Below are 72,089 nucleotides of genomic sequence, written 5' to 3' on the forward strand. Positions count from 1 at the left end.
GTTCCGGAGGCACAGAGCCCTCCAACGTACCAGGCATGTAGACGAATGTGGTCACGTGCATGCTCTTCCTCTAGCTGAGTGGCACCTGGCAAGAGGGCACAGCGGGTGCGGGAATGGCTGCTCTCAGGAGTTCCTCACCCACCTCCAATTCTCATTCAATTCATAGCGGCCTGAACAAACACAGCCACTTCTGATCTACTTCCTCCTCTCAAAAAAAACAAAAAACAAAAAACAAAAAACGAGGTCAGGGTGGTAGGTTTCAAGAGCACTCCGCCTTGGCCAATCACAGCTCTCATTGAAGGGGGCTGACATTACTTTGGCTAAGGCCCAGTGCTTGTGAAAATTCCTCTCTACATGACACTGGTCCCCGTAGCAGCCCCCTGCACTGCTAACCTCTCTTCACTCCCCAGAACAGGAACAAGCTGTTCTCCGCTACTTCCGGCACCTTCCATTGCTTCACCTTTTATGTGACAAAATTTGTAAACTCTTCAGAGTCAGGCCCATCTTTTCGTTCTGTTTTGTACAGTGTCTACCACTGTGCGCTCCTGATCCTTGACTGGGACCCTGGAGGCAATGCAAACGGGCACAATACAAATAGGTCATGTAAGCTCATTTTTTTAACATGAAGAAAGCAAAGTCCCTTCCAACCAAATGACATCACAGCAGGGACAACTCGCTTTCAAAAGACAAGATGGGCTGTCTTAGCCCGTTGCTGTTCTTTAAAGGGCGACAACTTAATTGTTTCGAAACTGAATTTTTTTTTTTCCAAATCATTGCAAGACGATGCTGATGGTTATAAAAGTCTTTTCAGTTGGGCAGTTTCGCCCTTGAAGTCTCCAAGAAACAGTGAAACGGACTCCCGAGAAAGTCCTGTCAAATGCACAAACGGAAGGGAGTCAAAGGCCCAAATCCACAAAGGGACTGGGGCATCCACAAACCCTGGTTTGGATGCCTAGGCTATGCATGGGGAGAGTTTGGGCCCTGAGAATGAGACCCACAAATGCCAGCAAACTGGGGGGTAGTCTTCTAAACTAGCCAATAGCAGACACCGATGAGAGGGGTGTGTCCTAAGCCCCATCCCTCTCAAAAGTTAGGCACCTATGTCAGAGCTGGATGGAGGCACCTATGTGTGCTTCTGATTCACAGCTGGAAACCCCTCACCTGCATCCAGAAGAGTTTCTAGCAAGAACAGCAGCGGTGCACTTAACTCCACACAAAAAGGCAAGGGAAGGGCTATAAGCAATTAGATTAGTTTAATTTTGCACAGATTCCCCCTTCCTCTGCCAGCAAATAATCAAGAACTAGATGGTGCTGGTAGAGCACATTCCTCATCTGAGTGGACTGATCGGCCAAAAGATCAAGAGCTGCAGCCGTCTGATTAGTTATTATTTCTAAAATGGCTTGCAGCCTAATTATCCGATTCAAGTTATAAATGGGCTCTCTTGCCCCTGAGATCCACTCATTAGGATTCCATGTGGCTGGACCATAATGTTGTATAATTCTTTCAGGGGGCCACTCTTGAGCTCCCCACGTTTGGGAGCTTCCAGCGGTTAATGCGGGATCAACGGACCGCTTTTCCCTAATTAAGTCGTCATATACCTTAATTCCTAACTTATTTCCCTGAATTTGGGGTAGTAGAAAGAACAAGGGCCTAATGTACCCAACATAACATATTCCTGACCAATTTGGAGGCAATCTCCGATATGCGTGTTGCCCACATATCCAGTAATGGCCTTTTAGGGCCCATTGTCCATTCGCAAAGGGGCCATCCCAGGTCTCGGGGTAATCCTCGGGGCCCGGTTCTTCATAACACAAAGGGTTACCCATTTCCAAGGGCCCCCCTAGTACAATAGATGTACCGTCAGGATTGCAGTATTCACATTTGGTACGTAAGCATCATGTCTGGAAAGACCATTATCCAACTATTCTGTGAATGATCCAGCAAGAAACCTCCATAACTTTTAGATCTGCAGAAAGGATCAGTGTCATTACTTAAAGGGTGCACACACCTAGGAGGCAGAAAAATTATTTACCATTAGGGTGGTACATGGGGGGTAAATAATGTAGGGAACATATAGGATTCTGGCTACAGCTAGCTCTGGCCCCACACACTATGCATCTTTACTGTTTTACAAAAGCTAGATATAAACAGAAGCGAGTAGTGGGTTCCTATCTGACAGGGAGACACAATGGGCGAAAAGGTTGGAATAATGCATTACACTATGCCCAGACAAAGTGTGATATTATAGCAGATATTGTACACATGAAGCACTTGCACTTTTGAGTTCACTGACCCTATTGCTAATTCCAGTAATAGCTAGCAAAATCTGGAAGGACAGTATGCTTTATGGCCAGCCTAAACATAACTCCCTGAAATCCATCTTGTCCTGCTAGTGGGATTTGACACTGCCTGACAAATGATAATCAAAAGAGCTGATGGGAAAACCTTGCATTTCTGAACCAGTCTGGCAGAGATTACAGTGAAAAAATCCTATGCTGTGTCTTCTAGAGTCAGACATAACACAAAGCTTGAAGCTACTTAACACACTTTGATTAATAAGAAAAAAAAAAAAAGATTTCCCTGCAGTTACCTTCCAACATCCAAATGAGGAGGCTGCTTTCTTAACCCTAAAAAATATTTTGGCTCCTTCCTTCTGAGTCATACTTTCCTATGGTTTCAGGGAATCACATATAACACTCTGGCTTGGGAACATATAACTTACAACAAGATCTCCTGTACAGATATACAACTTTCGCTGTTCGGGCTCAACACAGTATTGTTTTGGGGGCTTTTTTCAGTTGATTCCCCCAGTGAATAGTACCATGAAAATAACATTGGAGAAAATCTAGCAAAGCAACTAGAGTTAAAACCTAATGACATTGTGATTTTGAAAAACTCCTCTGATAAAAGATGACATACTTAAATTGTCCAAAGATCTTCACCACACTCCTAAAATACATACAGCTGAGGAACTTATTAACAGAGCAATTTTGATCCAGCAGCCAAATAACACTCTTTCCCATACTTCCTTTTAACATTTCTCAAGAGTTTTGGTATATGTGATGCACCTGCAACTCAGATTTAGCTCTACCTATAGAATGTCTCATTCCAGGGACAATACCTAGCGGGCCGAGGGCACAGTAAGTGAGGCAGAGGCAGTCTGGGGAGAAATCTCATACTGCTACCGCGTTTAAGGCCCAAGACCAACATTCCATAAACAGGGTGGACTGGAACTCTTCTTAGGGATTGCTGGGAAATGTAGCCCTAAAGGCAAATGGGATTCTAGTTTAGGGTCCTGGCAAGGCCTGAGGGGAAACAAGGGTGGGATATATAAAATGTATCCTTTTCACAGTCCAGAGACAGATCGGTATTTGGTACATAGCCATAACTGTCGAGTGTACTTCATTTTATTCCCAAAATCACAATCACACAAATTTGGTGTTCCCTCAGTTTTATTGTTGAAAAATTATTTACATCAGAATCAAAGAATGAATGCACTGCAGCCATTTAGACTAATATAATTAAACCCATAGCATATTAAGTTTCCATCAGAAATAATATTTTTGTGTTTTATCTTGGGCCTTTGTCACACATTGTGTTTACATTTGCACCTTGGTAAGTTCAGAAGTATTTATTCAGCTGCTACAGTGATGGGCACACTATAAAAATAGATTATATAAAATACATATGAGCACCATAATCCTTCAGCCCCTATTTTAACACCTGGCTTTCTAATAGAATCAGTCTAAATTTTTCCAACAAAAAGTTTCAGTTTTGTTTTTTTCCATTGCTGAGAGCCAGTTCCATTGCATGGTCCGTCTCTCCTGCTGCCATTCTGGCATCGCACCCGACCCTCACCCTTCGCCTCGCGGGTGGTGACCCCACGAAATGGGCCCACATTGTCTTTTTGGGCTGGGTCCGGCTGGGTTACATGGGTAGCCTGACCACCAAATGCTCACCTGACACCACCCCGCAGGGATAGGTTCTGGTATTTCTAGTCCAGGCGAGTTCACATGGTCATTTTTGGGCTTTCAAGAGAGTTTTGATGCGGATCGTTTTTAGTTTAGAACCTCTCCCAGACCTATTTGCCTAGGGTGACCCTACCAGGAGTACTAGGCTCCAGATGACATAGCCCTGGGGTTTGTTGGAACATGCAAGCCCCTCCATCACAACAAGGTAAAAATCCTCAGAGGGAATTGGTGTGGTGGCAGCAGTGATGCAGGCACTGTACCAATCTGTGGTGATGAAGCGGGAGCTGAGTTCTCGGATGAAGCTCTCTGTTTACAGGGCATTCTACTTCCCCATCCTCACCCATGGTCATGAACTTTGGGTAATGACCGAAAGGACAAGATCGCAGGTACAAGCAGTGGAAATGAGATCTCTCTGCAGGGTGGCTGGGCTTACTCTTTGAGATAGGGCGAGGAGCTCGGCTATATGGGAGGGCCTCGGAGTAGAGCCGCTACTCCTCCGGATCGAGAGGCATCAGCTCAGGTGGTTTGGGTACCTGATAAGGATGTCCCCTGGGAGGCTTCCGTTGGAACTATACCGGGCATGTCCCACTGGGCATAGGCCCTGAGACCGACCCAAGACATACTGGAGAGATTATATCTCATGGCTGGCCTGGGAACGCTGGGGAATCCCCCAGGAGGAGCTGGAACCTGTTGCGGAGGAAAAGGAGGTCTGGTCCTCCCTACTCTCCATGCTAATGTTGCGACCCTCACCAGGAAAAGCGTCATAAAGGAAAAAGAAGAAGACGTTTCAGTTTTATTAAAAACCCAATTTTTTAAAGCAAAAAATCGAAATGGTAAAATTTGGAAAAAAGTGAACACTTCTGTTTCAAAATTGTGGGTCTACCCTCCCTTCCCCCTGCTTTTCAAACACTTAGTAACTGTTTTACAATTGGCAAAAGTTGGGAAACCATCAGGAAACTGTAGAGAAAACTCTACTTTTCATGCATTTTTACTGTTTCAATGAAGATTTCCCCACTTTCTCACACTTTGACCTTTACCTTCCTTTTAGCAGAAAAAAGTGTGTGTGCAGGGGTTGGGAAAGAGAAGTGTAACAAAAAGAAAAAAGGGAGTGGAGAAAACCCAGAAAAGTTTTTAAAAGCCCACAATTTTTGGTCTAAAAACCAGACATTTGAAGTAAAAACAAATAAAGTGGAAACTGAAATTTTTCAACTGAAAACTTGATATAAGGCTGTTTTTACCCTTCAAAAATTCTGCAGGAAAATTCTACATATATGTATGTTAAACTAAGCAAAACCAGTTGTCTTTATGGATAGCAATCTGGAGTTTCTTGTGGAAAGAGAAATATGAATTAAGAAAAAAAATGGCATAAAAAAAAATAATGTTTTCGGTTTGAGATGAACAGCACCATAAACCAGGCAGAAGAGATGGACATTGAGACTCAGATGTCACAGAGACATGTATGGATCATGTGGAACCTCTAGTGGTGAAAATGGTCTCCATTTTACAAAATAATGAAAACCTGCTTCTATGTACTGTGAAATCTCTGTTCACAATCACATTCAGAAATTGACACTGCATTAATGGGATACAATCTTTCTTGTTGTTTTTTAAAGAGAAGAACTGCAGGAAATCTGATCTATGTTTTGATTGTGTTATACTAATAACATAATACTATGCTTATGCTTGAGATGGCAGTTCCATTTTAAGCTCCTATTTCAATTATTGTAATGGCCACTGCCTACTTAAAAATGAGACTTCTGCCTGAATATTGTATTTAGAGAAGTTGAATGAAAAAAAAATTCTCTTTTTCCCTCCATAAGTTTCTTTCTTTATGCATTTGACAGCACTTGGTGTATGTAGCCAGTTTCATTTTTTCTCCTTTATTCATTTAGGGCCTGATTCAAAGCTGTTGAAGCTAACAAGGTTTTTTCCCTTCCGCTCGTGAAACACTTATGTGAGTAACTTTATGCTAATGAATAATCAGTTTGATCTCAATAGGCCTATTCATGTGAAAAAAAGTTACTCATATTGTGATACAGCATGGCCAGAAGGCAGCAGGAGAGTGATCCTATTGGGATCCAGGAAGTGGGCGGGCACAGCCCGCCACTGCTAAAGGACCTCCCCCCAGCCTAAGGGGAGGATCCACAGGATCTGGAAGCCAAGCGATTCCGGGGGACAACTAATGAAATAACAGGGAGAATGATAGAGGGGAAGATATGTAAGCCCCAGGATGATAAGAACCTTATTCCCTGTAGAGGGAAGAGAGGTTGCTATAGATTAATTAGAGCACCTGAAGTCAGTCACCTGTTAAAAAAAAAAATCCTGCTTCAATCAGCCAGGGGAAGGAGTTGAAGCAGAGTGGTTTGGTGTTGGAGCAGAGAGCAGTTTGGAGGAATTGAAGCAGAGTGGTTTGCTGTTGGAGCAGAGAGCAGTTTGGAGGAATTGAAGCAGAGTGGTTTGCTGTTGGAGCAGAGAGCTGTTTGAAGGAGAACAGTTTGGAGAAGTGCTGTGGCGGGCCAGAAGACCAAGACCCTAGGTAAAGGGAAACCTGGCTTGTGCAGAGCAGAGGGACTTCACAGACACAAGGGATTGGGAGAAACTTGGCCCAAGCGGAGAGAGGGCAGAAAGCCCCACAAGCTGAAGGGCTGGAGAAGGAAGTAGCCCAGGGGAAGGAATTGCTAGTTCAAGTGATTTGCCGCTATCCCTAGGGCCCCTGGACTGGGACCCGGAGTAGAGGGCGGGTCTGGGTCCCTCCCTCTCCAACTCCTTTCTCTGGGACACTAGTTGGGACAGTTGATACCCCAGATCAGGGGCAAGAAAAGGAGGCCTGAAACCCACACCCCCCAAAAGAGGAGAAAACGCTGGACCCATCATAATAGTGCCGGCAATTTGCCACAATGTGCATAAATATTTGAAGTATTAGAGCATGAGTCATTTCCCCTTATTGTTTTGTGCAGGCTTTCACCCACCAACCAGGGAGGAAAAAATATTAAAAGGAAAATACTATTGTAAATCCACAAAAATTGGCACAGTTATGAAGAGCTGCATGTAGAGAGCTTCACATAAGCCATTTGCAATGAACAACAAGAAGCTGTACTGGTCCTACAAAACCCATGAACTATGCTGCATATTCTGGATCACCACCTACTGGCATCTTATTTATCTATCTAGCTATACACATAGACACCTCTCTTTTATAGAGCACTCCTGTAACAATGGAGATTCAAGGGCAGGTGTCATTTTTTAATCTGCTTTCAACTCCTTTAAAAAAAACTGGCTAGATTTCAAGCTCCCCCTTTCAAACTCCTCCTACTATCCAAAAATGTTCCTTTGGACTGATATTTTTTGTTTATTCTCAGCCCTGAAGTAATTGGTTTTGGAAAATATAAGAAAAGCTTGTCAGTCTGTTATCCAACTGTGATGTTTTTCAGCCATTATAATTGGTTTTCAACCTTTAAAAAAGAGTGCAGGATCTTGGCTCCTTTTCACTCAAATAGTTTGGATTTAAAACTTCAACTTGGGTATAAACCTAATTCTCAATAAAGGTCACTAATACTTTGCTAAGATTAAAAAAAAACACTTGGAAAAATGGTTAAGAAGTTATTAATGTGTGCAGTGTTAAGTTTGTATTGTTCTAATTTTTGAATCAAAATATTGAGCAGTACCAAGTCAAATGCCTCACAGAAGTCTATTACATCAACACATGCATCCAATGAAGTGGGCATTCACCCACGAAAGCTTATGCTCCAATACATCTGTTAGTCTTAAAGCTGCCACAGGACTCTCTTTTGCTTTTTACATCAACACTATTACCTTTCTTAATCAAACTTGTAATCTCATCAAAAAAAGATATTAAGTAAGCTTGACAGGATCTATTTTCCATAAACCATGTTGATGGCATTAATTATATTACCTTCCCTTAGTTCTTTATTAATTGAATATCAACTGCTTTATTATCTTATCATTATGGAGGAAGAAGGATTAGGACCTGGACACAACCTGGCTGTAAGGAGCAGAGGAGAAGGAGTAAAATATTCTCAAGTCATATGTCTGAGTGACAGGGAAGATGGTGATAGTCAACAGTGACAGAGAATGTGGCACAGGAGGGAAGGATTAGTGAGGAAAGATCGGCTATGTTTAAATTACCAGCAATTCTTTCAGGAGATATCACTGAGAGACAACCTGAGATGTGGATGTGGACAGATAAAAACAAATCAGGAATGGAAAGCTAGATTTGTGAGTCATTCGCATAAAGATGTATTTGAAGCTTTGTGAATGGATGAGACAACTGAGATTTTATAGGCATAAAGGTTGGGAAGTTAAAAGTTATGATTCCCAGAGTAACTCTGACTCACTTCATTAGGGATGAGCTCAAGCTGCAAAGTTTGCATCTGAATCCAAGATCTGAACTCCCCCAAAATTAAGAGGATTATGTTCCAGCCTTTACTGTAAAGGTAAGGTATACAGATGCAAAGGTCAGATCTGAATCTGAAGTTTCCCAAAGCCCAAGGCTTGGTTTTGGGCCCATCTTTTTCTACACTAGACATACATATTGTAAAGAAAAAAAATCATGTATGGTTACAAAATATCCCATATGCGCCAGGGGACCAAATCTGAAGTTACTCTGGGGACAATCACTTGAATTTTCAAACTTTTAAAATCGGATCCAGAAAGTTACATTAGCACCAGATTTCTTGACTCTTATAAAGTAGGTTTGCAGTGTGTTGTTTTGTTCCACTTTCATTTGAGAGAACTTGATAAAAATCCCACTTTTTGTTTACTTAATTTTTGAAATTTGATTTGTTATTGGGGCTAGTGGGTTTTGTGCTTGTAGAGCAGGAATATGCTGCATCATTACCAAAAGTTAAAAAGAAACAGAAGTCACTGTAGAATGCAAAAACCTGGACATAGCAAATCAACAATTGAATTAGGCCAACCCTCTTACAAGGAAAAGAATTGATTGATAATTTTGCACTATTAATCTCCCTTGACAGAGATCATGAACATTCACATAGGCCTTGTCTACACTACGAGAGTAGTTCGATTTTACTTGCATCGAATTTTTGGAATCGATATTGCAAAGTCGAACGTGTGTGTCCACACTAAGGACAGTAATTCGACTTTGTGCGTCCACACTAACGGTGAAAGCGTCGACATTCGAAGCGGTGCGCTGTGGTCAGCTATCCCACAGTTCCCGCAGTCCCCTCTGCCCATTGGAATTCTGGGTGTAGCCGGCAATGCCTTCTGGGTAACAAAATGAGTCGAGGGTGCTTTTGGGTAACTGTCGTCATCCGTCCATCACTCCCGCCCTCCCTCCCTGAAAGCGCCGGCGGGAAATCAGTTCGCACACTTTTCCAGTCATTGACAGCGCGGACGCCACAGCACTGCGAGCATGGAGCACGCTGCGACCATCGCTGCAGTTGTGGCCGCTCTCAACGCCTCGCAGCTTATCATAAAGGTTTCCCTGAGGCAGATGCAGAAAAATCAGGCGAGGAGGCTACGGCACCGCGGTGATGTCCTGAAGTCTGAGAGTAGCACAGACCTCTCAGAAAGCAGGGGACCCAGCGCCGAGGACATCACGGTGGCAATGGGTCATGTTGATGCCGTGGAACGGCGATTCTGGGCACGGGAAACAAGCACTGAGTGGTGGGACCGCATAGTGCTGCAGGTCTGGGATGAATCCCAGTGGCTGCGAAACTTTCGCATGCGGAAGGGAACTTTCCTGGAACTTTGTGAGTTGCTGTCCCCTGCCCTGAAGCGCAGTGACACCCGCTTGCGAGCTGCACTGAGTGTACAGAAGCGAGTGGCCATAGCCCTCTGGAAGCTTGCAACGCCAGACAGCTACTGGTCAGTCGCGAACCAGTTTGGGGTGGGCAAATCTACCGTGGGGGTTGTTGTGATGCAAGTAGCGAAGGCAGTCGTTGATGTACTGCTGCCAAAGGTAGTGACCCTGGGAAACGTGGAGGCGATCATAGATGGCTTTGCAGCGATGGGATTCCCAAACTGCGGTGGGGCCATAGATGGAACTCACATCCCTATCCTGGCACCGGACCACCAGGCCACCCAGTACATTAACCGAAAGGGATACTTTTCCATGGTGCTGCAAGCACTGGTGGACCACAGGGGACGTTTTACCAACATCAACGTAGGATGGCCGGGCAAGGTTCATGACGCTCGTGTTTTCAGGAACTCTGGTCTGTTTAGACGGCTGCAGCAAGGTATTTACTTCCCGGACCACAAAATAACTGTTGGGGATGTGGAGATGCCTATAGTCATCCTCGGGGACCCAGCCTACCCGCTAATGCCCTGGCTCATGAAGCCCTATACTGGCGCCCTGGACACTGAAAAAGAACTCTTCAACTACCGGCTGAGCAAGTGCAGAATGGTGGTGGAGTGTGCTTTTGGCCGTCTCAAGGGGAGATGGAGAAGCTTACTGACTCGCTGTGATCTCAGCGAAACCAATATCCCCATTGTTATAGCAGCTTGCTGTGTGCTCCACAATCTCTGTCAGAGCAAGGGGGAGACCTTTATGGAGGGGTGGGAGGTTGAGGAAAATAGCCTGGCTGCTGATTACTCACAGCCAGACAGCCGGGCGATTAGAAGAGACCAGCGGGAAGCGCTGTGCATCCGGGAGGCTTTGAAAGCAAAGTTCCTGAGTGAGCAGGGTAACCTGTGACTTTAAAGTTTGTGTACTGAGAAGCTAAACCTGCCCCCGTTTCTTTACCCAGTTAATGTTGACTATCCTATCCAGTTACATACCCCCTTCACCCCCCTTCCAACACACGTTTCGAAATAAAAATAGTTCTACTTTGTTAAAGCACACCGTTTTCTTTAATACTGTTTTCGCGGGAATTTTTTAAAACTGGGACGCAGACTGTGGTGTGGAGCGGGTGTAGTGTAGTGACGCGAATGCAGCTTCTAAACTCAAGGATTGACAGGCTCCGCTGCGGTGGGATGGTTGTTTCAACGGAGCCTGTCACCCCTCCTGATCGGGACTGTGTGTATGGGGGGTCTATGTGACTTTGTGGCAGGGGGAGGACGGTTACAGATCCCCTGCTGTGTGGCTCTGTGATCCTGCCTAAGGACCGGCGCTTAAGATCTGTAACTGCCCTCCCCCGCCACAAAGTCACAGAGCAACCCCCCCCCCAACATAACATGAAAACAACCTCCCAGACTAACCAGGGTAACTAGTCACTGCATCACTGCACTGTGTATGTGCCCGGCTGCTGTGCCTGTCCCCGACTATGTACCCTGCCAAAGGTGACTGTCCTGTCCAATTACCAACCCCCTTTCCCCTCCTCCTCCAAAAGAACATGATTGAAACAGTAGTTAACAGAAACGTATTTTTTATTATCAACTACACATGGCATTGGGAGGTGAAACTTGGACGGGGGCTTGTGTCAGGCGGGAAGGAAAGAACTTTTCAAATTTTGGGAAATGAGAGCCTTCTGCTACTAGAGCTCTCTGCAGGGGTGGAGTGAGAGTTAGCAGGGACTCTGCCGCCTCTCCTTCTTTGCACTTTGGGTGAAGTGGGTATGGGACTTGGTGGCGGGGGAGGGCGGTTAGAGATGGACTGCAGCGGGGCTCTGTCCTCCTGCCTCCGTTCCTGCAGAACATCCACAAGGCGCCGGAGCGTGTCCGTTTGCTCCCTCAGTAGTCCAAGCAGCGTTTGAGTCGCCTGCTGGTCTTCCTGCCGCCACCTCTCCTCCCGATCCATGTTGGCTTGGTGCATTCGGGTCAAGTTCTCCCGCCACTGGGTCTGCTGTGCTGCCTGGGCTTGGGAACAGGACATAAGCTCAGAGAACATGTCCTCCCGTGTCCTCTTCTTCCTACGCCTAATCCGCGCTAGCCTCTGGGAGTGTGATTCCAGGCTAGGTTGTGAGACAGTCGCAGATGTGGCTGTGGGAATGGGAAAAAGGGAGTGAATTCCTCAGAAAGATAAATGTAGTTGTGAACAAAGAACATAGTCTTTCTCTGTGAACAAGACCATGCACAGCACCTATCACATGCACACTCAGCACAAGGTCGAATTCTCGGCCTTCGCATTCAGTGCCTGGGGTCTTGCACAGCACATTTGAGAAGCGGGGCAGGACAACGGAATTTCTGTTGCAGGCAGACATGGTAAGCCGTACACTTGTGGCAGTTTAAAACTTTTATATTACCACTGGCCTCATTTCCCATTTAAAGCAATGTCAGTTCCTGCTGCCAGCAATCCGGCAAGCGGGAACTCTGCCCCTGTCCCACCCCCTCGCGGCTGTCCCCGGGAACGATCCCTTTCGGCTGCCCCTCTCCCGCCTCCACCGCGTGGCTACAAACCAGCAGTTACAGTTCTGTAAAGGAACGTGAAAGCAGTCCCAACACTAACATTCCCCTACCTAATTCAAAGCAGGTCACCATGGGCGACATCACCCTGATGAGGATCTCTGAGAGCGACAGACAGAGAATGCTCCGGGAAAGCCTCCAAAGACCAGGGCCGTATGCCGCCCTGCTGTGCAGAGCAATGATTCCCGAGTACTTGATAGTCTCGTGGCGCGGCAACGTGTCGTATTTCAGAGGACCCAATAAGGCCGCTCTCCCCAGGAACCTCATGCAACGGCTTTCAAATTACCTCCAGGAGAGCTTCATCGAGATGTCCCAGGAGGATTACTGCTCTATCCCCGGACATATAGACCGCATTTTACTGTAGCTGCAGTAGCAGGGAATAAACAGTAGAGCGGCTTGTGCAGGACAATCACTGAAAACCGGACATTGCTAGATTTTTTTTCAAAACTTGCACTGCCCATGACTAAACCGTTAAGCGCCTAGGGCACACTAATCATGAACAACCCATTCTTTTAATTGTTAATATTCCTGTTTTGTTAAAAATAAATGTTTAGATGTTTACAACACTTACTGGCTGATCCTTCCCCAGATTCTGTGTCCGGGGTAACGGCTGGGGACGCTTCGTAGGGGATCTCTGTAAGGGTGATGAAGAGATCCTGGCTGTCGGGGAAATCAGCGTTGTGAACGCTGCCGACTGCCTCGCCCTCCTCATCTCCTTCCTCATTCCCCGTCCCCTAACATGTCCGAGGAACCGGCCGTGGACACTATCCCATCCTCAGAGTCCACGGTCACTGGTGGGGTAGTGGTGGCGGCCGCACTGAGGATGGAATGCAGTGCCTCGTAGAAACGGGATGTCTGGGGATGGGATCCGGAGCGTCCGTTTGCCTCTTTGGTCTTCTGGTAGCCTTGTCTCAGCTCCTTGATTTTCACGCGGCACTGCGTTGCATCCCGGCTGTATCCTCTCTCTGCCATGGCTTTAGAGATCTTCTCGTAGATCTTTGCATTCCTTCTTTTGGATCGCAGCTCAGAAAGCACGGACTCATCGCCCCACACAGCGATGAGATCCAAGACTTCCCGATCAGTCCATGCTGGGGCCCTCTTTCTATTCACAGACTGCACGGCCATCACTGCTGGAGAGCTCTGCATCGTTGCCAGTGCTGCTGTGCTCGCCACGATGTCCAGACAGGAAATGAAATTCAAACTGGCCAGACAGGAAAAGGAATTCCAATTCAAATTTTCCCGAGGCTTTTCCTGTGTGGCTGGTCAGAGCATCCGAGCTCGCACTGCTGTCCAGAGCGTCAACAGAGTGGTGCACTGTGGAATAGCTCCCGGCAGGGCCGGCTTTAGCAAGAGCGGGGCCCGATTCCTGGGGGCGGGGCTTGCTGCAAGCCCCGCCCCCAGGACCCGAGCCGCGCCGCCGGGGGGGGGGGGGGCCCGAGCCGCACCGCCGGGGGGGCTGGGGGGGCCCCGAGCCCAGCCGCGCCGCAGGGGGGCCGGGGGGGCCCGAGCCCAGCCGCGCTGCAGGGGGGCCGGGGGGGACCCGAGCCCAGCCGCGTCGCGCTGCCGGGGGGGCCGGGGGGGCCCCGAGCCCAGCCGCGCCGCAGGGGGGCGGGGGGGGGCCCGAGCCCAGCCGCGCCGCAGGGGGGCCGGGGGGGACCAGAGCCCAGCCGCGCCGCGCCGCAGGGGGGCCGGGGGGGCCCGAGCCGCACCGCCGGGGGGGGGGGCCGGGGGGGCTCCGAGCCGAGCCGCGCCGCCGGGGGGGGGCCCCGAGCCCAGCCGCGCCGCAGGGGGGCCGGGGGGGCCCCGAGCCCAGCCGTGCCGCGCCGCCGGGGGGGCCGGGGGGGCCCCGAGCCCAGCCGCGCCGCAGGGGGGCCGGGGGGGACCCGAGCCCAGCCGCGCCGCGCCGCAGGAGGGCCGGGGGGGCCCCGAGCCGCGCCGCCAGGGGGGCCCCAAGCCGAGCCGCGCCGCAGGGGGGCCGGGGGGGACCCGAGCCCCGCCGCGCCGCGCCGCCGGGGGGGGGCCGGGGGGCCCGAGCCGAGCCGCGCCGCGCCGCCGGGGGGGACCCCGAGCCCAGCCGCGCCGCAGGGGGGCCGGGGGGCCCCGAGCCCAGCCGCGCCGCAGGGGGGCCCCCGAGCCGAGCCGCGCCGCAGGGGGGCCGGGCCGCGCCGCGGGGGGGGACAGGGGGGCCCGAGCCGCAGGGACCGGGCCGGAGCCGGGCCACGGGGGCCGTGCTGGGGCCTGCGGGAACGGGCCGCGCCTCCCCGGAGCCCTTCTCCCGCCCCCACCCCAGCTTACCTCGTGCTGCCGGCCGGCCCGCCCCTGCTGCTTAGTCTCAGACTTCCCGCGAACCTCTGATTCGCGGGAAGCAGGGGAGGGGGCGGGGCGTGCAGGGCAGGGGAGGAGGGGGAAGTGAGCTGGGGGCGGGGTGAACAGCTGCAGCGCGGGGCCCTCTTGGCGCGGGGCCCAATTCAGCCGAATCGGCTGAATCGGCCTAAAGCCGGCCCTGGCTCCCGGAGCTATTAGCGTCGATTTCCATCCACACCTAGCCTAATTCGACATGGCCATGTCGAATTTAGCGCTACTCCCCTCGTCGGGGAGGAGTACAGAAGTCGAATTAAAGAGACCTCTATGTCGAACTAAATAGCATCGCAGTGTGGACGGGTGCAGGGTTAATTCGATGTAACGGCGCTAACTTCGACATAAACGCCTAGTGTAGACCAGGCCATAGTCACACTAGGTACTTTCCCCCTAGAAAGGTATAATAAGGGCTATCTAAAAATCATTCTAAAGGAAGGTAGTCAACCAAACAGAGAGAGAAATTATTCACTCTCCCTTTTGGATCTTCCAACTTTTCCTTGGGGTGACTGGATTCATGTTAAAGCATCTCTTTGGCATGTGTACATTCCAGATATTCACAATCTTGCTTGTTCTCTGGCAGTTCACCCTTTCAGATTGTGTCAATGAATGTGATTCAGCCAGTGACCTTCCTGATTTGTTCAACATTTTGAAAAGGAAACTCTGGGCCATGCTGATTGACACCAGCTAAAGACCTGGTTTGCAGTCTCTAAACTACCCACAGATCTATTATGCGCTCAAAATAACGAAGGGACTGACTTTCCCATCACTTAAAATGATGGAAATCAGAAGAAACCCCATAGACGTCAAGAGTTACACTGGTGTAAAACTAGTGTAAGATTGGAAGAGAATCAGGCCTTGGGAAAGCAGCTCTGATTCACTGCAAGTCTGATTTAATAAAAAGAATGAGGAGTGCCAGTCTCTAAGGTGCCACAAGTACCCGTTTTTTTTTGCTGATACAGACTAACACGGCTACCACTCTGAAATCAGATTTAAGTGTTTGCCTCTTGCAAATAGGGGAGCACAACAAATCCATTCTGAGTGAGAAATCCCAGAGATCTGGGGCATGGCCTCCTCTGCCACAAAGACACCTGGGAGGGGAAAAACTAGAACTAACATCATTGTGCAACCTCACCTGCAGGTAGAGAAGGAGGGAATGAGTGACGAGCTGGCAGCTCCCCAGATCAGCCAGGAGAGCAGAGCAGAGGTCTCTCCCCCATCCTGGAGCAGGTTACAGCCCCGGAGAGGGATGCCAGCGTGCGATCTTGACTGGATTGTTTGGGTCTTGTCTGCTGACTGTTAATGATTTGCTGAGGAAGCCACCAGCACAGGAGACAGAGTTTGCCGAGCAGCTGAGCCAGCGAAGAAGCCGCGCGCTAGCACCGCCCTCCCACCTCCTTCCTCTCCTCTGTCTGCGCTCGCCTCCCACCCAGCTCTCTAGACAGCAGCTGCTCGGCGGCGTCTGGCTCCAAATGGAAGTGGCTGGTCCCGAGGATGCCCCCTGCCCGCGGGCACCGTCGGAAACTGCAGCAGCTGCCGCGACTGCAGCAGCGCCTCTGAGATCGTCCTTCAGCCTCTTGCTCGGGATCAAAGATAAACTTTGCACCTGGTGAGTACAAAGGGCCGAGGCGGGCGGCGGACTTGCCGCGTGTCTCTGCCCTGCTGCTACCCGGAGGAGCCCAGCGGAGGCTGAGCCACGTGTGATCAGCACATGGGTAAGCGGGAAGCTCCCTTCCCGGAAGGGATGCCCTAATCCCCCCTCCCTCCCCTGAGGGCTACCCCACTGAGAGCAGACCCCTGCCTGTGCCCAGCTACCAGCGCGTGTGGGCTGCGTGGGGCGTTCACACGTGTTTCTCCGGGAAAGCCCCTAGCACCGGGGTAATAGCGGCTCAGCTCCGGGACTGCTTGGGAGGTGGAGAAGGAGCCTGAGAGTGAATTGCAGGATCAGGGGTCAGGAGGCCGCTGACCTGGTGTGTGGTTTGTAGGCAGCTCATTTAATCTTACCGGGGATAACACTACTCCCCCTCACCTCCCAGGGATGGTGTAAAATGGAGATCCTCGGGTGGAAGGTGCTACAGAAGAGCACGGTATTAGGTAGCTTTTGCAATTAAATCGGTGTCCCCAGCTTCATAGCAAACGTGCCCCCTTTCCCTGATCTACCAGCCACTTTATTGTGCACCCAACTGGTGTTGCCACATGCGAACAGGATGGACAATAGGATCCTGTTTTGGCACCTTGCCGCCCCTTTGCAACAAAACAGCCCCAGGGTGCAACCGAACCTGGGTCTGGCATGTGGGATGATATTCTGCAGGCTCTAAAGCTGAATTGGGGGCCCGCTAATGGCTCATGAACAGAGTTTGCAGTTTGTGGGATTACGATGAAGAAGTCAGTACCAGGGGGATGAATGCTTGAGTGGCAACCCTTTATGGGTCCCCTTTGACTCCTTCACTCATCCCTATTTGGTATCTCTGTAAGGTAGTATCAATCTTTTGGGAACGAGGGGCAGGGCAGAGCTAGTGACCTGAATAGGGAAGAGATTCACTCTGTTCACCTTGGCTGCAATCCTGACCTCATTTACATTATTGGTAAAGCTCCCATTGATTTTAATGGGCTCGGGATTTCATGCTTTGTGTCCTGTGGATAAACTGGAGGAAGGGAAGCATGAGGTAATCTCCCATCCATCTTTCTGCCTTTTAAAAACCTGCAGCAGTGAAGTCTAGGTAGGGGATAGTCACACATACCCTTAAATCAGTGGTCACCAACCTTTTTACACCCATGATCACTTTTTGAATTTAAGGGCAACCCAGGGTCTCCCCGCCCCTTCCCCAAAGAAAGCCCTGTCCTGCTCACTCCACCCCCTCGGCCCCTGTTGCTTGCTCTCTCCCACCCTCACTCATTTTCACTGAGCTGGGGCAGGGTGCAGGCTCTTAGCTGAGCCTGGGGCAGGGGGTTGGGGTGTGGAGGGGGTGAGGGGTGCAAGCTCTGGGAGGAAGTTTGGGTGCAGGAGGAGTCTCCAGGCTGGGACAGAGTGTTGGGGTGCAGGAGGGGGTGCAGGGTGTGGGCTCAGAGGGAGTTTGGGTGCAGAAGGGGACTCCGGGCTGGGGCAGAGTGTAGGGGTGTAGAGGGGGCATGGGATGCTGACTCTGGAAGGGGGGTTAGGGCTGGGGCAGGGGGATTGGGGTACAGGAGGGGGCATGGGGTGCTGGCTCTGGGAAGGGGGGTCAGGGCTGGGCAGTGTTGGGGTGCAGGAGGGGGTACAGGGTGCTGGCTTTGGGAGTGGGGTCAGGGCTGGGGCTTGGGGTGCAGGAGGAGGTATGGGGTGCTAGCTCAGGGGGGGCTCAGAGCTGGGGTGCAGGAGGGGGTTCAGGATGCAGGAGGCGGTTCAGGGTGCTGTCTCTGGGAGGGGGCTCAGGGCTGGCGTTTGGGGTGCGGCCTCCCGCCAGGGCAACACTTATGGAGCTCCCGGTGTCCCATGGCTACCTCTAAGGCAGGCTCCCCACCTACCCTGTCCCCACGCTGCTCCTGGAAGGGGCCAATGCGCCCCTGCGGCGGGCACGTGGTGCCGCATGCTGCTTCTCTCTGCAAGCACCACAACTCCCCGTTCCGGGCCAATGGGAGCTGCGGGGGCGGTGCTTGCAGGCAGGAGCAGCATTTGTGGGGAGACCCCTGCCCGGGGCCTTGCTGGCCAGGGCAGGCAGGGAGCCTTAGCGGCAGCCCCGCTTCTCCACCAGAGATCGCGATTGACTGGGAGATCCTCTAGGATTGACCAGTCAATCGTGATCGACCGGCTGGTGACCACTGCCTTAAATGAAGCATCCCTATGAAAGGTTGCTTTTTAACTCTCCCTGTGTGACTTTGGTCCTGTAAAGATGTGGAATGTGCTCGCCCTGGTCCGGCAAAGCCTGTAAGTATATGTTTAACTTTAAACTGAAAAACTACTCATATGCTTTCATTTAAGTAGGTGCTTAAGGCTCTTAAATCAGTGAGGCATTGCAATGCTGAGTACAGCAAAGCCTAAATACCTTTTAAAAATTTGAACCTAAATGTTTTGCTGGATTGGGGCCAGACTGCTTTGTACCTTGCAGAATCGGGCCTATATCCCCCAGCTATCTGTCTGTATCCCAGAACCACAGCATAGTAGGAACATTTTTTACAGCTTTGTAGCATCATGGGCCAGGATGCCAAGAGAGGTTTCTAAGAGTCAAGTCTCTCAATGAGGATCCTTTTAGCTGTTGTCTAGCATTGGACAAAACTCAAGACTACAATCTCTTCTGCATCTCAATGTCCGGAGACTGACTTCAGCTGAGACAAGCTTAGTATTGGAGAGTATTAGTATCTGGTTGAAAACACAAATGGGAAAAAAATCTTCACTAAAATATTGGAAGTTGTTTTTGTTCCATGGGTATAGAAAAGGAACTCATATTCTTTCAAAATATTCACAAACATGATGAATAACAAAAGTTCCTTTTCAGAACCTATGGACTGAAAATTACTTCAGATTTTTCATTCAAATTTTTATAAGAAATTTTTGGTTTACAATTTTTTGAATGTTTTGGGGCTCTTTTTTCCTCTCCCTTCCCACTTTTCTCACATTTTAATTGCCCCTCATCTTCACCCCTTTTTCCATTTTCCACAGAAAAAAGGGGAAAGAGAGAAGAGGAAGGAAAAGGAAGGGGAAAATAAATAAATCATAAATAACATTACTGAGACTAAATTTTTCCTTTTCCAATTTTGTGAAAATGAAAAAGCCCCCAGAAAGTTTGTAAAAAAAATTTTTTCTAAAAATTTCCGATGTAAAGAAGAATTAATTGTTAACAATAAAAAAAGTCTTCATATGGAAAAAAAAATTAACCAGCTCTAGAATTAGTTAGAGGTGGACAAGGTCTGTTAGGTTTCACGAAAGCTTATGCTCAAATAAATTTGTTAGTCTCTTAGGTGCCACAAGTACTCCTGTTCTTTTTAAGTCTGTTAGGTCAGCTAGGCCAGTGACGCGCAAACTTTTCCAGTCGCATGGGGCCCCCCCCTTATCATTAATGGAAGCTGTCCGTGACCCCCCATTACTGCACAGTCAAGGCTTCCTCCGCAGCATGCTGCTTCTATATTGTTGCCAGGCTGCATCTCAAGGGCAGGGCCAATACCTCTCTCCTCTTGGGTTTTCAGGATGGGGGAGGGCCCGTCTGATAGTCTGTGGGGGCAGAGCCAGTGCTGGGCGTGGAGGCTGGTGGGAGCAGAAATCGGCATGGGTGGCCTGCTGAGGTGAGTTGGGGAAGGAGGTGGCACTCCATTCCCGACCCCCTGTGGGGGCTGGCATGAGCCGTCTGACATCGCTGTTCAACGCCCCAAACATTCCTCCGTGCCCAGAGAGGCACACCTCATAGTGAGCCTAGATCAGTGGTGCGCAATCTCACTGCCAATGCAGGATTGTTCTCTGAGAGCCAGCTAAGTAGCGGGATCTTAAAAAAGGGGGGAGGGAATGTTTTCTTTGTTCCTATGGCTGAATTTTGGCCAAAGTTGTGAAAGGCAGTATGTATACCCTGAAATGTATGCATGCAGAGCCATCTACTCTCAGAGAGCCATTTTGGGAACTGTAATAATAATTCATATGCTATTTTGGACTTTTATCTCAAGGCTCTTAATACACTTTACTAACATTAAATGCACTTCTATTCTGAAAAGTATTTCTGTAAAAAGGCATTGTTGGGCTCCATATTTACTGGTGTCTAATAACTTCTGTGTTAAATATGCTCAGCTTACTTTTTTTATATCTGCCAGTTCTGCACTCGCAGCCTGCAATCTGTTTCTTTTTCATACATTATCAGCAGTAACAAAGACCCTCAGTGACACCTCTGCAATGCCATTAACTTTCAGTAGGTTTGCATAGGTGACACCAAACAACTCTGTTGAAGTGTCACTAGAAGGAATAGAATCTACCTCACGCTAGCTGTGCAGGGCTAACAAAAATAAAAAGTAGTAAGATTTATTATTAGCACTCACGCCAGCAGATCTGACTGAAATATGCTCAGGTACAGAGCTCTTGAATAAGAAAATGTATTTTTTATATAATTTATCTTGAGTGTAGACCTTTTAAATTAATTTAGCCTCACAACAACTAAAAACTGCTTTAAGTTACAGCTGCCTGGCTGTTACAAGGGTTCACATAAGCTTAGTCGCTAGTCAGCGGGTACGTCTACACAGCAGCTAGGAGGTGTAATTCCCATGTTGGGTAGATGTGCATGTCCTAGTTCTGATTGAACTAGAGTGCTAAAAACAGCAGTGTTGACATGGCAGCATGAGCAGTGGCTTGGTCTAGCGTCCAGAGTACAGTCCTGTCGGAGATCCTAGGTATGTACTTGAGCAGCTAAACTGAGCCACCACCTGAGCCATAGCGGCCACACTTAGGCCTCGTCTGCATTACCAAGTTAGGTCGATGTATGCCTTGCATCAACCCAGTTGTGCATGTGTCTACACTTAAGGCCCTGTCTACACTACAATGTTTGGTTGATGCAAGTTACGCTAGCATACAACCGCTGCAGTTAGCATATTGCTTGTGTGCGTGCAGACTTGGCTCCTTGCATTGGCACTGTGTGTACTCATCAGGACTGCTTGTGTCGATGCACAGTGCGGTGCTGCATCGTGGGTATTCCAGTGAGCAGCCCACCACTGTTCAGCATGTTGTCTTGGGCATAAGTGAGTTGGGCAGGAGTGACTGGGATCAAGGGTTCAACTTCCCATAAAGCCATGTTCTCCATCCCATAATATCGCTATCCCATAATTTTCGCACCTGTTTTCAATTTCCCACAAGCCCATGTGGGGCTTGTTGCTGTCTGCCATCTCTGACAGAAGCATGGAGCCTGCACAGCTCTGCACTATTGTCGTGAGCATTGCAAGCACAGGAGGCACGATCCTCTGGTATTTGTAGAGCCGCAAGAACTGCAGGGAACATGACCATTTCTTTGAGGACAAATTGCCATGGGACATAGCGAGAACCAATTCATGGGTGTTGGTGGCATTCACAGAGCATCTGCAGACAGTGGAGCGCTGCTTCTGGGTTCAAGAAATGAGCACCGACTGGTGGGATGGCATTGTAATGCAGGTTTGGAATGATGGGCAGTGGCTGCAGAACCTTTGGCTGTGCAAGATCGTATTCCTGGATCTGTGCACTGAGCTTGCCCCAGCCTTCCAACTCAGGGACACCAAACTGGGAGCAACTCTGATAGTGCAGAAGCAAGTGGCAATCACACTGGACACTTGCAATGGTGGATTGCTACCTCTCAGTGGGAGTCATTTTGGAGTGGGAAAATCCACAGTGAAGGCCTTTGTGATGCAGATGTGTAGGGCCGTTAATAGTCTCCTGCTACGCAGGATGGTGACTTTCAGCAATGTGCAGAACATTGTGGATGGAGCAATAGACGGCATGCATATCTCTAGTTTGGCCCCAGAGCACCTTGCCACAGGGTACATCGACAGAAAGGATTAGTTTTCTATGGTTATGCAAGTGCTGTTGGATCACCTGGAATTTACTTCATTGCCATCAATGTTGGCTGGTCAGGGAAGCTGCATGATGCTTGCATCATTCAGATAGCTACAAGCAGGGACCTTCTCTGCTAATTGGTGGATTTTACCACTGGCAATGTTGAACTGCCAGTAGTGATCTTTGGGGGGACGCAACCTACTCCTTACACCCTGGGCTCATGAAGCCGTGTACCAGCCGTGTACCAAGGAAAGATTTTACTACCAACTCAGCAGGTGCAGAATGACCGTGACAGTGGGACGTGACAACGAGGGTTGTGTAGTTGGAGGGGGTTTTATTGTCACCTTGTTGTCACCTACCATCCCACAGCTACAACCCATACTTGATGAGGACCTGTGATGGGGGCTCTATTCACCACTGAACGGTGCCTCCTCCTTGTGGTTCTGGCGATTAGGTCTGCCAGGCCAATGCCCCTTCCTTCCACTGTCCACTGTCTTTCTCCAGTGTGCAGCCCCTCTCTCGCTCTAGGAGGTGCTGCTGCCTCTTCGTGACTCAGTCCTCTGGCCAGGTCACTCAGCGGTTTCCCCTTCCAGGGTAAAGTCCTTCAAAGTCTCTTCTGTTCAAGTGGCATTAGGCAGTCCTCACGTCCGCTGCCCTGTCCCTGTCACTCCTGCATTGACCCAGGCAGCCTTCTAATTCATTGCCCCAAACAGTACCACTCTGCAGTGGTTTGTAGAGGAATCTACCAAGGACCCTTTACCAAGCAGTCAAGGCCTGCAGCTTTCCTGACCTTACTGATGTCACTGCTGGACTACTCTTTTTCTCTTCTTCTGCTTCTTCTCTTCCTTCTCCCTCACCTCAGGGAGCGGGACTTCAGGCTTCTTCCCTATTGCCTTTCCACACTATTTCGAGCCTCCTAGATATATGGAAGCCCTGCCTGTTTTCTGTCAGGTGAGCTTCCTTCTCATTAGCTCCTTCCACATAGCCCCACCCTGCAGGGTCCTAGAGCCTGGGCTCCAGCCAGAGCCCAGAAGTCTACACAGCAATGAAACAGCCCCGCAGCCTGAGCCTGAGTCGGATGGCATGGGCCAGCTACGGGCTTTTCTTTTCTCTGCAGACATGCCCTAAAAATCATGGACTCAATAGAGACACTGGATTTATGGCTTATTACAACAATCTATAACCTACATACAACACCCATCCAGCTGCTTTCCCTCCCGCCCCCCTTCCTTTTCTTCCTATGACTGGAGTGGCCTTAACAGGCCATTTCACTTTGAGTGGTTCCTTGAAATACACCTCTACCCTGATATAATGCTGTCCTCGGGAGCCAAAAAATCTTACAGCGTTATAGATGAAACTGCGTTATATTGAACTTGTTTTGATCCACCGGAGTGCGCAGCCCCGCCCTCCCGGAGCTCTGCTTTACTGCGTTATATCCGAATTCGTGTTATATTGGGTCGCGTTATATCGGGGTAGAGGTGTATGTGGTAACTACTTATACTAAACAATCTGTTGAACCTTGAATTTAGCAATGACACTCAGTTTCCCAAACCTGAAGAAGAGAGCTATGTAAGCTCGAAAGCTTGTCTCTCTCACCAACAGAAGTTGAACCAAAAAAAGATATTTCCTCACGCATCCTGTCTCTGGCTGTTCAAACTCTAATATCCTGGGACCGTCACGGCTACAACAACACTGCACAGACACAAGGGCTATCAGACAAGCTCAACGAGGAGCTATACGGCTTAGGGAGGCTTTGAAAGAGCACTTTAACAGAGTAATGCGCTCTGGTGTACTGCACTCAACCTGGCGCTGCAGTTTGGGGGCCTGTTAGGAATTGTGTGATGCTTGCTGCACATGTGTGCATATGTCACCGACATTGGAGCTAATAATGTTGGGATGCTTGCTGTACATTTATGATGACTGCTCTGTTTTGCATTGGCCCTATGGGTTGTGCGTGGTACAAGATTACAACTTTCACTGCCACCAGGCATCATGCCACTGCAGCATTTCAAATGTAGACAGGCCCTTATATTTTTACTGCACTAACATGCTATTAGCTAGAACATGTACATCTACCCAGACTAGAATTACACCTCCCAACTGCAGTTTAGACACTCCCTAAAACTATGTCTTCACTGCAGTTAACTCCTCTTGAATTAGCTTAGCTTGAGTGCAAAATAATTGCAAAATGACACTAGAACAACACAAAATAATTGTATTAATGATTGTATTAGCAGCAGCTGAGTTTTGGTAACTTGAGCTGTCGCCTATACCCCATGATGGGCCAGCCAACTTGAGTTAAAAGCACCAATACAGTCCAGTTTTGGGTTCTTGAGTATGTCCGCACTACAGTGTATAGAGTAGACATACCCAAGATGGTTTTGATCCAGCGAGCTAGAATAAGAATAGCAGTGAAGCCACAGCAGGTTGAGTGGCCACATGGGCTGCACAACCCCATCCAGGACCCTGGGTATGTATGTAGTTGAGCGGCTAGCCCAGGGGTCGGCAACCTCTGGCACGTGGCTCGCCAGGGTAAGCACCCTGGTGGGCTGGGCCAGTTTGTTTACCTGCCGCGTCGGCAGGTTTGGCCGATCGCGGCTCCCACTGGCTGCGGTTCACCGCTCCAGGCCAATGGGGGCGGCGGGAACCCGTGGCTAGCACATCCCTCGACCTGTGCCGCTTCCCGCCGCTCCCATTGGCCTGGAGCGGTGAACCACGGCCAGTGGGAGCCGCGATCAGCCAAACCTGCCGACGCGGAAGTAAACAAACTGGCCCGGCCTGACAGGGTGCTTACCCTGGCGAGCCGCGTGCCAGAGGTTGCCGACCCCTGGGCTAGCCTATGCTGCTGCGGATTCATTGCTATTGTTATTCGAGCTAGCTGGTTCAATGCTAGCTGGCGTACGTCTACATGTCAGCGGTGTGACTGCAGTATAGAAATACCCTTTGGGTTAGTGTACAGTGCAGCCATGAGTGTGATTTACAGCTCATGCAGCCATACGTCTGGAACTTTAATCTAACTAACTTGCTAAAAATAGCAGTGAGGATGTGGCAGCGTGGGCTGCACAAGGCTGTCTGACCCCCCGAGTATGTACTTGCATTGCTAGCCCAAGCTGAAGCCCACGCTCTCACTGCTGTTTTTAGTGAGCTAGCTAGCTTACAGCTAATGCTGGGACATCTACATGTACTGCAGCTGCAGCTCAGAGGTACCCGTATGCCTACACAGCAAATGATGATGTGATTGAAGCACAGGTAAGCATACCCATGCAAGCTTTAATATAGCTAGCACAACTACCAGTAGTAGTGTAGATGTGGTGCCCAGGGCTTCGGCATAGGCCTTCTCATGCTACAATTACACCTTCACTTGCAGCATAGACCTACCCTAGTGTGGGGATGAGACTTGAGTTAGGGTATGTCTACAATGCAATCAGAGATGTGACTGCAGCACACGTAGGCATATCTGAGCTAACTTTGAGCCATAGCTATCGTGAATAACAAGAACAGTGAAACTGGCAGCATAGGCTAGCTGCATGGTTACATTCCAGGGTCCTGGGTGGATTTGTACAATCTGTGCTGCCAACCAACCTGCTTTGGCTTCACTGTTATTTGTGATTCAAACTAGCTAGATAAAAGCTAGCTTAGCTATGTCTACCCATGCTGCAGTCACACCTCTGACTATAGAAATACCCTTACTGGGGAAACACTCGAGTTAGCTCAGCCATGAAGACAAGCCCATAGTCAGACAATTTTCAACATCCACAGTTTTTTGTGATGTACATGAAAATCTGGTTGTATCTTTGCAATATTGCCAACACCAAGCATTCAGCAATCATAGAATTTCAAATCAAGTTCATGGTCTTGGTCCTTGTGCTCAAAGCACTCCATGGCCAGTATATCTAAAAGATTGACTAAAGCTCCAGGACAAAGATGGTGGCTGATAACTCCACTCCTCTGGTACATGAGAGTTCTTAGCACTAAAACTCATCTGTGCAGGAGACCGCGTGATCTGAGATTGTGGAATGAACACCCCCAGAAACTAAGGAGCATCACAAATCTCACCATCTTCCACTCCAAGTGCAAGGTACCTTTCTTTGAGCTTGCCTTTTCAAACATAAACAGGTAGCAACAGGTGTATTTATTAGCTCCTCCCGGCCCTCCCCAAAACCAAAACAACAACAAAACCCTTATCACAACAAGGCACGCCACTGCGCATGCTTCTGTCTCCGGGGAGAGGAAGAGAGAACAAACCATACATGACAGATGTGTAGTCGTGTTGCTTAATGCACTTCTGGAAGGCGCTTAGATACTGCAGTGATGAGTGAGATCTGATATCCTACAGAGTCGTCACCAACATAACCAGCTTGTGAACTAGGCTAGGAATATAATTTGATATATTAACTTTGAATGTCTAGGAATACAACAAAGCTCAAAACTACTTTGAATTAAATAGAGAACATGCTTGAAAACCAAAGTGAGCTAGAACACTTTCCCCATTTGTAGCTGGGCATAGGAAGAGGTGCATGAGTTAAAGCAGTGCTTGCATAGGAAGTGTTCATTCTAATCACCATCAACAACTGCAGCGGTGTGTGATGGAAAATAGCAAAAATATCCACAGCTAATAATAACACTTTGCATTTCTGTAGCACCTTCCCTCCAAAGGTCTCAGCTCACTTCAAATCACTCAGGAGGCTTGAGTTAGATAAGTATTATCCCTCTTTTACGGATTGGGTAACTGAGGCACAGAAAGTTTAGGTCGCACAGGAACTCTGTGCAGAGCAAGGACTAGACCACAGGCCCTGGGTATCAGACTACCTAGCTGCACTGGAGATATTCTCTGACTGGTTTTAAAACCACTTCAGCTAAACGGAGTTTAAAATTATTTAAAGAGATAGTATGGACTCAGTTTTAGATGATTTAAGTTGGCTTGATCTATTTTTACTGAATGGGTTCCAAGACTGTATGAGGTTAGAAAATGCTTCCAGTGTAGACAAGGCCCCAAGTGCAAGTGCAAGTGTAAGTAGGAGGTGCGCTAAAAAATGGTATCAACAACATGTTTGAGTTGAGGAACTAATGAAAGGGAGTGGAAGAAAGAACTAGATGCCAAGCTAAGAAATGGCTTCTTCTTTTTCTCTGTAAATATTAAGATAATTAATTTTTGTGTTTAATTCTAAATTAATTACATTTTTCTTTTACATTTACAGTCATATTTTGAAAACACTTGTGCTGGGTCAGGTACTTTCCTTGTTTATCTGTGGGACTGCTGTTGCAAGCCAGTATTTAGCAGAACAGTACAAAGTGAACACTCCAATGCTACAAAGTTTTATCAACTATTGTTTGCTTCTTCTAGTTTATACAACAACGTTGGCATTTAGGAGAGGTATGTGAAATACTGTGGGAGGGATTTTGGTTCATAAAACTGTTTTCCTTGCATACTTTTCATATTAATGCACTAAAACAGTGAGACATGCACTCTGTGAAGTATGGGCCAACTGAACTGAACTGAACACCATGAGAGATATCATAAAAGTAGGGGTCCACTCCTGCACCCACTGACATCAATGGTAAAATGCCCAGTGACTCCAGTAGGAACAGGATTGGGCTGTAGAAGAGTGAATGCACCTGAATATTGTGGGGAGAGTAAAGGAGGTTTTATTTGTTTCATAATTTGTTTAAAAAAAAAACACTTTAAAATATATACAAAATGTATCAGTCATAGCATAGCGAGAAGCTGGCAATTTTATGGCCCTGACCCTGCCTTCAGACAGGCACGAGTGGACCCCTTTTCTTTTACAGAACCCCACTGAAGTCTGTGGACCTAATTCTCAGTTACTGAATTCCTATACTTCTGGCAAGAATGAAGAGAGGGAGGATGTGATGGCAAAGGCAGCTTTAAGATACCTTTGCACTTCCCATATTCTGGGCTATATAGGGCTATGCTCAGCCTTTTGAATAAATTAGAGCAGTCCTGAGGCTACTGCTTTTTTTATTCATCTTCTCTTTAAACAGCCCTAGTCTTGTCAGTTTCTTTTCAATTGGAAATCTTTCTATGCCTTTACTCATTTCTATTGCCTGTTTGTGGGCTGCGTTCTGTTTCTACTTTATCTTTCTTCAGATGGGCCAACTAGAAACAAACACAGTAAACACATTAGATATACTTTAAAAAGCAAGAGCTCTGAAATAAATATCCAGCATTCCTTTTGAAACAAACGTATATTGATTGAAGTTTTCTCTAACCAGGCAGTGACAGCCTTTTGCAAATTCTGAAAAGGAAGTGGTGGAAGTATATTCTGTTGGCAGTAGTGGATGTCGAAGCTAATTACACAATTGTAAAGGCTTACCAGTACACAACCCTAACAAGCGTTCAGGTATGGATCCTTTTCCCTTTCTGATTTGCTGCTTTTAAATCTGTTTGAATCCGTTACTAACATAAGATTTTATAGTACAAATATGGAACCGTTTTAAAATGGAAAAGGTTGTCAATATATGGAGTCCTCGCTGCAGTCTGGGGAATGGAGCATGCTGTGCCATGAGTAATAATTCTGGGAAGCAGTGAACATTTGCTCATGGTATCCAGTGCCAAGTCTCTTGAGTACAGCTATTATTTTGATAGAACGCGTTTTTAAGAATTTGCTGACAACAGCTTCATTTCCTGGGTGGTGCAAAACAAGGATTTGGGCCAGATTGTGTCTTGTCTGGCAAAGGCCCTTGTCCCCGCCCCAAGGAGCTCTGGGAAGCATTGTAACACAGTGGGGCACACCTGTTGCACGACACTCAGGCGGGTGCATTCTCATCCATGGCCAACCAGTATTTCTGACCAGTGTGGAGTGGGAGCTGGGCCGTGGCCCCACCTGCCTCCTGTTCCTTTTCACCTAGTTTTGATGTGGCTTGTATCCCAAGGAGCACTGCAGGGAGCAAGGACTGCAGCTGTGGCTGCCCCTTAGTGTGAGGAGAAGGGGAAGGTTCCTTTCATATCCTTCTGCTCAAGCAGCTGCACGGGAGTCAGCCACAGCCTGGCCCTAAAGGGCTCCAGCAGAGATTGAGATTTGTGAGTGTGACTGAAAGCACCCCTGTATTCACACCCTATGCACCACTGTAATAATCTTAGTACTAAATAGCCTTGTGAGGTATCATGAGGCTGGTCAATAATATCATGGTGGTGAAATGTTTGTAGCAATATTATATGTAATGTTATGAAATCCCCCTGTATGGTGTTATTAGGATACGTTCCAACCCACACAGCCCTGCCCAGGCAGAAGTTGTTAAACAGGCCTGTCCTAAACAAAGGAATGTGTGACATGAGTAGTAGACAGGGTCCTCCAGACAGCAGGGGGAGGAAATGACAGGAGACAAAGCAAAATTTGCATTTCAGCAAACACAGGTGAGAAGGAAGATGATGGTACCTTCTTCACCCCCAGATTCCCTGTCACCTTCTTTACTGTTTGATTAAACTTTGGTTTGAGGATAACCTTCAGAAGAAACCACTTCAGAGATTCACTGGACTATACAAGAGTGGGGCAGAGAACCTCATGTTCTCTCTCTCTTCTTCACCTAAGGAGACAAAGTAATCAGGGCCTTTGAGTCTCCGGGAGAGATCTTGACCAAGGAAAGGGTCAGTCACCATCTTGCTGGAAGACTGTGGGTGAGAAAGGCCATCTTAAACAAAGCCGTGACCAAAAACTTGCTAGATTAGGTTTTAGATTTTTAGATTTATGTTTTCACTTTCATCTCCTGTACCCGAATTCACTTAAAAATCCTATCTTCTTTATTATGAACTTGTTTTATTTTTAAAAATAAGCCAATCCAGTGCTGTGTATAAATTGAACTGTTTGGTAACTACAGTTAAAGTAGCAAACTGTTGAATATTTACCCTTTATAGGGACAGTAAACCTTTAATATCTGAACTGTCCAGGAGATACTCCTGGGGAAATGCTGTGCAACTGCAGTGCAGCAGAAGAATGCTCCCTCCCCCCATTCTCTTTGCTTCCTTGCAGAAAATGGTTTCTGTAGGGAAGCAAAGCGAAGCTGCACCAGTGCTCACTCACCCCTCCCTGGCAGCTCAGATGCTCTTTTTGGGCTGTGTGTGTGTGTTGGGGAGGTAAATCTCTGGGGGAGGAGGGTCTGGGGATGCCCCAGCCACCCAGAGACTGCTAGTCCCAGCTTGGGGTGGGGGAGAGGATCGAGACGGAGTTCTCCTTCCCCCTCTCCCTCCTCTGCACAGAGCAGCTGGGGCTGGGTCAGATTGTACCCTGGCTGCAGGAAGCTCTGCACGGGGTGTGGGGGAAGAGAATCTGGCTGCTGGGGCAGGGTTAGGGTTAGGTGTGAGGGAGGGTGCGGGGGGGGGGTCTGGATGCACGGGGTTTGGATGGATGGGGGAGCAGCTCCGTGTACAGTGACCCCTCCCCCCACCCATGCACCCAGTATCGCCCCTCCTTCTGAGCCCCTTCCGCATCAGGAGCCCCTCGCACCCAGAACCCCCCACACACACCGATTCCCCCAAGCTCCAACCCTGCCACGCCTCATCCCCTGCATCAGGAGTCCTCCGTCCCCCCACCGAACCCTAACCACCATCACCTGGACTCCCCTGCAGAGTCCCATTCCCCCTGCACCCAGAACCCCACACCGGGCTGCCCACACCCACATTGTGCCACATAGAACCCTGGAACTCTTGAGGGAATTCAGCAACAAAAAAATTAAAAAATTAAAATTCTGCAAAGTTCTGCATATTTTAATTGTCAAAATAACACAGAAACACAATAATCACTCCATTTTCAATTATTTTGGTAATTTATTTCAAAATACTTGTCAGCAAATAATTGAAAATGGTGTGATTATATTGTGTTATTTTGACAAATACAATATGCAGAATTTTAAAATACTGTGCACAGAATATTTAATTTTTGTCACAGAATATTTACTTTTTTTGTCGCAGAATTCCCTCAAGAGTAAGGAGAGGGTTGGACAGTGTAGAACACACATTTCTGGGAAATTTTGGGATTGGGAGTGTGTTGGAGTCCACCCTGCAAATAGTAACCAAGGGTGAAGGAAGCCAAAGTGTGACCGGTGTGTTGCTGACAGGCTGCTGGGGTCAGAGTTACTGGACCAGGGCTGTGGCTATACACAGACACTCAGGGTGTGACATGTATGCTGTTTGTGTGCAGCCCAGGTTGGGAGCTACAACAGCAAAGCACTTTGAGGCACCCAAGCTTGCAGGTGAGGTGGTGACACAGCCCCTCACTGGTCTGTCCTGCACCTGGGAATGTGACAGTGAATGAACCAGACAGGGAGAAAGCAGTGTTTAAAATACAGAGAGAGGCCCAAGCCATAATGTTTAGCCCTATCTCTGGCTCTGGATTTCCCCAAGGCTGGTCACTGCTGGAGACAGGCTACTTGACAAAATGGCCCAGTAGGCTGCCCCCTTAAAACAAGTTCAGGATACTCTGCATCAGTGAATCGATGGAGCTTGAGATCAGCCTCATGATTCTTCTCAGTGGGAAACTTCCACTCAGTGGGAAACTTCCATATACTTTCAACAAAGGAAAAACAAAACTATTTTCTTTAGTTTAGCAGATGTTTGCACTGCAAGGAAGAGTCTTGTAGATTTTTACAATGATAACATTGAGATGGCAACTGCTATTTCCCAGTAAGTAAAGAAAAAAGGATTTTGGTGCTCACGTGCAATGGTTTATCCTGCCACAGTGAAAACAATACCAGTGGAAATTAGAATTCTAACAAGGACACGTTTTAATTTCATGCCATCGTCTAGCTGAGCTGATAATTGAAATAAGTTGTTTGACCATATACTTCACAGCACAAAATATGCAATATTGAAAGAAAGATCGCTTTATATTAAGGGCCCATTTATAAATGGTTTCTGAATAATTATAGATGTTATCAACATGTTATAGATAAGAGTATTATCTATTATAGACGTTTATAAGCTGTGACGGGTTGGATCACAGAAACCCCCCCGGGGCGCTGCCACCTGGTTTGCCAAGACTACCTCTGCTCCTGTTTTCCCTGCCAGCTCAGGACTCCAGCACCCTGTCTTGCTGAGCCAGACACTCCCGTCTGCTCCAACAAAGACCCAGGGTCTGAATTACTTGCCCCAAAGCTGCAGGTTTACCTGAAAACAGCTTACAGAAGTGTGCTTGTCTTTAGCACTCAGATGCCCAACTCCCAATGGGGTCTAAACCCAAATAAATCCGTTTTACCCTGTATAAAACTTATGCAGGGTAAACTCATAAATTGTTCGCCCTCTATAACACTGATGGAGAGAGCTGCAGTTGCTTGCTTCCCCAGGTATTAATACATACTCTGAGTTAATTAATAAGGAAAAAGTGATTTTATTAAATACAGAAAGTAGGATTTAAGTGGTTCCAAGCAGTAACAGACAGAACAAAGTAAGTCACCAAGCAAAATAAAGTAAAATGCGCAAATCTATGTCTAATCAAACTAAATACAGATAAGATCCTCACCAGTTCCAGAATACTCCCTTCTACGGACTAATCTCCTTTTAGCGTGGGTCCAGCAATCACTCACACCCCCTGTAGTTACTGTCCTTTGTTCCAGGTTCCTTCAAGTATCCTGGCGGGTGGAGAGGCTCGTTCTTTAGCAAGCTGAAGATAAAATGGAGGGGTCTCCCAGGGGTTTAAATAAACTTTCTCTTGTGGGTGGAGACCCCCTCCTCATCCTGTGTAGAATCCAGTCACAAAATGGAGATTCGGAATCACATGGGCAAGTTACATGCCCATGCATGACTCAGGACTTGCAGGTAGTAGCCATTACCCACGTACTACCTTGAACATCCTCAGGTAGACTTCTTATGTGGATTGGAGTCTTCCAAGCTCTTTTGTTTGTTAAGTGCTTCCTGATTGAGCACTTAATTTGCACATTCCTTTCCCAAGAAGTGACCAAATGTTCTAACTAAGGCTACTTAGAAATCAAGCAATTATACAGCCAATATTCATAACTTTGAACACACAAATGGTGCCTGCATACAGCTAGGATGAACATAACCAGTAGATCATAACCTTTACATAGATATATTACATGGCATATATAGCAAAACCCTATTCCAGTTATATCATACATACATTTATGAGCACCCCCCCATAAAGCCTTATGGGGTACATTGTCACAGAAGCACATCAGTGGAAGGTGTTATAATGGTTATAAGCAACCTATTGATCTGTTGGGATCACTAAATCTGTAATAATTGACTAACCATTTATTAAAACATCTATTAGCTGTTTATAAATGAAACCTTAGTATAAAGTGTGGCCAAAAACTGAGCGGAGACAGAACATCTGGTAAATCAAATTGGAGGGTCATTTTTTTTCCTCCCTGTAACAAAGGAGGGCAAAACTGAACAGCAACAGAGAGTTTGCTGAGGTTCTAGTAGCAATAACTCCAAATGTCAATTGCCTACTGCCCCATAGGTGTCTTAGAGCGCTAGTGTATGAACCATTATTCTTATAAGTAATCCCAGTGACATCAGTGGGCCAGATTCACTGCTGTGCTTCAGCTGCTTTGCCCTTCTCTGATCCTAGTGCTAGAAGATGGTATCTTATACTAGAGGGCTTTGTAATCTAGCAGATAAAGACATAACAAGATCCAGTTGAAGTTGGAAAAATTCAAACTGGAAATAAGATTTTTTTTTTTTAAAACTGAGGGTGATTAACCATTGAAACAGATTACCAAGAAAAATTACCCATCCTTTGGATGTTTCAATCAAGATTGGAACTCTTTCTAAAAGATGTGCTCTAGCTCAACCACAAGTTATTGGCGTTATTGGGCTAGATGTAGGAATCACTGGCTGAAATTCTGTGGAGGTCAGAATAGATCATCTCATGGTCCCTTCTGGGCTTAAAAATCTATTAAAGTTTTTTATTTTTAAAATGATTTTTTCAGTCTGGGCTGGAGGACTGTTTGATGATTAGAAAACTAGTGAAATGGTGACCGCATTTATCTATAAATAGTGAAAGGGACATTTCTAGACAGACTGTCTAAAACTCTTTGCTTTTGCTTCTTTTTGGTAAAACCTATTTGACGTCAATGACTATCATTTCACGCAGAGGAGGCTTTGTTAAAGATTCAGCAATTTCAGATAGATTCCCTAATAGCTCTGGCTGGTCTTTCAGCAAAATCAGGGAAGACAAGATTTTACATTCCTGACATTTCTAAAGGTTAAAAAAAAAAAAAAAGGCAGAAAACAAACAAACATCCTTAAACACTCTCCCCACAACCCCTTTGACTTGATCTATCATTGAGAACCAAAAAGGGGACAAACACAGTTTTAAAAAATCCTTTGCGGGTCACTTTTAAGTGCTTCATTCTAGGAGACAACCACCTTGGAGCCTAGTTGTGATTTATCCCTAAGCAGATGCATGGGGAGTAACTGGACATAAGGCTGTATAGCCTGTATGACTGGGCAGGGCTTGTGAGTCTGTCCATGGTGGAGGAAAGAGACGGAGCTTTGTGTCTGATGCTCATTTCTCTGAGCAAGTGGGTTGGAGGGGGGCAGAGAGAGACTAGACAGAGCAATGGTAAAGCTCTCTTACATGTCACTAGCTGGATGAGACGGGGGAATATACAGAAGGTAGAAGTGGGCTGTTGCAGCAAATTCCCTTCACCCACCCAAAAATATTCGCTCAAGGGAAACTGTGATGCAGAGGGACATCTCAGGCTATGTCTATACTGCAGGTGCTACAGTGGCACAGCTATGGTGCTGTGGCAGCGTTGTAGTGTAGACATTTGCTACAATGACAAAAGGATTTTTTCCCTCGAGAGGGGGTAACTAGGTCGACAGCAGAATTCTTCTATCAACCTAGCGGTGTCTATACCTGGGCCTAGGTCAGCTTAGCTACATCTCTCAGGGTTGTGTATTTTTACATCACTGAGTGACACAGCTAGGTTGACCTGTTTTAGATGTAGATCAGGCCTCAGAGTCACCATTCCTTTCTGGAACTCCTCCTGGGATGGGGTAGTTAAACACCTCCCTACATAGGGCTGAAAGTAAACTCTTAACATAGCCTTTAATTACAGGCAATGGAGTAACAGAGCTGTGAAATCTAGAACAATGTGCATTGCTGTTCCAGCAGATAAATGACACCTTTAGTTTAACACTAGACAAAACCGCAGAATTCAGTGGTGCCAGAGGAAGTGTAAATGTTTTCATTCTTACCATAAAGCAAATGCTACATTGGAATGTTTGGTAATACATGTCAGAACATGTTCTCATAATACAGCCTTGGTAGGTCCCTGTACATCTGTGGGCTTCTCAAATAGGGCAAACTGGAGAGAATCCAGGGAACAGAGAAAAAACTGATAGCAGGATTAGACGAGCATGTGATTTATGAAGCACAATTAAGATTTAACCTGTGACAATTCCTCATTCTGCTGTCTTGATTTTAGTTGAAATACTCTGTATAGTTATGAGCAAGTGAAAACATGGGGTAATAAACAAAAGTCACTTTGCAGCCTTGCTTTTGTAAGTGGTAATCACACTTCAGTAACAGGAGTATGCAGAATAAAACACTGAAATGGTGTATTTAGAAAGGCAAAAAGTAACAGTGAACATTAAGGACGGAGGGCTAACTCTTGATCATGGTACTTACGTGAGAAGTTCCATTGATTTGGCACTTATGTTTGGATGTGACTCCAGGAGATCAGTTTTTAATATGTATGTTTTAGTTCTGGTAAGTTTCAGTGATTTGAAGCACAATGTACAGGGCTCTGTGGGAAGCTGGACCTAAATTTGGCTGAAGTCCCTTAACCCTCACTTTCTATGGCATCCATTGAGGCAGACTAGAAAGTCAACACCAGTTTCTGGCAAATTCCAACAGGAAAGGTGTTTGTTGTTTTTACTGAATTAGATATAAAAAATGAATAATACAATTGGCACAATGTTCCTTGTGTTACTTATTTTTCTGTTACATTCAATCTGTTTTATGCTGCAACCCAGTTTTCAGTTTTGAGTATATTACAGAGTTTTGGACTGATAATGCATTGCTGTATTGTAGATGTTTTCTGGAAGAAACTGTAGGTTTTGGAAACTGGCTATGGGATAACTGTTCCCCTCAAAAATTATTTACAACTTTCCTTTCAGTAGCACTAAATTAACCAAAACATAGGGTTTTTTTCAGCAGAACCCATCTTAAAAATGCAGGGCCAGATTTGGTCTCAGTCACATTAGTACAAAACTGCAATAACTCCATTATTTTTACTGGATTTACTCTAGATTTTCACTGGTATAACTGGGATCAGAATCTAGCCCATAGTTCAGAATTCAAGGTAGAAAAGGGGAAAAAATAAAAAACCCAGTTGAGCATGACCAGATTTAGCTACTTTAGTGTGGCAAAATAAAACCACATAAAAAGAGGAAAAAAATTAAATCCAAACAAAAATCCTCTTTCTAGTAGTTCAGTGGCCCCTGGAGGAACATGGGCTTAGTAGCAACATTTTCAACACTCTCACTCCTAACGATAGTGGGGGTGAGCAGACCCATCATGAATGTAATACACTTAGTTTATAGATACGAGAAACTTTCCACTCAGTAGCACCCACTCCTGCCTAAGTCACATAATGGCTTTGATGGCAAAATGTGGACCTGATTCCCCTCTGACCTAAACTGGCTTTACACTGGTGTAACTTCATTGACTTCCATAGGCTTACTCCTGATGTACTCTGGTGGAGAATGAAATTCATGTTTGCCCTCTGGATGGTGAAATGAAGATTTTTTTTTTTTTTGGCAGATTTCTAATTAAAAACTGTTTCTTTGTACGCATAGCTGCTGGACTGCTTTGGGATCCCTGTGTTGATGGCTCTATCATGGTTCATTCTGCGCGCAAGATACAGACTCATCCATTTCATAGCTGTTGCTGTCTGTCTGTTGGGTGTGGGAACTATGGTTGGTGCAGACATATTAGCTGGGAGGCAGAACAGTGAAGGTAAGGAATTGGTTATCATCTGGGAAGAGTGTGGAGACATGGGTTTCATGACATTCTTACTTTCAAAGGGGAGACAAAAGAAGAGAAAACTCATGGTGAATGGGTTTGACTCTATTCCAGGGTGACACCCTCTATTTCAGGTTAACACCCTTCCAAACTCTAGGACTTCTGTCTTTTCAGACTGCAGACATGGGGGTGGAGCCATATGTTACAGGATTCTCTTCTCCTTGTCCTGGAGAACAACACTTCCACTTTTGGTTCCTTTGTTGAAGTGTAGTAGCTCCTCGCTCCCCAAAGACAGTATTTGAGGACTTGTATTCAGACTTATGGGGATGGTGGTATCCGTTTGCCTGCAGACCTGGGTTAATGCTACTGCCTCAAAGACTGAGGCCAAGATTCTCAAAGGTATTTAGGTGCCTAAGTCCCATTGATTTCATTGGGAGTTAGGCACCTAAATACCTTTGAGGATCTGGGCCCAAGTTCATTAAGCCCTGCTGCTATCTTTTTGCACCACTCCAAAGGCATGAAGGGGCCAGAAGGCTAGCAGCTCTCTGCAGCTGGAGATACTGCTTGTATAGGGGAATCCCTGTGTGGCATCGAAGTCGGTGTCAGGGGCATGCTGGGGATGGAGGAGGTGTGGCCAGGAAGGTTGGCTCCTTGAGGCCAACGGCCAATTGGGCATAGATTAGAGCAGGATTAGGGATGCTCTAAACTATGCTGGGGCCAAAACAATCTCGAGCCAGCACCAGCATTAGGGAGCCACAGAGAGATCCTTTGCAGTTTGCCCATTACCTAGGGTTGCCAACATTGTATTTCAAGAATAAGGCACCATTTTCTTAGTACCTCTGCCCCACCCCTCCTTCCGATATCATTATTAATTATCATTATTAATAATAAGCAGTACTTATCTACCTTCACCAGGGGTATTTCTTGCTGCTTTTTGCAGCACTCAGCAACTCCCGATCTTGTTATACAGAGATGAAAAAATAAGGGATGTCCCTTGTAATAAGGGACTATTGGCAATCCTGCTGTGTACAGCACTTATTTATTGGGTGCAGCTGAGTACTGTGGCCTATGTGTATGTTTATCTCTTTTAACCTCTCCTCAAATAAAACCTTGCCCTTTAGATTTTGGAGTTAATTAAAACTTCTAGTAATTAGTACTGTTGCAAACCAAAGAGAGTGTGGATGAGTTCTCTTTGGCTAGAGCTAACATATCAACATGTCTTTAGTCCAATTAAAAAACTTATAATGGGCCTGGAACTGCAACTGTTAAATACACTGAATAGCACCTACTTACACAACCAGTCTCATTGATGTCAGTGGGTCTTTTCATATGACTTAGGCTTTGTCTACACTACACAGCTTTTAGCTATCTCAATGTAAATCCTAGCAGAAATGAGTCAAGATAAACCTCAGGTGGGAGATGTAGTTTGACCTCGACTAGCTACATGGAGGTAAAACCGCCGTCTGCCTTGTCTCCACCAGGATTTTACAGTGAGTGTGATATCTATCTTGATGTAAAAAGACATCTTTTTTGTAGTGAAGGCATAGTCGTAGTGCTACTTGACATTAGTAAGCATGACTTATGTTTGATAATGGGCTCTTCAATCTAGCAGAGAAAGGTATAACACGATCCAATGGCTGGAAGATAAAGCTAGACAAATTCAGACTGCAAATAAGATGTAAATTTTTAACGGTGAGAGTAATTAACCATTGAAACAATTTATCAAGGGTCATGGTGGATTCTTCATCACTGACAATTTTTAAATCAAGATGGGATGTTTTTCTAAAAGAGCTGCTCTAGGAATTATTTTGGGGAAGTTCTATGGCCTGTGTTGTACGGGAAGTCAGACTTGATGAGCACAATGGTCTCTTCTGGCCTTAGAATCTATGACAGAATAGAGTCCAAAGGGAAAATCTTCCTTCCCTGAGATTTCTAGATTTGTCATGATTCATCCATCATAGATACAACATAGATATACTTCTTGCAAGAAGTGTCTTTCTCAGTCCTTCCCTCAGCTCCCAGTCATGTTTCCTAAAGAACGACTATCAAACTGCTTGGGGAAGAGGTTTTAAATCAAATCAAGGACTTTAATGAGAGCAACGATCTGGCTATTGAACCGATGCATAAGGGCATTACCTGAAGACTGTTGGCATTACAGGGAATCCCATTAGTATAGTATAAAAGGCTTATTTTAGCCCATATCATGCAATCACAGACTTGTAGCACCCACTTAAGAGCTTTCATAGACTTGGAGCCTAATTCTGCTCCCCCTGAAATCAATAAATTGACTTTAATGGGAGCTGAATCAGGCCCTTAATGCAGAAGAACTGAATCAATGGTCTGAAAGGTAGGATTCTTCTGGAATTCCCACACAGTGCTTAACTGTAGCAGAACTAGATAGAACTGGATCTTACTAAGTGTGTTTTAACCTTTAAAATAAAACCCAAAAGCTCAGCTGGCCCCAAATTTTGCAAGGGCGGCTGGAGCCTTTGGCATTGTCAGCCTTCGGTTTGCGAGTAATCGGTCACAAGCAGGACAGAAACATTCCCCTCTCCCTAACGTGAAAGGTGGAGACATTAGAAATAAACTTGTTTATTTAAATAAAAAAAAGCTAAAAAGTGTTTACAGTATTTCCCTTTTTGTGGATTAATATTTCTGTACAGGAAGTGACGTGGTGGTTGGCGATGTCTTAGTTCTGCTGGGTGCTTCTTTGTATGCCATTTCTAATGTGAGTGAGGAATACATTGTGAAAAATCTGAGCAGAGTGGAGTTTCTAGGAATGGTGGGCTTGTTTGGGACTATTATCAGCGGTCTACAGCTGTAAGGATCTAATATATTTACTTTAACCCTAATTAAGAACACACTGCAGAATGATTTCTTTGTGTACCACCAAATGGTGCTATTGTTTTTAAATTAATTCATTGTTAAGTTTGCATTTACCTAGGCATTTGGGGTCCTTTTTATTGATCTGCAGTATGCATTTCATTTCCTTTTTACATCTGCTGCCTCGGTCATACATGCTGCTGCTTCATGTAGCACCCTTGAGGTCCAATCCTGCAAACCTGTCTGAGTGTGGGCCCAGATCCTCAAAGGCATTCAGGTGCCAAACTTCCATTGATTTCAATGGGAGTGCGGTACCTAAATACCTCTGAGGATCTGGGCCATAGTCTGTACTTGTGTGAATAGTCTCATTGACCTTCATGGGACCACTCATGTGACAAAGGACTACTCACGGGATTGCATTTCTGTAAAGGTTTTTCCAGTGAGAACCTGCAGGAGTTACTCCCTGGCAGAATGACTTCTATGATTTTCTAAAGTGACTAAAAAATCAGTGTTAAAATGTATTTAAAACGAAAAGGGATGATTAAAGAGGGGGTATTTGTGATGTTTAAGCTTGAATTTAAAAATGAGGCAACATTTACTATTGCAATCAAACATGGAGACAGAGAGAGCAGGCAAACAAGGCCTACTAATTAATGTTATGTTCCTCACCTCTCAGCATCACAGTTAATAATTTTCTCAGATGGTATGTTAAATAGCAAGTGAACCTGTGAAAGGCAAAGAGCCTTTTTATTTAACTCTTATGTATTCTTTCCTTATTATAAGAGAGAAAGAAAGTCAAAGCATTTCTTATACATGCTCGTAATTAAATCCACTATTTGAATACATAGTGAAAACAATGCAAAGTAATTTTCACTTCAGCATTGTCTTTTCTTACGTAGAGCCATTGTGGAACACTCGGACATTGCTCACATTCAGTGGAACTGGAAAATTGGTATGTGTACATTAAAATTATGTATAAATTAAAACACCTCAGAAAAATGGATAATTGGTTGAATTTATCAGAGCTATGATATCTTCATTTCCCTTTATTTCATTTGTTGGCATAAAACAAGCAACATTCATACTGTGTTTAAAAAAAAAAGCGTTGTACTCTATGCAAACTCTGGGTAGCAAAGAGATAAGCTTTACAGGTTTTGGACCCCAAAATCCACGTAGGTCCATGGAACTGAACCACATTGACCGCCAAAGTACAGACGATCCAATCAAGACAGAAGTTATGGCATTGGCTGCTATTTCATAATATTTTATTCATGCCACCAACATCATTGTTGTCTTGACTGGGTTTGTTTCAGCCAGAATATTTCAGGCAGATGCTGGTGTCCCCTCTAGGCAAAGTTAGTCTTAACTAGAGCTGATTGGAGGACAGAAATTCAGTTTGGCAAAAGATCAAGATTTCAAAATTTGGCTTCGTTCTGAATCTGAGCGAAAACCAAAAATCTTGAGATTCTCTGCAAAGGAAAATTCCCAAATAAAATTCATTTTGGGTCAATCAAAATGTTTCATGTCAATTCCAACATTTTGCTTTTGTATCATATAATACAAGATTTAAAAACTTGAAATGAAATGTCATTTCAAAATGAAAATTTGAGAAGTTTTGCTTTGAAAGGGTCAAAATGGGATGTTTCAACCTGTTGCAGTTTTTCTGATTTCTTCTGAAATTAAACTCCAGCAAAAATGACGTGATTTCATAAAGTGTTTTGATTTAGATGGAATTGCGTATTCTGATGGAATATGGTTCCATCAACATTTTTCTGACCAGCTCTAGTATTATCCAATGAAGACTGAAGGAACAGGATTATTCCTTTTTTTTGATGTTACAGGCCCCCTCCTTCATCTCCCTGTGATCAAGGTCTGTATAGAAATTCAGTACTTCCTCCCTGCCGTTCATCCACACAACATCTGAATCTGTGCAAGACTTTCCCTGTTACTGTAATTTTCTTTCTTTCTTGTTTTTGCCATACAAGAGAGTTATATGAAGGAACTTGCTTGTACCCAGTTTGATTAATATTTATTATTTGTATTACTGTAGCACCTGATAAAATGTGCAAAGATTTACAATGTCTGAAGAACATCAGTCTTTTTTGCTCTCTTATTATTCATTCCTTTTAGTGTAAATTGTTGTCTTGTTTTACAGTGTTGCTATTCGTGGCTTTTGCCCTCTGTATGTTTGGGCTGTATAGCTTCATGCCAGTAGTGATTAAAGTTACTAGCGCTACTTCTGTCAACTTGGGCATTCTGACAGCTGATCTCTACAGTCTTTTTTTTGGACTGTTCCTGTTTGGCTATAAGGTAAGCAAACATTCAATCATGGTTTCAGTTAAGTTTCATTCCAAAGCATAACCATCTTAACTGTCTCTAACAGCTATTTGAATCAGAAGACTCAAGTTTAATTGCATAATACTGCACTGTTTGGTAGATGGTGATTTAAAATTCATTTCACACTTTCTGGATTAAGTTGCTAAAGAGCATTGCAAAACCCTCAAAGTCTTGCAATCAGCGCAAGAAACTGTAAATAAATTAGTGATTCATCCTAGTCCCAAAGTTCTTTTCTTAATTCATATTTTGAATCACCCAAACTTTGGGAGTGTTCAGATCTGGTCAGCCCTCAAAGGCTATTAAAAAGTTCAAAGATCCAAAAGTTCAAGCGTGTCTCCATCTGAAGCTATGGCTTGGACTGACCTCAAAAGTAAATGTTTTCTGCATGTTTAATCAGTTATTAGAGACATCTCCGTGAGAGAAGAATCAAGTCTATGCAGTTATATCTCTGAACAGAACTCAAGACACTGAGTTCTGAAGACAGATGTATCTGTTCTACACTCTGACTAGGACATGCTGTGGAACTGCTTCTGTAAGATTTGTTTCTTTAGCATTCTGTTGCAGCTGTGTGGTCCTATTAAAACCAACCCTTCTGCTCTAACTGATCCTTTGTACCCAGAGTCATTCCGAGCTATCTATCACCTTTTTAATCATTGACCCTCTCAGTGGATGGAAAAGCTTAGCGAGAAGCTTGAGAACTTTGCTTAAGAGGCTTAGCTGTATTACTCCAGGAGGTCACTTGCCCTCAGCCATACAGAAATCAGAAGCTTTTATGTCAAATTTAGTTCTAAAGGTGAAGGACCATTTATTTTGGCTCTAAAGCATGAGAGCAGAAGTATTGTAGTGTCAAGCACACACAATTGCTAGAGTTTCCTTTCAAAGAGATATTTAGCAATTGACATTCCCCACCAGATTACAACACTTTTTGAGCATTAATAAAATTTGTATCTAACCTACTCAACAGTGTTCGTTTTAAAAATTAAGTAAATATGACAGACTGAAAATGTCTCCACTGTGTATTGTAACAGACAGCTCAGTTACTGCATTCATTTCTAAGTCACCTATCGATGTATCTTGGCACTAAACAGCTAATGGCGTTATTGAAGAAGGGATTAGACATTTATACAGCTAATAAGTAAATATTTTTAAAAGATAAGCAAGAATTTTGGAAGGGACATATATAAACCCTGAAGCATGAGGCTTTAAGACAACTTCTTACTGTTGGGGGTTGGGAGGAAGCTTTCCCTAGAGGCAGATTGTCCCGTAATTGCCCACCGCAGAGCTTCTTGCATCTCTTTCTGAAGCATCTGGTACCAGCCAATGTTGGTTTAAAAAAAAAAAAAAAAAAGAAGGGTGGATTTCAGAAGGCGTTGGGGGTAAATTATAAGAGAATTTCAGGCACATATAAAAATAAGGGAAGGACACGATAGGAAGTCTTTTTTATATATATTCTATATAGACTAATTTATTCAAGGTTAAATTAATTCTTTGCTAGTGTCTTCACAAAGCAAGGTGGAGTGAGTAGTGTTTGAAACCATCATACATTTTTCCTGGGCAAAAGGAGCAGTAATGAACTCTGGATTACACTATGAATGATCAAGGAATGAAATTGTCTGGAGAATGACAACTCCACAATCAGAGCACTTCTATAAGTAATTTAAAACAGCCAAGGGGAGGCAGCAAGAGAATGGAGCAATACTAATGCAGTACCTACAGTTACAAGCAGGTCTAAGGGAGAACTAGGTAACTACACACCAGGAAGCACAATTTTTGCATATTTAACAGCAGCAAAGTTATGTTATCTTTCCTTTGCTGTTGCACAAAGACACCAGGAAGGATGTTTCATGGATTATAAAGGTATAGGAGATTGAATATACTACAAAAAATGCAAAGAACCACTCAACTCTTACTGAAGAAGAACAGTTTTTCTCTTGTCACCAAATGATATTCCATCTAAGGCCCCTCAGAGGCTGTTGCAGGTGAAGTTAGAGTATCTCTTTCTTCATCTTAGCTTTATGCCACAGAGTGCCTTTATTCTACTATACTTTTCTGATTTCTTCTAACCCCAGGGGTTCCTGGCTGTGGTCTTCTAGTACATGATGGTTTTGTTAACCTTTGCCATTATTGCCACTTGGAATAAGCTCATTACAGAATGGTATCTGGGGTGGAGGAAGTTCCCATTCCTATTCCTGCGTGGTGCTGTCAGCCCTTGCCTACCACTGGAATCAATAGGAATTAGGATACTTGGCCCCTTACAGGTTCAGGCCCACAGGGGGCCTTCATATGGCCAACCCTCCCTTTCAGAATTACATTTTCACCCCTTCTGTCATTGTCTTACATGCAGCTGAGATCTGAAATACAATGTCAAATATCAAACAAACCAAAACCCCAGGAGCTCTCCAAAGACTGAGTAGGGAGGGAGTTTGCTTGCCACGAATATTTTCTGAATGTGCTTCTGTTGTATAAACATCTAGGAAAGAGTCTGTTGCAAATCTGGACACTAGGTGGAGTTACTGGATTACCAATCACATTGATAGTAGACTTTAGACTTGGTAGTGGATGATGCCTTGTCTAAACACAAAAATTGTGCAAATTTAACAAAAATTAGTTGCTATGCTGATTTAAATTGGTGCAACAAAGCCTGACTGAATAAAACAGAGTAAAAACAGAAAATAAATAAATACTTGTTCTTGAATGGGGCTTTTAGTCCTCTGAACTCAGTCCTGGTCCACATATAGTAGCCTAAAAGTCATGCTGAGGGTGTCCTGGTGGAAGGGGAAACAAAATCTCTCTTCTCAAAGCAGCTAGAGGAGGACAAGCAAAACAATGTGAGAAAACTCAGTTTATTTCTTCACCAGTCTGAGGCATAAAACACACTGGAATGGTGGAACTACCAAGGCAAAAGGTGTCAACGAATGGAACAATGGCTTACTTTGTGCCTGAAGAATAACCCCCTTTCTTTTTCAGTTCCAAAGGGAAGGGGCTGCAAAATTAATGAAGATATCCTATCTCCTAGAACTGGAAGGGACCTTGAAAGGTCATCGAGTCCAACCCCCTGCCTTCACTAGCAGGACCAAGTACTGATTTTGCCCCAGATCCCTAAGTGGCCCCCTTAAGGATTGAGCTCACAACCCTGGGTTTAGCAGGCTAATGCTCAAACCACTGAGCTATCCCTCCCCCCTGCAGTTAGTGCCACACATTTCTCCCTACCCCCAAATTTAATGAGTTCAACCCAAATGAGTTCAAGTGACACCAGATTACTGAGCAGCACTTCTGTCTACTTTAATCCCAACCCCGTACTTATCTGGCCCCATCCCCGTCGTATCCGAACACTCTCCCAAATATTTAGCCCCACACCATCCCTGCGAGGTCAGGAAGGATTTTGATCACCATTTTACAGATAGAGAATCTGAAGGCCAGAGAAGTGAAATAAGTTGCCTAATGTCACATAGGAAAGTTTGTGACAGAGCTAGAAATTGAACCCAGTCCAGTGTGCACCGGAAGGGTTAAATTACATGTCTCTGCCTATGAGTCTGTGAGGGGAAGGAGGATGGGAGACTCTTTCCTGCCCCAGTGCAGGAAGCAAACATGGCGTGGCTGCTTCTGTTGTTAGGGCCCAATCTGATTCCCATCGCCGTCACTGTGAAGACTGCCATTGTCTACACAGATTCAGACTGGCCTTCAGAACATAAGTGAGGGAGGTCAGCCAGCAGTCGTGTTTGCATTCAACGCTTCAGGAGGCGTTTGTGTAAGCAGGGTGGGAGCGTAGCCCTGGCCTTACACCTCTCCCCACAGAGCTAGTAGGGCTGTGCTGGAGGAATGCTGGCTGTAGCTTTTGATAGATGCTGCTTTAGTGCTCTCCTCCCAACTTCCAGAACCATTCGTCTAGCTAACTAATGCTGTGCTATCTATGCAGGCATTGAGATTTACACACAGGGAAAATGGCTCCAGCCACGATGCTTGGACTATGATGGAGCCGCCTCCTCCTTGCACGCCCCCTGTACTCAGAGCCAGGATTTAGCCTTTATTCTATTATTTCAGGAAAAGTATCTCTGCCTTAAGCATCCGAAGAAGTGGGCTGTAGTCCACGAAAGCTTATGCTCTAATAAATTTGTTAGTCTCTAAGGTGCCACAAGTCCTCCTGTTCTTCTTTTTGCGGATACAGACTAACACGGCTGCTACTCTGAAATATCTCTGCCTTGGTGTCTAAGAGACATACCTTATTATTCTCTAGCACATGCTCTAGTGGTTAGAGTAACTTATGTATCAGAAAATCCACTTTTAATTTTCCTAATTACTCAGCTCTAAAAAGTTGAGTTGCCTGCATCTAAAATGGTTTTGTGTCTGTTGTGCAAACCCCATACTGAGCATAGGCAGAAGTGGGAGGACACTTTCCTTGGCTTATAGGCGACCAGGCTGACCACACCCTAGCACAGGTGCTGGAACTGCCAATCATGGCGGCATGCACCACAGCTGGGACCAATAAAGGAAAACAAGCCCAGTTATAAAGGAAGGAAAACGGAGAGGGTTGGGGAGGTAGAAAGGTGTGGGAGAGCGTAGGAACAACAGCACCATGCCCCGCTACCTCTAAGGCCTGGTCTACACAACGGAGTTGGGTTGATGCAAAGCAGCTTATGACGACCTAACTATGGAAGTTTCTACACTTAAATGTTACTCCTGCTGACGTAACCACCCTGCTACGCCTATTTAATAACCACTGCCACAAAAGGCATAGAGCTACGGTCAATGTAGTTAGTTCAATGTAATGTCAGTGTAGACACTATGCTACTTAGGTCAACCATTACTGGCTTTCAGAAGCCATCCCACAATGTTCCACACTGACAGCACAATTGATTCAAGTGATCCTGTTGAGGACGCACACTGCTGACACGAGCAAAGTGTAGGCACGCACAAGTAAAGAAATTACTGCGCAGCTGTATGCTGACATAAGTTAGGTTGACTTAACTTAGTAGTGTATACATGGCCTAAGAAAATGATAGGGAGACAAAGGAAGTCTGCACACCAGAGTTTAAGGGCTGATTGACTCATTTTAAGCTAAGGCCTGGTCCACACTAACCCCCCACTTCGGACTAAGGTACGCAAATTCAGCTACGTTAAAAACGTAGCTGAATTCGAAGTACCTTAGTCCGAACTTACCGCGGGTCCAGATGTGGCAGGCAGGCTCCCCCGTCGATGCCGCGTACTCCTCTCGCTGAGCTGGAGTACTGGCGTCGACGGCAAGCACTTCCGGGATCGATCCGGGATCGATTTATCGCGTCTAGACAAGACGCGATAAATTGATCCGAGAAGATCGATCGCTTACATCCGGACCAGGAAGTAAGTATAGACGTACCCTAAGTTGATTGACTGGGCTAACGTGAAGAAGAGAGGAGGACAGGTTAGGAGGAAGCTAGGACCTCTAGAGGGATACTGCCCCAAGAGCAGTTGGCAATATCCTATTGAAAAGAAATCCCAGCGGAGTTTGCATTAAAATGACTGGTAAATATTCTGGAATAATTGGTGTCAGTACAAGACATCAGTGCAACAATTAGGTAAAACATAAATATGATTGGAAAGCTTAGGGAACCATCATTTCTAATTACGGGATGAATGTAAGTTTCAGCAGTCATTTTGTGGGTGCTCACAAATAGGCTCCTATCACCCCTTTTGCTTACGTGCAGTTCCTATGCTGCAAGCTATTCAGTGGTCAAAACTTTCTCCAGTCCACATTGTAGCTGTCTGTTGCACATTATGCACTTAGGCCTCCTATCAATGACAGTGGGAGTTTCATGCATGGTACAAAGTTATGCCACAGAAATCCACAGTGCAGATTGGAGATGAGAGTTGTCTATTTTATGCCAAGTCACAGCAGGTGCAGTGTGTCTAGAAATCCCATGTTCAGCAGTGAAAGAGCAAGGAAGAGGGTACAATCATTGTTCTCATTATCTCCCTTTAAAGCCCTGAAGAAACTGTCTTACAACCCCTTCTTGAGAGGCAGAGGCATTCCTGGGTGGGTCCAGGTATGATCTTCATGTTTATGTCTGTGTGTGTCCCTCTGACCTGGCAATGGCTCTGCACCTAAGCGAAGACTTTCAAAGGTGACTATTTTGTGTGCCGCAAGTTTGGGCTGCACCCCAAAAAGGGCCTGAGTTTCAGGGCTGAGTGCTCAGCATTTTCTGAAAGTCATGCCCCCAGATCAGTCCCTTTGAAAGTCTTAGCCACAGATCCTAAGAAGAATAATCCTTTTAGGTGGGGCATAGCAGGGGAAGCTGTGCATGAGAGATTATGGGCACCAGTACACTCTGCTTTGCTACGTCTGTGTGCCTGATGAGAATTTAGCTGCCTGTTTATAAGATAACATGGACATAAACCGAAGGCTCCATGAAAACAGACCCTCTTCATGGGAACCAATAAATAAAATTCAGACATCCACAGGCAAAATTCTGTCTTCAGTTTAAACTTTTGTAACCCTGGAGTAACTCCATTACAGGTAAGAGTTACTCCAGATTAACATTAGTGTAACTGAGCAGAATCTGGCCCAATTTACATAATTTCTGAAATAATTTAGATTTAGAAGCTGAAGAGGAGTTAGAATTGTAGCAGCTATTTATCCTTCCTTAGTAGTTCAACTTCAGTTGTACCTGCGTGACCATATTAACCTAAGGCCCCTGTCCATTCTGAGCCAGCTCACCTCTTCATGTGCAGTATGTGTGGTGCCCTTCAAAGTGCTCAACTATCAAAGTGGCTTGAGTCTGAAGTCCCAATTTTTCCTTCATTTTGTGACTGTGAAGAGTTACTTGTTTTCCTCAAAATTGAGGACAGTGTTTGGAAAGTTCTGGCTAGTATTAATGCCAATACACCAAGCAACTGAACTTGTTTATAGCTGGGTTGCTATACTGAATTCTGATTCAGCTGAAAATAATTTTCAACACTGACTTTGTCAACATTAATTGTAGTCGGTAATAGAATCCTCTTGACACCAGAACTGTCAGTGCAAGTGTTAGCAGAGAAATCAAACAATACAAACCTCCACCAGAATTTATAGTATTAGACAATAATCATAAGACATAATTGAAAATCTCAGCCATAAGACAATAAGCACAGATGTAGGGAGCAATCCTGCATGAGTTGAAACCAATGGGAGTCTTTCTATTGACAGCAGGATTAGGCCTCAAAAGAATATTATGCCTGTATTATTACTGGGGAGCTAGTTTTGAGCAGGGATATTTTGATTTCAGTCATCCAGCTGCTCCAGTAATTATGGTGTTGGGAAGAAAATCTGTAGCTTTTTGTGTCTGCTGACAAACTGTTCCCAGATGAGGGTAATTTGATCCTGTTACATTTTAAATCCAATTTTATAAAGTCAACACTTTAAGTGGACTCTTATTTTCCTATCAAGATGGTTTGTAATAATCCTTCCTTTTTTAGAAAGTTAACAGTTTACTGGATGATAATAATAGACCAAATCCTGTTTGCCTGATCCACCTAGTAGTCTTAGTTATCTCTTTATACTGGTATAACTTCTGTGAAGTTAAACTGGTGTATAGCAGGAGACAGGAAAACCGGTTTGGCCCAGTAATAACATGTATATAGCCCATAAAATGGTTAAAAGTGATGTACAACGCATCTACTGATCTAGTGACTTGCAGAATTCCAGCAACAGGGACAAATTCTTTCTCACAGGTGAAAGTCTGGAGCAAATCCATCACAGAATTTGGCCATGTTGCACTTAAAATTGAAAACACTTAGTGGTATATTACATTAGTGTTCACTTGCATAAACAGTTATTCCTTGCCATCACCATATCTAGAACCATGATATCCTGGGTCACATCTGTCAAGATGGGTGTCTAAACTTAAGAAAACAATTTCCTGTATACCAGTGTTAAGAAGGGGAAGTGAAGAAGAACATTAAGGTAGTCTGAGTCTGACAGTGGACTAAGCTTCTGAGTTTTGTGTTTGGGGCCCCATATACTCTGGTGATGGATGCACTCTAAATATTGAGACATAAAGAAAGTGTAGCTGTAAGTGATGCTCTTGCTGCAAGGCACAATCATAAGACAGGATTACTAACCACATCTATTTCCCTTCCCCTCCCCATATCCTTGTCAGTTTTCAGGTCTCTACCTCCTGTCCTTTGGTGTCATTATGGTGGGCTTCATTTTGTACTGTTCTACTCCAACTCAAACTGCAGAAGAAGCTGCAACTAGTTTGCCACAACCAGCCAGCATTGGGTTTGATAACCTTGGACTAAAAATTGAGGAGAACCACCAGGAAACTCCTGCTGCTACCGTACAGTTTACTAAAGAAGAAAATGTGCAGGTGAACACGGGTTAGAAAACTAGCAGCATTTTAAAGAAAGCTTTTGTACTGCCAAATTTATTCCTCAATATTGATATGGAGAACTGCTCTGTTGCCAAAGGTGTACATCATGCTGCATTTGTTTTAGGACACTGGATAAACACTTAGCTAATAAGGCCAGATCCTCAATCAATGAAGCTATGTTAATCTAATCCAACTGAAGATCTGTCCCTTAAAGTGAAATAGAAAAATATTTGGAAGCCTCTGGGAAGTGACAGAACCTTATGTTCAGAAAGTTTGATTAATTTAAGAGCAAATGCTTTATAAAGATGAAGCCAAAGCTAGCTCTCAGGTCACTAGCAGGAGCAGAAATCCTTTGTTGTGTGTTAATTATTAAGGGCCCAATCCTGCAAGGTGCTAAGGGAGTGTCCTCTGCTCCCATTGAAATGAGTGGGATTTGAGATCGGTGGGATCGGCACTTCTCAAGAGGCCCTCAGTACCTTGCAAGATCTAGCTCTACATGCCATGACACATATGTTTGCAGTGTTTTAGCTATGTTGGTCCCAGGATATGAGACACAGAAGATGGGTGATGTATATCTTTTATTGGACCAGCTTGCATTAGTGGAAAGGACAAGCTTCCTCGGGTCTCAGTAAGGAAGCACTTTGTGAAGCTTGAAAGCTTGTGCCTTCCACTAACAGAAACTGGTCCAATAAAAGATATTCCTCATCCCCCTTCTCACTCTCTCTCTCTCATAATACCTATGTACCTCTACCAAGTGATGTAGTACCTCATTCCTTCATTGGAGCCACGTGTAAAATTGGCAGTCCAATTTTTTTTTAAAAAGGGGAGATGCAGCTAAGTGAACATGGGTGGGGATGCTGCTGGCGCCCCACATCAGTTCATTCTTTGTAGCAAAAATGTCTGGCTCTCCAAAATGTTAAGTACTTTTGCTAGACTTGTAATTCATTTGTCTTTATTTGTGCCGTTTTTTTCATTTCTAATCCGTGATTAAAACTGATCTGTCACTACATGAAAGTGAGGTTTTGAGATTGTTTAGACATTCTATGGCCAGACTTGTAGGTGTAAATTTGCATAGTTTCACTGACGCTGTGTCAATAGATACCAGCTGAAGATCTGGCTCTCACTCTGTTTTTGCCTGTTGGAATTTCACTTTGTTAAAGACTGTATGTATTGATTTTTACTGACCAAACTATTTTTTAAATTAACCGGTTTTGTCTTAAATGGTAAATGATCCTCTCTAGAATATACTGGTTATCAGATGACAATGTGATTGTTTTTTGTATAGATCAGTTGTAGTTTATTTGAGCACAATAGTTTATCCAATTTTCTTTAGCGATCACAAAATAAATATTCAGTACACAGTGAGGTGGCTATCCCTCAATATTGCCTTTACATTGAATACTCCATACAGACAATGATTAGAAGAGCTGCTGATACTTTGTGAAAAGCTTTGGGTCAAATTTTCCGCTGCCTTGCACCTTGTGTTGCCATTTGCACCAGTGCAACACGAGTGCAAAATACTACCACTCAGGATTCGTAGGTGAAGGATACAGAACACTGAACCTAATTCCTTAGTTACAGATCAGACTGTTGCAATGTTGTTGCCATGTTGGTTCCAGGATATTAGAGGTGGGGGAGGTGATATCTTTTATTGGACCAACTTCTGTTGGTGAAAAAGACACACTTTCGAACTACACAGAGCTCTTCCAAAGCTTGCTTCTCTCATCAAAGGAAGTTTGGTCCAATAAAAGATATTACCTCATCCACCTTGTCTCTCTAAGATCATACCATTGGCATATTGTACTAGTATTGACTTTGTGTGGGCACTAGATGGAGCATCGAGAACCCATTCTCTAAACTAAGAGTTTATATCAGGGGTCGGCAACCTTTCAGAAGCGGTGTGCCGAGTCTTCATTTATTCACTCTAATTTAAGGTTTCGCATGCCAGTAATACATTTTAACACTTTTAGAAGGTCTCTTTCTATAAGTCTGTAATATATAACTAAACTACTATTTTATGTAAAGTTAATAAGGTTTTTAAAATGTTTAAGAAACTTCATTTAAAATTAAATTAAAATGCAGAGCCCCCTGGACTGGTAGCCAGGACCCGGGCAGTGTGAGTGCCACTGAAAATCAGCTCGCGTGCCGCCTTTGGCACGTGTACCATAGGTTGCCTACCCCTGGTTTATATCATAACAACACGGTTTGTCATATTCCATAGTGTGTTGACATGTACCATATGCAGTGCTGCATGGAAAAGACTGCACATTTTTATTGTCTTTACTTACAGCCATTTTAGTTAAAGCAGGACACACAAAAGAACAGTGTGCTCCTTTACCCAAGTGGTGAATGAATCATAGAACAAAGAAAAGAAAGTACAAGACTACAGCACTAGCATCTAAAAAGTGTCATTACCACAGAAATGCTACCTGACTTGCAGTCCATCAGAAACTGACACAGGCATAATAAGAGGCGGTGACTGCGCTGCTTAGGAGAATGGTGAAAACAAAGGTAAGTTGGCTCCGATATTCACAGCCTCCCCTCTGATATTTCCCATCGAGGGGATGAAAGGAGAGGAAAGTCTGCTCTTGTGTGCCAAAATCTTTCCTCAGAAGGGGGGGAGAGGGAGGTATAGTGGCTATGTAGCATCATTCGCCTCATGTCACAGCAGTCCTTGTATGTGAGGGGTACTCAACTGGTATTCCATTGTGCTTTGGGAGCAGGCAAAGCTCTCCATCAAACTCCTAGAACCCCCTGGAGATTTTTCCCTCAGTCTGAGGGTGCCCTGTTAGCACTGATTTATACAAGCTCTTATGCCACGCTTTGAAAACTCCCACTGGGGTAGGCCAGGCATGGGCAGGTGTCCATGACAGCATGATTCCCAAGTGACTCAATAATATAAAATTTAAGGGTTCATCCAGTACTTAATTTGTAATGAAAGAGGTGCCAGGGTTCAAGCAATTTTTTTACATTCATAGCTGATGCAGCAAGCCCAGGGGTTATGAACTGCCAAGTGTAGAGGTGCCGGGGCTAAGCCCTGGCAAAAATGAAGCATGGGGTTCATCATGTCTAATCTGTGACTCACTAGTGTAAAAACTCTTCCTTTTATGGGGCAAGACTTTGGTAAATTAGCTAACTGGTGGTGGATATGACACAGGGATTTTACCTGGAGCTAAGGTCTGTGATGGGTGTGTATTTCTTGGTCAATAAGAATTTTTTTTTTTTTTTTGGCCTTACTCTTTGCACTTCACTTTCCCTATATGTAGAAGGAGAATGATAAGACTGTCGCTCCTTGCTGAGTAAAGCAGCTGTTGAGGCCTTGCAGCTGAGCTTCCTATTTGTGGAAGAATCAGCTATGTGGGGTCGGGGTATATTCTCAGTGAAACGTGTTTTATTTACACACAGGCTATCCTAGCTCAGTGGTGGTCACAAACATCATGCAGGGCCATCCCCTCTTTCTGTGATCTCAGCCCAAACTTGAATGCCTGGTTGCCAGGGAACAACTCTGTCTCTAGAATTCTCTCTCTTAAAGACAGAGAGCGAAAAGCATAGGAAAAACTCCTTTTCTGCTTGCCGTATCTCTCCTAAAGAAACAAAATCAGAAAACCCCCCAAACCAGCACATCAATGCAACATTTACTTCCAAGACCAAATACTTGCTTGCATGTCAAGAAAAAGGAGCTTGTAAGAGAGTACCAGCGCCAGCTGGTGACCCCTGTCAGTATATAGACTTGTTTGCCAGTCTGAGATAGAATTTTGGGTTTGACGTTTTGATACTCTTATATCTTATACTAATATGTATGAAGAACAATGAACAAAGAGACTGCGTGTTGCATTTCCCACAACCAGATGGGGCAATGGGAAAAGATAAGGGATACAGATAAAGTGTTACTGGGCCTGGTGGGAATGTATATATGAGTGCACACTTGAAGACTGCCTCAACTCCTTATCGCAAGGCAAGGTCAAGCAATCAGTCAGGAGGGACAAGGGGGGATTGGGTGGGGGGAAGGTAAAACACTGAAACACCAGAGAAATGCCTGCCCCTGACCGGAGTACAACCTCACTCCTTACCCCTCCCATGGGATACAAAAGAGGTGGGATGAACAGGGCCAGTGCTACCATTTAGGCAAACTAGGCGGTTTCCTAGGGCGCCAAGATTTGGGGGTGCCAAAAAGCGGTGCCCCCAATTTTTTTTTTACATCGTTCCTACGCCCCCTCTCCGAGCGCGCGGTCGCCGCTCCACTTCTCCCGCCTCCCAGGCTTGCAGCGCCAATCAGCTGTTTGGTCCGCAAGCCTGGGAGGGGATGAGAATTAGAGCGGGGGCGGTGTGTTTGGGGAGGAGGCGGAGCAGAGGTGATCTAGGGTGGGGAGCTGCTGCGGGGGGGGGGCCTCAGGGCAGGGGGGGAAGCTGCCACGGGGGGGGCGTTAATGTGGAAGTTTCGCCTAGGGCACAAAACTTCCTTGCTAGGCGAAACTTCCTTGCACCGGCCCTGGGGATGAAGAACCCAATTCATGACCCTCCCAAATGGAACATGACCATAAGTTGTAAGGGGTGTGACTAGGGACGTACACTAAAGATATATTTGGACCTGCTAAGGAGTGGGGGATGGGAGGTGGGAATGGAGAAGAGGGACACAGGAAAGGCTCTGCAGCATCAGAGCTGGGAATGGATCACTGGGAAACAGACTCTGCCGGCGCGTAGAGCTATGGATATGTTTGCTTGGAACTAACCCCAATAAATATCGAATTGCCTGCACTTCGGACTTCTGGTCTTCTGCTTTCTGTCTGCATGACAAGAACCAGGGGAGAGGGTGAAGGGAAAGCCCTCTAATGTCCCCTGCTATAACAATACTTACCTAGCTTGTCAGGCACTTGTGAGGTTTAATTAATCCCTATTTGTGAGGAAGTCAAATACACCTGCAGTGGCAAACACCCTAGAAATGCCTATAAACATTAAAAAAGGTGAGCTAGAACATTTAATGTTCCTACATATTGTAGAGGTTTTAGCTGCGCCTCCAAAGTGAATGCTAAATTGAATTTTACACTTAAAGCTAGGATTCAACCTGTTATGTATGATGGGGCGGGGGCGAGGGGAAGTGTATTCTCCCCAAAATCACAATACTTTCAGGGATTAAAGTTTTAAAATGGTTCCACCCAGGTTCAGTTTTATTTGTCCCAAATGATTATTACAGAGTAAACACAAATTCTTCAGTCTTGCCCTATAGTTTAAACCCACCTAAGTGTTGTGTGTAGGAAACATTAAAGAACTTTAACTCGGCCATGTGTTGACATCAAGAGGGAAATAAATAATAACTGACTTTTAAAGACTTTCAGGTAGTCTGGGCCAACAAATACTAAAATGTCTTAATCATAATCAGATGGTTATTACATGGTGTCATGACAGGGCAGCATTAAGGTTGTTAGGATGCACTTATTGTTTATTTCCATAGCTTAACGTGCTTGGATTACTTTTAGTTTTAACCTTATCTGAATTTCCTGGGCTTATGCTTCCTTTTGAGATAATTGCAATAGTCCTGTAATGTACTTACCCTAAATTACGGAGATGCACTCAACCTTGATGCCATCTGAATGTAGAGTTTTATCTGGGAATACATACAGATAAGGGCGCAAATTCAAATTCTGGCTACTTTTCAAAATGAAGTGCTGCCAAGTCTAATGCTGGTAATTCAGAAAAGTCTGTCTGCATATTATATAAGATTAGTTACTGCTCAGAGTGTAAGTAATTAGATGGGACCCAATATCAGCTACTCTTCACTTGCTTTGTAGCTACTGGAGTTAAATCTGTGTAAAATTGGTGTAAGTGAGATTACAGTCAGGCACAAATCCTTTGGGAGCCACAAAAGGTATTAAAAGCAACAGAGAGTCCTCTGGCACCTTATTGACTAACAGATGTATTGGAGCATGAGCTTTCGTGGGTGAATACCCACTTCATCGGATGCATGTAAGGTATTAAGGTGCCTGAACCCCAGAATTAGGTGCCTAGGTTTTGAGTTTAGGACCCAGTTTTAGACTCCACTGAGATTCATAAAACTGCTGAGCCCCATAGGTACCTAAACTCACTTGGTGCCTAAGGGTTTCAAAGTAAAGGATCCCTAGACACCTCAGTTCCTGCCTGTGGGCACACATACTGCTGCCTCCCTCTAGGCATCTGGACGCCTAAGCCCCAGCACAATTCATGAACCGGGGGAAGGCAGGCATTCAGCTGCCTCAGTCACGTGCAGGGCTTGATCCAGTGGGTGGACTGTGAGCACACCTGCTGGATCGGGTCCCATTCAGAAGATAGCCAGAGGAGGTGCCCACGTTACAACTTTTAGCCCAGTGGTTACAGCACTTACCTGGGCTTCCCCCTCCCTCCGAGGGGGGAAAGGAATTTGAACAGGCATCTCCTACGGCTTAGGAGAGTGCTCCAGCCAGGGAGCTATGGTATATTCTGATGCAGGGTTCCCTCAGTTGCTCCTTGTGAAGCTGTTGCACTCTGGATAAATGATGTAAGAGCAAATGGAGGTGGAGGACTAGATCCAGAGTCTCCCATGTGCATATCCTAAACACTGCACTACAGAGTGGTTCCCATGGTGTTTGTCTCTCTCTCTGACTCCCTGCGGATGAAACAGTCATTGGGCCGACAGAGACTATATGTAAGAGAATGACTCTGTAGCCCACTGGTTAGGGTGGGAGATCCTGGGTCCAGGTTGGAGATCCTGGGTCCAGTCCCCTTGCCCCAGACACTCTTTCATTAGTTATCTAGACTGCAACAGCTTCAAGAGGGCTGAATGAGGGAGCCCCACCTCAGAATGTCCTGTAGCTCGGTGGGTAGCACATTCTCCTGAGAGGTTTGAGTCCTGTTCAAATCCTTGCCCCTCCCAGAAAATGGGGGATTGAATCTGGATCTCTCACACCCCAGACAAGTACTCTAACTACTTGGCTATAACTTGTAAGGGGATCACCTCCTACCATTTTGTGTGAAGCGAGGCAGGCGTCTAATACATTCCCTCAAAAAGCAGCCTCAGTGCCTGAGCCGCCTGACTGCAGGCAGTGGAGTTCCCATTCCTCGACTGCTGAAGTGATCTAGGTGCCTATTTTCATGAGGGGGCAGGGTTTAGCACACACCCCTCCTGTGGCTATCTGCCATTGGCTAGCTCAGGCGGCTCCCCATCCAGCATGACGGCTTTTGTGGATTGCATACTTAGGTGCCTGTGTCTCCCATTCATTGTATAGGAGCTTGGGCACCTCACTTTGTGGGTCGCAGTGTTTTTCCTGTGATTTTTCTAGGCGCCTAAAAGTTGGTGCTGTGACGCTCAGCACTGCAATACCTAAGTCCCTTCAAGGCTCTCATCCAAGCTGTTTTTCTACACGGGGTTCATTATTCCGAAGTTTTTTTAAGCAGAGTGCAATAATGGAGTTTGCATACTGGTTTAGATTAATCAGGTCTAACGGTACATCTCTGGATGAAATAAGATGAGCAAGTTGCAGATGTGGTGTGTCATCGTATACTTAGAGTGCAGCAGAGACTGTATTGTTGTGGCTATTCCACTTCACTTATGCTGACAGAGTTAGGTTCCTGGGGGGGGGGGGGGGGGTCAGATCCTGAGCTGCTGTAAATCACCATAGCTTCACGTAAGCTATCTCGGTTTATACGAACTGCATATCTGGCCCCATGTTCATTGTAATAGTTGTGAACAAACCTTAAACAGCACCAAAACCAGAGGCTCTCTGCTGCAGTTCTGTTATCAGACGTGGAGAATCAATGTGAAAATCAGAGCAACAAAGAAGGTGGAATGATAATTTAGCTTTTCCGTTATTGTTTGGGATTTTTATTTTTAACCTGCAAATTGCCAGGTTTGGGGAGACTGCTCCCTGAGAATTTTCTCTGTCATCTGTTTGGGCTGCTATTTATTTCTCAGTTCATGAAAAAGAATATGCTAAGTAATTGAAAAGTAAGGTTATATATTTTATCAGAAATGACAAAATAATCAGTGCCCTATATACTAATTTGGCTTCTGAACTACCGAGGTCTGAATATCACTGATTTACATGCTTTTTTCTATCTATTTACCTTTGGAACTTCTAAGGCATCCGTTTTAGCAGTAACTGAGTGTCTCAGACAATTTTTAATGCATTTAGCCTCACAACACCCCTATGAGCTAGGGAGTGCTATTACCCACTTGATAGGTGGGAAACTGAAGTACAAGGAGGCTAAGCGTCTTGCCTAGTGTCACAGAGGAACTCTGTGGCAGAGCAGGGACTTGAATCCATGCCTGCTAACCAGTGGTCCATCCTTCCTCTCACAGCTTTTTGTTGTTATGGTGCTCAGTGAGCTGAGAGGGGATATATCTAGAAATTGTGTCCAAGCACAAAGTTTGGTTAGACTGGTCCGGTTTTGAGTGAGTGACATACAGGTGAAGGGCTCCTTATCCCTTTAATGCTGCAATCAGTTCCCCTTTCCAGTGGCTTGTTTTGTGGAGGCAAGGCACGGATCAGAAAGCAATAAGGTCTAGAGCCTCTTAGATTTGTGCATCTCTTAAGAACACAAGTGACACACGTTCACTGTTGCTGGGGAAATGAGTGTCAAGATAATGAATCACATATAAGAGCATACAGCACCTGGGGGAGAAGTTACATGGCAGACTTTTTTAAGTATGCAAGCACTGTACTGAAAAAAAAAAAAGAAATTCAGATGTTTCAGATGAATTGGATCTGTGTGTCCAAACCAAAGAGCATGACATCCTGCCTTGCTCCAGGGTTTAGTTTCAAAGACATCAGAAACCTAGCTGGCATTAGAATGTTGTGATGTGTCTGAAAAAACTGAGTGCAACAGAGTATGAGTGTGTGACATTATCTCCACTGGAATTTGAGGAAGGAAATAGAGCTATTGGCTATTAACTATTTTAAGAATCATGACCTTTACTCATAAGACACACACTTAGTTCTGCATGATGTGATGTTCAGGACAAACACATCAGTTCTTGTCAGCAGCGTTTACTCATGCGTTATATATTGTTGGAGAGTTTATGCAATTCTCTGCCACCTTGCAAATATCCGTTTAAATCAGTTTGGGAAATCTGATAGGAAAAGTTGCTCTAAGGCTACATGGCTGATCTATGAACAATGTGGGACAAACAGATAGTTTCTGAAGAATGTCAAACTAAAGATTTTAGAATTTCATCAGCCTTTCATCAAAAATATTCCCAGTGTCACCCAAATGCCACTGAAGGATTTGATCCTGCAAGCTCCTGCATGATCATAAAGTGCCATGAATTCTGATGAAGTACAAGATTAGGCCCTAAAGCAGCAGTTTTGTATTTTAAACTGATAGTTATTTCTTTGCAACACCTTGAGGCTTCAGCCAAGAACAGGGCCCCATTGTGCTAGGTCCTCTCCGTACACAGTGAGAGACTGTCCCCACCCAAAGAGTTTACAATCTGAGTAGACAAGACATGGCATATATTACCCCCATTTTACAGCAAAGAGAGATTAAGTAACTTGCCTAATGTCACAGAGGAAACCTGTAGCGGAGCATTGGACCTCTAGTTCTGAAGTCCTAGCGCAGTTCCTTAACCACCAGGCTATTGTGCCTTTTAACAGTTTTTCCATCTTTCTGTAAGCTATTGGGCTTTGTTAAGAGTGCACTTTATCACAGATTTTAAGGCCAGGAGATCACCTCATCTGATCTACATAACACAGAGCAAAGAATTGCTCAGAAGCATTATATAGCATTCAAGAATATTTCTTCACTTTGTATCCTAGAAGCAGTGGTACCCTTTTCGCTCAAGCTTTCCAAAAACCTTCAGGCTGAAACTGAACTAGAAAGTTAGCCCTGAAAGTGAGAGTGACAAAAGTGCTAAGCAACTGGAAAAGAGCCCCTGTATGTTCTAGTGATCACATTTGTGTCTTGCGCATGCACCAACAGTAGTCAGTGAATACTGAAAAACATACAGGGGTGAATGTGTATTTTATACACTAGCTTTGTTTATTATTCACAACAGCGCTCTGTCAAATTCAGTTGCAAGTAGCCTGCAACGCTGTATAAAGCTAACACTCTCTCTAATTTGTCTTCCTCTGCCATTAATATAAGTGCTTGTTGGAAGAAATTCTTTTCATTTAATAAAGTTTATAAGCTGCATGTGTTAAAAAAGGAACCCTACTGGGTAATTTTATTGCGTGTAACATCTGTAAATTAATTTGTTTCCTGAGAATAACAGTGATTTATAACTCACAAGGAAACTAGAGTAGCTTGACTAAAGTAAGGGGAGCATTAGGCGGTTGGAATGAAATTACAATATGACTGCACACACCATGTTAATGCAACACTAAGGTTAATAATTTAATCAAACAAAAATCAGTAGGCACGAAGTTATGGTTCCTCTCATTAGCCACAAAATGGCCCACTTATGCAAAATACAAAAAAAGTATTATTTTATAAATGTTAGTAAATAGATAAAACCATAGAGTTAGCAAATATGTGTCCTGTGTACAGATTCTGCACCCATCTGACTCTCAGCTTGTAACTGAGGAAATACACACTGTGCTCTCTCATGGAGACATCGCTTTTACTCCTGTTGTTTTTCTTATATCTAAAATAAATCATTTGACATGGAAACAGTTTCTTCTTTTATATCAAAACATACAAAGAGCAACCCCGGGGTGCTCTATAGCTTGAGAAATGCCCACACATGCCACCTAGCAGTCACATTATAGTAACTACCAGGTGTTTCTAGTTGGGGACTCTCACATTGGCCAGGATTGAAAGTTCCTCCAACTGACAGTCATTGGAATTTTATGCTCCTTGTCCTCCCACAATTCCCATGCTCTGACAGCCATTTGCTATTTGTGGGTGAGTTTTGCCGGGATCTCAGTTAGCCGTATCCACTTACACAGGTCTGTACTGAGGTACACGGATCACTGGCAGGACACAGGTTCTGTTGCTAGTGATTTCAAGCAGCACGAGGTAAGGAACACAAATACACACACACCTCTGTGCTACTGGGTATTTCATCTCAGAGTTGGCTTCATTCACTCATGAAATGCAATGAATGCTGTGTAAAGTAGGTAGATCAGCTTTTGTTTGTGAAACACTTGAGGATTCTTCAGGACAAAAAAAAGCACTCTATAATGTAAGGTACTATAGGGTCAGATTAAGGTGCACTGTCATGGATCCAAACCTGTTCTGTCCTTCAGCCAAAGGTCAGGGCACTTAGTACTTTGCAGGATCCGGTCCCCAAGGATGTCAGAAAACATTATGAAAGTGGCAAATTTGAACCAACCCTCTATTTTCTCTCCATCCTTATCTTCCTGCTCACCTCAGTACAGGTCTCCCCTTTCATTGTCCAATATGATTTAAAATTTAGATTCTCTGACAGTTGGTAGGAGCCACCAGTGAGGAAACAGAAATAAAAGTCCCAAGACACTGCACTGCCCCCCTTATCATGCTTCATACAATGACTATGCAAGGATGGTTTTCTGAAGAGTGGAAAAAGTGACACGCAATTTGGCTTGTTGTCAGCATCTTAGTTCCCCAGAGCCACCAAAAGCAGTATGGGGCAAAGTCCTATTCCAGTGGAGCAATGCTTGTATGCAGGGGGATGGGAAGGTGAGTGACAATGTCCCCAAAACTTTCCTGAATATTGGGGTCTGTAATAGAGAGCCCCTCACCAAAGATTGGCCAGCACAATTAAGTAAGTACTTTCCTTTAGAATATGGAATTATAGCAGTTAGAGCAAGAAGAGACCCAATACCAGTAAGGCCCATTTAGTCCATTCTTTAGGGAGGAGGACGACAAAACAGAATTTTGCCATCCATAGAGTATACTCTTCAGAAACGGGATTGCCAGCACTATTCCACAGTGTGGACATAAGTCACCAGTGATCTACAGCTAATCATTATTTTCCTCTATTTCATCCAATTACTCCTGTGAATGGAGGATGATATTGCACTGAAAGACAATGTGATGTGCTCTGCTCCCCTGTGTTGTATAGTTTCTGAGATGAATCTTTCAGGTGCCAGCAGTTTTACAAAGTCTTCCAATGGGACTCTGAGTTTGTGTCTCCTGTCATTTGATTGTCTTTCAAATGGCATAAGCACTGGAATCAGAATGCTGCACAATTTTCTTTAAAGTGATTGGCTATTCAGTTTAGATCAGGATGCTTCATGTTAACTCACTAACTAATGGATCTAAGATATTAAACACCTTGACCTGCAGCCTCAGTGCCTAACATTTGTAAGTGTTTGTGTATATAGCAGTGTAGATATCAGTGGGCCTACTCAAATAAAGGCTCACTAACATGAACAAGAGTGGTATAGTCAGGGTCAAGGAGCTCTGAGAATTCCAGGTACTGCTTTGCCACCACCTTCTTAATGATGTCCCCTTAAAAAGTTGATCAGAGACCAGGCAACTGTCAACAAACTTGTCAATTATTGCCCTAACAATGGATCAGTGTCTCACTGTGAGATTTTATCAGTTGGGCATGAGTCCCTCATAGATCATGTCCCACAGTTCCCTATGCTCCTCCTGAACACTTGCTAAAATGCAGCAGAGAACTTGGTCTCCTTTTAGCATGCTCACCAACCACTGCCTGAGCAGTCCTGTCCAAATCTAAACAACCTTGTGTGTGAAGTAGACAAGAAGCTCTTCTCAGTAAGACACACTTGATACTGTATCCTGGCAGAGACAACCAAGAGCCACTAGGCAGCTCTTCTTCTGAAGCAGCCACCACCTGGGATTTTGTGGATGCCAGGGTGGAGGATGAGAACCTGTCCCTTGCTTCCATTACTACAAATGTGGCTCCCACCACTGGCACTCTATCTGCTTTCCTTTCAGCTTTGTCTGTTAGAAGCCATCTGGATACCAAACTGGTGATGAGGCTATCACAAAAGAAAGGGAGCATTTAGGAGTCACCTTTACAATAACTCACCTGGCCATCTTTGATAACACGGTCCACTGGGTGAAATGTGAAAGCTGGTTAATATTGTGTAGCTCAGTATAGTCACTGTTAAAAGAAAAGCTCTGACACCACATTGAAATGTAATCCTGCCTGTTTCAGGAATGGGATAAGATGATTAGTAGAGCTAAATATATAATAAATGATCAAGTGCACACTGGGATGACTGTAGCAGGAACAGAGAACTGTCATTGTCATCCCCTTCACAATTGCATTTGCACCAGCTCATGTGGTTTTACACCTGTGCCCTGCTGGTGGTGACCTTGGGTACAGTAGGACATGCTGAGATGTGGAAGCTGTGAGTTCTCACCATCCTAACTAGGCGTCTGTGTGCTCTGATCATCAGTTCAGTAGCAGACTGCTCCAGCGGCAGGAAACCCCGTTAGAAATGAATGAGTGTGTGTATAATGCTGTGAATATGTAAAGTGGTTTATTGTACCATCTAGTTAATTGTTTCATTTCACTTTTTCAAGCAGAAATATGATGTGGCATAAACTCTAACTCTTTGACCAGGTATTGACGTTTTGATTAGTTGCTAAGATAGGAATCTAGGTTAATGGACTGAGTGATTAGTACAAACGTCCTGCAGTTTTCTGCATATTGGAAATTGGATCCAATAAATAAAAAGTCCACAGTTCCTTCTGGGAATGTTACTAACTTTCAGTTCAGATAGCATTTTCTTTGTGTGTAGTGTGGCAGCGCCTCAAACTCCTGATCTGGGCTCACTTTGCTAGGGCCCAGTGACAGGGTGACTCACCAGCTGGCGTGCCACTTGGCAGTGAGGTGCAGTGATGCAGGATTTTTTCATAGACCTGCTGACCCAGTCTGCTGGTGGTCCCCTTCGCCTTGTGACTCGGCCTTCTGGCTGGGTTGCATTTAATCTCACCCACTTCTGGGTTTTAATCCAGGGTTTTAATTCAGTAGTTTCAGAACCTCACACCGGGTTGATGACCCAGGTCCAGGCCCAGTAATGTGTCAGGGCCCTTGTGCTTGGGGTCTTCACTTTAGTCTCCTCAGTGAGGCTGTAGTGGAACCCAGATGATGCCCCTTCCCCCCCCATCCCTCATCTTCTGGCGAGTGGTTAAGATCCATCTTGCCAGGCCTGATGCTTCTTCCCTGAGTTACTTCCTACATCAGCCCACCTTCTCCTCTAGGGGCTCACATTCTCAGAGCAGTCTGCCCTGGGGTTGAGCCCCGGTCTCAGTTCCCCACATAACAAAGGAAAGAAACTAAATTAACAGCAATAAGGAGCTGCACCAGCATCTCTGTCCTAGCAGGATCCTCCAGCCATCTGTCTGACTGCTCTGGGCTCACAGCCACCAAAAGCTGTGCTCCTCTATGAGAGTGGAGGATCAGAGGTCGGTTCACTTCCCTGTGCTGGGGCCCTTTGGGTAGGTCTACACAGCAATTAAATACCCATGGTTGGCCCGTGTCAGCTGGCTCGGGGTAACTGGGCTGGGCTAAGAGGTTGTTTAACTGCAGTGCAGATGTTTGGGCTCGGGCTGGAGCCGGGGCTCTGACCCAGCTGTGGGTATTTAATTGCAGTGTAGAGAGAGCCTCTGAGCTGGGGGTTTGTCTTCTCCACCAATGCTGGCATGCTTTACAGACACTGCTAGGTGGAGCTGCCTGAGCCCTTAGCTAGTCTTTAACCCCTGCTTGTCTAATGAGGGGGTTTTATCTTTCATCACAGATCCATTGTATACATCTATTGTAAGACATAATCCCTACCCCAGATATCTCACTGTGATGATTTGGATGATGAGATGGAAAAGGCAAAGATAATACTACTTTGTACTTCTGTAGCACTTTCCATCAAAAGATCTCAAAGCACCTTATAAACACTAATGAATTATGTCTCACAGCAGCTCTATGAGGAAGCAAAGGGAGAGTTAGGATCCTTATTTTATATAGATTAGTAAACTGAGGTACAGAGAGGTTAACTATAGACTGTACTTTTTAGTCTCTGCCATAAGTAGGGGCTGGCTTCAAAATATACTGCCCCACAGAAGCACAGGAAGGTATTGTGCTTCAGAACATAATCCTTCCCGAGACTTCTGGGTTATAATGCTCCTCCTTGGACCTCTATATGTCTGCCCTTCATGTCTGGCCTTTCGGAGCATGGGGATGCAAGTCCATGCAGTCCACCTCATCAGCAGCTTGTGGTTATCTGTCCCAGATCCTGCTAAGCCAGTAGCTTGTCGCAAAAAAAAAAATTGTGAGTGGAAATTTGCTGGTCATATTAGTCAGTTTTCCCATCCAATGGCCTCTGTTTCAAAATACTGAACCTCCATGTGGAAATGCAAGAAGATTAAAAATTCAAACCAAAAGAAAGACCATGTTATTATCCATGAACAAGTTATGGAGGTGCACTGCAGGTGTATGAAGCTGGTAGGAGAAAGTTTATAGTGAAATCTCCATTTTAGCTGGCACCAAGGACTCTCTGAATCCCTTTGAAGTTAGCATTTTACATTCTAGTTTTCCTGCTTAATGGGGGAAGCACATGTTCCACCTGGCAAATCACACTTGTGTCGTGAGGTCTAGCAAGAACTGAGTCTTATCTATTTGTTTTCTAATGCAGTGGTCAGCTACTATTTGGCTGCCTAGCAAATGGCACATCATATACCAATGTCCTTCACCATTACTTTAGTTTAAGTTACAGATTTACTAGTTATTAGTGACTAGAGGGCACATTGTGTCTCCAGTTTTTAAGTAGAACTCCCATACGTTCAAAGAGGAGTTCTGCCTTAGGGGAGCTGATCCTAAACCTGCTGAAGTCAATGGAAACACTTCCATTGGCATCAACTGACTTTGAATCAGGCTCAAAATGTGAGAGGACAACATGGCCCTTAGAGAAGTGAATGAACTGCACAGGAACAGTACAACAGGGATGTACAATAACATCACTAATCATTTGCCTCGGACAGCCAGGTGTAGTTGTGTCTGAGCTCCCCATTAACTTTGGAGCGTTAACATTTTTCTGATTCATGAAGATCAGAGCTCACTAATATATGTAGGGTTTCTTGGGCTGTTTTCACAGCTTCCATTATGATTTTGACCATTTACAACAGGGCTCGAGTGAACCCATTTAACCTAAGTGTCAGTACACCTGAGCTCCGGAATACCAATGCCCTGCATTTGTGTGCAGTACAATATCTGTGCACAGCACATAATAATGCAAACCATATATTCCATCCACAGATAAGTAAAGCTATTCTGCAGCTGTATTGGAATAACCATCATTGATTTAATGTATGCATTTTGAAAATATAAACTTTAGTCTATTAGCAATGGCACAAGGGGCTAGGAGACAGGCGCTCCTTTCTGTAGCTGGGGCTCTCTTTTATAGGCTAGTAGCTGTTAGCTATTTCTTTTTAACAGGACACTTTTATGTTATACATCTTTATGTTCTGGGTTTACTTTAATACAAGAGTTCTTTTTTTAATAGAATACCTAGCATCTGATAAATTAGGCTGAGCCACTGAGTGAATAGGCTTCTGCCAACAGTAAGTTGTATAAAAATACTGGTAATGGATAGAAATACAGCAGAAGGCTCCTATCACGCCTTTTTCTAAACGACAAGTGCCCTCAACTTCTATTGAAGTCGCTGGGAGTAGGGGGCACTCAGCACCCAATAAAAGGGGCTCAGCACCAACCAGATTCAAATCCTGACCAATAAACAAGACCAAACTCTGTCAAAAGATGGATTCTGACGTACAAAGTTGGAACAAGAGTGGTGGGCATTTGTCCTGCTCTCTTTAGAGAACAATAAGGATTGGAATTGATTTCAATCCCTTGCCTCACCCCAACATCAGATAATTAAAAACAAAAACTTTAAAATTTCACAAAATTTAATCAGAAAAGTTTTGCCACATTTTTCTGAGTTTGAAAAATGTTGACCAGCTCTAATTCACTCCAGTGTCACAATTGGCACCAGAAATCTGGATCTTCCTCATTTGCCAACATCCTTTAAATTCATAAGGTCTTCCCAAGAAGAGCAGAATTCTAATAAGGAAAATGACTTATTACATTTTGGGCTCTTCTCAGCACTGAAAGGCGACAAGGCGAGAATTGTAACGTAAATAAACACTTTTCATATTTGCTAGTTTGAAAATAACATTGATATATCTAACCAACATAGAAAACTCAGCTTTTTCCACAATGTCAAGAAATATTGTTTAATAGATTTGCAAAGCTGCTGTGGCTAGCATCTGTTTCATACCATCTTTATCCACAGTGACACATTTCTGGCACCAGCCTTATCATAGAGTACAATGTTGTAGTCTTTAAATGGATGACACATTACTTAGTTAAAAAACAGCTAAATGTATTTGCCGTTCCTTTTATCATGTGCTTGGTTTTGATCTTCAGACCCCATTCCTAGGAGCACTGCGCAGCAGCCAATACACTTCAATTAAAGACCCACAATTGGAAATACACTTTTTAGCATAAAAGACATTGTCCTATTTTCAAAGCTTTTTGCATCAGGAATAAGATCTTTACTTGCCTACAGTCAACGTCTTTGGAACATCAGAAGCAAAACACAAGCTATCAACGAATTGCATTCATATTAAAAATATATATATTTAATTATTTATGGCACAGCTTTCTTGTATTCTTTTCATAAAGCTTCAGGGTTAAGGAGTTGTCTTGAGATGTGTTTCTCACTGATTAGTACAGTACCACGGGGAACAATTTATAGGGCTTTTACTTATCAGAGATCATCAGCAACATTCAGCTACCACATTAGCAGTATAATAAAGCCACTTTACACATTGTGGGTTACTTTACTGTTTGATTGTGAATGTAAGATTCAGTGCAGCCTTACTAAGTGTACTATATACAATCAGGAAACGACTAAGGTGTGTTAAGTGAAGATTATGTATGAGTCATGGAAACAAGTCATTTTGATAAGGCCTCTTGTACAATGCAGTGAAATGTGCACTGAAATAATTCTACCGTCTGGTCAGGTTGTTTTCGTCTGACCATCTTACAGCAGATAGGACATCAGAATAAGACCCAGGAGTCTTAGCTCTGCCACGGCCCTGTTGTTTGACCGTAGCAAGTCACCTTGCCTCTCTTTACCTCAAGTTTCCCCATTTGTAAAAGAGTCAATGAGGATACCAACCTTCTTTGGTAAATGTGTTTGGAGATACAGATGCAATGCACCACAAAGGTGAATAATATTATTAATGCTTATTCAAAAGTGTCTAAAGAATGGGTTTGAAGTGTTAATGAAACTGTTAGTTTCTAAGAGTCAGCTTTATATAGTCACATTATTGTGACCTCCTCCTCTCATGCAGAGCCTATTTATGGGCCCAATTCTCGACTCTGTTACATCCGTTTTATGCTGTTGTAACACCAGAGGCAGTGCTAGCCCACTGAAGGACTTAAGCAGGAATATTTTTGTGCCCTCCCCAACACATAATAAAAAGTGAATAGCCCCTCCCCCTCCCCCCCCCCTTGAGCTGCTTGGGGCCCTAAGCTATTGCTTAGTCTACTTATGTCTAGTGCCAACTCTGTGTAACTCCATGGGATACACCAGACTCATGATAGTGTGATGACACAGCAGATCAGACCCTAAACTGTTTACTTAAGCACTTTGTAACAGGACCATTGCCTTCCCTGGGGGAAACTGGGCAGGAGGTTGGGGGCTGCAGCCCCTTTTTCGCCAAGTCAAAAAGGAGAAGGGGATATACATGCACAAAACACCCTTGTAGTCTCATGCAAAACAAAATAAAGTCAAAAGGTTTCCCCCAGCTACAGGTCCAAATGAAACAAAACAATTGCAAAGCACCCCTTTCTTCAACCTCAGACAATTTGAGAGAACAACCCAAAATAGGTTTTACCATTGTTACAGTGCCAGGCATCTAGTCTGTCTCAATACAATCCAAGCAAATAACTCTCCAGCTCCTCTTCTCACTCAGCCAGGGCCTAGTTCAGCAGTCTCAGGGGTTAGAGAGAAACCAATTCCCTTTTCAGGGTTACTACTCTCTTACTAACTAGCCTCTATCACCAATGCCTTTTTATGGCTTTCCACAGTCAGAGACCCTGCCACCCAGAAGTTTAATAAGTCACAGCTGCCAGACTTTCTCCCCTGATCTTCAGCATTAGCTTTCTCCTTTCTGTAAGGGGGACATACAATTCTCCGCCCAAGGAGTACAGTCACAAATTTAATTGACGCGTTATTTTTTTTAATAAGCATCATCAACATGGAAGCCTGTCCTCTGGAATGGTGGCCGAAGTGTGAAGGGGCACACAAATGTTTATCATATCTGTCATGTAAATACCTTGCAACGCCGCCTACAAAAGTGCCATGAGAACGCCTGTTCTCACTTTGAGGTGACATTGTAAATAAGAAGAGGGCAGCAGTAGCTCCTGTAAATATAAACAAACTTGTTTGTCTTAGCGATTGGCAGAATAAGATATAGCACTGAATGGACTTGTAGGCACTAAAGTTTTACACTGCTTTGTTTGCAGTTCTTAAAAACTTTCAGTGATAGGGATTCCACAACCTCCCTTGGAAGCCTATTCCAGACCTTAATTATTCTTATAGTTAGAAAGTTTTTCCTAATATTTAACCTAAATCTCCTTTGATGCAGACTAAAGCCATTACTTCTTGTCCTACCTTCTGTTGACATGCAGAACAATTGATCACTGTCTTCTTTATAATAGCCCTTAACATATTTGAAGACTGTTATTAGGTACCTCCTCAGTCTTCTTTTCTCAAGACTAAATATGCTCAGTTTTTAAAAAATCTTCTTCATAGTTCAGGTTTTCTAAACCTCTTATCATTTTGTTGCTCTCTTCTGGACTCTCTCCAATTTGTCCGCATCTTTTCCAACCTGTGGCACCCAGAACTGGATATTGAATATTCCAGCTGAGGCCTCATCAGTGTTGAGTAGAGTGGGACATTTATCTCCCATGTCTTAGGTACAACAATCCTGCTAATATATCCCAGAATATTAGCCTTTTTCGCAACTGCATCACATCATTGAATGATATAACTCTGAAGCCTTTTAATCAGTACAACAACCTAGCCAGTTATTCCCCTTTTTGTAGTTGTGCGTGTGACATTGCACTCCATATGCTTTATGAAAATATGTTTATGAATGTGAATATGATGTAACTGGAATATGCTTTATGCAAAATGCTTCTTGTAAGGTATGATTACAAAGTTTATAATCTACTGAGTGTGTTCATCCTATTTGGTTGCATGTATTATCTCTATGTCTGAAGTTAGGAGAATAAGATATAAACTTGTATTACAGATGTTAATATATTAAGTGGAAGCCATGAAGGGTGCTTCAGAATCAATGAACTGTAAATGGCTCTGTTTACTTGCAAACCTTCCTGTGTACGTGTGGGTCAGGAAGAATGGAGACTCGGGTCTCACAGGATATGTGATCATGTCACCTGATACTGGAATCCATCTTAATCCTTGTACTTTTCCATTCAGAAGAAGGGGTGGGGGCCAAGCACAGACAAAGGACTCCCGCCTTGTGCAAAAGCTATAAAAAGGGGGTGGAGCAGAACAAATGGGCTGCCAGTCATGAGAACACCCCTGCTTATCACCTAAGATGGCTGCTGGAACTAACAAGACTGTACCGGGGAAAGGACTGGGCCCAGACTAGGAAGAAGTCTAGTCTGTGAAAGAAGCTTATTGGAACATCTCTGAGGGTGAGATATTACCTGTAATCAGTTTCTTAATGTATTAGGCTTAGATGTGCGTGTTTTTGCTTTATTTTGCTTGGTGACTTACTTTGTTCTGTATATTATTACTTGAAACTACTTAAATCCTACTTTTTATACTTAATAAAATCACTTTTGTTTATTAATGAACCCAGAGTAAGTGATTAATACCTGGTGGAGCAAACAGTCGTGCATATCTCTCTATCAACGTTATAGAGGGTGGACAATTTATGAATTTACCCTGTATAAGCTTTATACAGAGTAAAATGAATTTATCTGGGGTTTGGATCCCATTGGGAACTGGACGTCTGGGTGCTGGAACCAGGCAACCTGCTGAGCTGTTTTTGGTTAAAGTCTGCAGCTTTGGGGGCGTGGCCCAGACCCTGAGTTTGTGTTGCAGCAGGCTAGCATGTCTGGCTCAACAAGGCAGGGTTCTGGAGTCCTAAGCTGGCAGGGAAAACAGGCTCAGAGGTAATTTCAGCACATCAGGTGACAGTCCCATGGGGATCCCTGTGACTGAATCCATCATAGTGCATTTGATTTTTCCTTCCAAAGTGAAGTATTTTGCACTTATCTGTATTGAATTTCATCTGGTTCATTTCAGATCAATTCTCCAATTTTTCAAGCACTTTTTGAATTCTAATCACATGCACCAAAGTGCTTGTAATGCATCCCAGCTCATCTGCAAATGTTATAAGCATACTCTCCATTCCATTATCTAAGTCAGTGGGTCTCAACCTTTCCAGACTACTGTACCCCTTTCAGGAGTCTGATTTGTCTTGTGTACCCCCAAGTTTTACCTCACTTAAAAACTGCCTGCCTACAAAATCAGACATAAAAATAAAAAAGTGTCAAAAAGTGTATTATTACTGAGAAATTGCTTACTTTCT

At 44.7% G+C, this 72,089-nt stretch overlaps 1 protein-coding gene and 1 long non-coding RNA gene across 6 annotated transcripts; one reads left to right on the forward strand and one right to left on the reverse strand.

The window, feature by feature from the left end:
- Window positions 1-11,304: 11,304 nt before the first annotated feature.
- LOC135980915 (uncharacterized) lies at window positions 11,305-15,924 on the reverse strand. The gene is made up of 2 exons (XR_010597848.1): window positions 15,785-15,924; window positions 11,305-11,871 (listed from the first exon to the last, which is right to left on the reverse strand). It is a non-coding gene; the product is annotated as an uncharacterized LOC135980915 (long non-coding RNA).
- On the forward strand, window positions 15,814-51,920 carry SLC35F2 (solute carrier family 35 member F2). Of its 5 annotated transcripts, none has more exons than XR_255492.3 (9): window positions 15,814-16,258; window positions 27,319-27,494; window positions 28,355-28,482; window positions 36,906-37,065; window positions 39,735-39,891; window positions 40,794-40,846; window positions 42,050-42,204; window positions 48,190-48,251; window positions 50,343-51,920. XR_255492.3 is itself a non-coding variant. In XM_024110192.3 (9 exons), the coding sequence occupies exons 1-9, from the start codon at window positions 16,122-16,124 to the stop codon at window positions 50,565-50,567; spliced, it is 1,128 nt and encodes a 375-aa protein (XP_023965960.1). In that variant the 5' UTR covers window positions 15,814-16,121; the 3' UTR covers window positions 50,568-51,920. The 5 variants fall into 5 exon arrangements, 4 of the variants coding, with proteins under 4 accessions (XP_023965960.1, XP_005290022.1, XP_023965962.1 ...); XM_024110192.3 differs by lacking the exon at window positions 48,190-48,251 and adding an exon at window positions 41,736-41,764 and having other exon boundaries at window positions 39,735-39,799; XM_005289965.4 differs by lacking the exon at window positions 48,190-48,251.
- The last annotated feature ends 20,169 nt before the right edge of the window (window positions 51,921-72,089 follow it).

This window comes from Chrysemys picta, chromosome 1, assembly GCF_011386835.1.
Source record: "Chrysemys picta bellii isolate R12L10 chromosome 1, ASM1138683v2, whole genome shotgun sequence".
Lineage (NCBI taxonomy): Eukaryota > Metazoa > Chordata > Testudines > Emydidae > Chrysemys > Chrysemys picta.

Coding starts and splice junctions, on each gene's coding strand:
- SLC35F2 (XM_005289965.4), top strand. CDS start 16,122: ATGGAAGTGGCTGGTCCCGAGGATGCCCCCTGCCCGCGGGCACCGTCG. Junction 27,495..28,354: donor AACGTTGGCATTTAGGAGAG/GTATGTGAAATA, acceptor TTCTCTAACCAG/GCAGTGACAGCCTTTTGCAA. Junction 40,847..42,049: donor TCAGTGGAACTGGAAAATTG/GTATGTGTACAT, acceptor CTTGTTTTACAG/TGTTGCTATTCGTGGCTTTT.